At 40.1% G+C, this 72089-nt stretch overlaps 4 protein-coding genes across 6 annotated transcripts; 1 reads left to right on the forward strand and 3 right to left on the reverse strand.

Moving 5' to 3' along the window:
- Positions 1-448: 448 nt before the first annotated feature.
- On the reverse strand, positions 449-12236 carry LOC129763024 (sterol regulatory element-binding protein 1). Of its 3 annotated transcripts, XM_055761735.1 has the most exons (7): positions 11867-12236; positions 11601-11810; positions 6740-9063; positions 6171-6676; positions 5990-6104; positions 1106-1279; positions 449-1042 (listed from the first exon to the last, which is right to left on the reverse strand). In XM_055761735.1, exons 2-7 carry the CDS (start codon positions 11716-11718, stop codon positions 686-688), a joined length of 3594 nt encoding a protein of 1197 aa, XP_055617710.1. In that variant the 5' UTR covers positions 11719-11810; positions 11867-12236; the 3' UTR covers positions 449-685. The 3 variants fall into 3 exon arrangements, with proteins under 3 accessions (XP_055617710.1, XP_055617711.1, XP_055617708.1); XM_055761736.1 differs by lacking the exon at positions 11601-11810; XM_055761733.1 differs by having other exon boundaries at positions 11601-12236.
- Positions 12237-20086: 7850 nt separating this feature from the next.
- On the forward strand, positions 20087-34691 carry LOC129763026 (vacuolar protein sorting-associated protein 16 homolog). The gene is made up of 7 exons (XM_055761738.1): positions 20087-20276; positions 20349-20544; positions 20611-20888; positions 20951-21760; positions 21814-21962; positions 33330-33874; positions 33930-34691. Exons 1-7 carry the CDS (start codon positions 20218-20220, stop codon positions 34401-34403), a joined length of 2511 nt encoding a protein of 836 aa, XP_055617713.1. The 5' UTR covers positions 20087-20217; the 3' UTR covers positions 34404-34691.
- On the reverse strand, positions 34652-45211 carry LOC129763030 (zinc finger protein ubi-d4 A). Its single transcript, XM_055761744.1, has 2 exons — positions 43425-45211; positions 34652-35656 (listed from the first exon to the last, which is right to left on the reverse strand). Exon 1 carries the CDS (start codon positions 44435-44437, stop codon positions 43445-43447), a length of 993 nt encoding a protein of 330 aa, XP_055617719.1. The 5' UTR covers positions 44438-45211; the 3' UTR covers positions 34652-35656; positions 43425-43444.
- Positions 45212-53427: 8216 nt separating this feature from the next.
- Positions 53428-63975, reverse strand: LOC129779568 (basic helix-loop-helix transcription factor scleraxis-like). Its single transcript, XM_055787128.1, has 3 exons — positions 63695-63975; positions 53953-54083; positions 53428-53884 (listed from the first exon to the last, which is right to left on the reverse strand). The coding sequence occupies exons 1-3, from the start codon at positions 63868-63870 to the stop codon at positions 53637-53639; spliced, it is 555 nt and encodes a 184-aa protein (XP_055643103.1). The 5' UTR covers positions 63871-63975; the 3' UTR covers positions 53428-53636.
- Positions 63976-72089: the final 8114 nt, after the last annotated feature.

Below are 72089 nucleotides of genomic sequence, written 5' to 3' on the forward strand. Positions count from 1 at the left end.
CATGCACTGTCGACACCTCAAGACATGTTGACGATTGTCACCTAGAAATCCCAGTTCATGTGACAATCGTCACGTATATTTGAGAGCGGGAATAAAGTGAGAGTTCATTCAAGTGAGATTTCTCACGGCATACGCCTGGTGGAATCGCGTGACATAAGTGACAATTGTCATCTCACCTCACACGCCACGCAGAATAAGGCCGAGTATGTTGGATTTTTTGTAGTATTAAAAATCACGATTCAATTTCGGATTTCATTTCATCTTTCACTCTTGATGACAAAACTGCTTTGTTTTTATTTTTCGAGAACTCCCAAGGTTTTCCGAAAATTGAAACGAACAACAAATTCTTCCATGGGTTCACGAGCCGTAACTCGGAAGATCTGTTTCATTCAATGATGTTTTTCTTTATTGACTATTTTATCGGATTTCAAGAAAGAGAAACTTAGTATAAGGTGTATTTTTTATTTGTGAATTCAATACACATCAATCGTGTAGTGCTTAAAACTTAAACTATCAAAGCGGTGTTCTACAGGATAGAGTAACCATAACATATATACAAATAATTTCCGTGAGAATGCCTTGCTGTTTCAATATTCATTTGTGAATAATCTTATACAAAAAAATCATAAATTCAACTTTAGAGTGAATCATCAATAAATAGGCTTACAAAGCTAAAAAGCGTGCATCAATTCGTCACAGTTCCGCTGCCCAGCGATCGCATCAGCTGGTAGCACTCCTGGAGCCGTTTCTTGTCCCCAATCTTTTCCAGCGTCTTGGCGGCTTCTTGCAGCATGCTGGCTCGCTCACCCGGTGAGGACAGACACGGTGCCGGAAGGTGCTTACATGCCACGTACAGTGCAGCCGCCCGTTCCCGACCACCAACGAGATGCGCATTCCGATCCTTGCCGCTGCTGCAAATGATGGACGCCCGAGAGTAACGCTGACGCAGACTGTGGCCCAGCAACTGCTGGGTTGGTCCCGGAGCAGCACCGGCCATCAACCGACAGACTGCTTCGTACAAAAATACACGCGACTGAGCATTCTGTGGAGAACAGATGGAATGGGTTATTGCATCCTGTCTTATTCGAACGGAGATCACACTTACCGGAATTTCGTTTGTGACAATGCGTAGCGAGTTGAGATCCTTTTGGAACTTGGATAGCACTATGCCCGACACAGGGACGTACTCACCGCACTTACTCTGGAACTTCTCGTTGTCCGACTCCCAGAGGGCGGTGCGGGCTTCCAGGAGCCAATCGCAGGCGAGCAGTTGTGCGAGCTGAAAAACAAAATGCAGAATTGGTTTCATTATTGTCTGATTCTGATTAATCATAAATTTTGAAATGTTTCACTGCTCTTTTCATAATGTTGAGAGTGCTCGACCACACCTGGTTTGCATTGCAGAAGTACTGCACGGATTGCTTAAAAATAAACGTGCAATGCAACTACAATGCACCCAGGTGGAGAGCTGACTGTTTTTTCAGGTTCTAGAATAGCTAATACATTGCGCAGATGAGGTAAAATAACATAAAATAATATAAAGTAATATAAACACCCCATCCATTTTCGCTATTCACATATATGCTGTTTTATCAAAGCAATCTGGAGGGTTCTGGCTCGTAGTCTTCTAGCGCGGAGGATGCTGAGTGACTCATTCCACCAATAGGCTCGTCCTCACCACCTGTTGTTGTTAGCTTGTCTGCGTTCAGATTAAGAATTCTGCTGTCTATACGTAGTGTTTCGATGAAAAGATCCTGGTCAAAAGCCTGTGTCCCCCACTTCCGCTCACAGGTTCTTGTTCTTCGTACCACCACAGGCTTCCGTTGACCAACACTAAACAGAATTGCTCGATGGTTGCTTTGAGTGTTCCTGTCTGACACCAATATCTGATGGAGGACTGCATAGCAACTGCACATAAAGATTCCGTTGATTTTGGCGATCACGAAACATTCCTTTGAGCTACTTCTTGATTGTGGTATGGGATGGTATAGTATTGCAGCCATCCCTGCTTTATTCGTTACCGTTGCCGCGAGGAACTCGATACGGTTCTGCAATCATTGCAACGTCACTTAGTTTGCGTTGTTGACGTTTGATGCTACCCGTCACGTGGTCGTTTCCGTCCTCCTCATTGCAAAGCATGCATCTCGTTTGCTTTGCAACGTAACTCTCTTCGCTGCACTTCCTGCACAGTTTGAATCTGCCAAGGCCACTACAATTTTTCGCCTGCTGTCCGAAGCCCATGCATCAGCACACCACCAAAGTTACTCTGTCTCTTCTCTCTCTTTATCTCTCTTTATCTTTTCTCTTCTCTTTTCTCTCTGTATCTCTTCTCTTCTCTCTCCCTATTTCTCTTTATCTCTTCTCTCTCTATCTCTCTTTATCTCTTCTCTTCTCTCTCTCTCTATCTCGTTATCTCTTCTCTTCTCTCTCTCCCCTCTCTATTTCTCTTCTCTCTCTCCCCTCTCTCTTTCTCTTCTCTCTCTCCCCTCTCTATTTCTCTCTCTATTATTATCTCTCTTTTTCTATCACTCTACCCCTATTTTTTACGCGTTTTTTATTTAATTACAATGATTCAACATACCATTGAGAGATTAGATCTGATTTACAACTTTTCGCCAATAGACCCGATCCATGCGATCCAACTCCCGGTTGCCCCGATTCTTGCCAAGTCCTGCTTCACCTGGTTCAATCATCTCGCTTGCTGGGCTCCTCTTCTTCTTGTTCCTACCGGATTAGATGCGAACACCATCGCACTCGTCCAGCCTTGGCGACCTTCTGGATGCTGGGTTCGCCGTAGAGTTGCGCTAGTTCGCGGTTTCATTCTCCTTCTCCATACTCCGTACACCTGTACACCACCGTATATTGTTCTGAGCACCCGGCGTTTAAAAAAACACCAAGCGCTTGTGAGTCCTCTTCGTGCATCGTCAATGCTTCGTGCCCATACGGAACAACCGGTTGAATTAGGGATTTGTACATGGTACACTTCGTACGGGGTCGGAGTTTGTTGGACCACAAGGATTTGTGGAGCCCATAGTAGACACGACTTCCATTGACTATGCGTCTTCGAATTTCACGGCTATCGTTGCTGTTAGTTATCAACGAGCCAGGGTAGACAAAATTCTCTACCACCTCGGACTCGTCGCCGTCGATCACAACACTACTACCCAGAAGAACTCTGTTGCGATCAGTCTCTCCTGCTACCATGTATTTAATCTTAAATGCATTGATCCCAAGCCCTGCCCTGCCCTGCCTCGTGTTTCAGTCGGGTATTCAAGTCGGCTACCGTCGCATGTGTTCTTCCTATTTTATCAACGTCGTCGGCGAAGCAGATAAACTGACTAGACTTGTTGAAAATCGTGCCCCGCATGTTGAAGCCCGCTCTCCGCATAACACCATACAGCGCCACGTTGAAGAGCAGACAGGAGATTCCATCGCCCTGTCGAAGTCCCCTGTGAGTCTCAAATGAAATCAGTCTAGTCAGCTTTCGGGGAAAGCCGTGTTCGTCCATGATCCTCCATAGCTGTCTTCGGTCGATTGTATCATATGCGACCTTGAAATCAACGAAGATGTGGTGCGTAGTGACCTGATACTCGCGGCACTTTTGGATGATCTGCCGTAGTGTAAAAATATGGTCCGTCGACGAGCAACCGGGCATGAATCCGGCCTGATAACTTCCCACAAATCTACTTACTATTGACGATAGACGGCGGAAGAGGATCTGAGACAGAATTTTGTAGGCACCATTCAGGATTGTGATGGCACGATAGTTCCCACAATCCAGCTTTTTATAGATAGGGAAATTATACCGTCCTTCCACTCCTCCGGTAACTGTTCTGTGTCTCAGATCCTGACCATCAACCGGCGCATACATTCTACAAGTTTTACCTGACCTCCCTTGAAGACCTCCGCTACGCGGCCATCCCTACCAGCTGCTTTGTGGTTCTTTAGATGATTAATGGCCTTCTTAACTTTACCCATTGTCAGAGGTGGAACGTCATCGTTGTTCACTGCACTGGTGTAGTCCTCTTCAACGTCGTCTTGCTCTCCTGTTTGCGCGTCGTTCAGATGTTCATCGTAGTGCTACCTCCACGTTTCGATCACCTCGCGTTCGATCGTCAAGATGTTCCTGCACATTTCGACCCGCGGTACAAAGCCTTTGTGCGATGCGTTTAGTTCCTTGAAGAACTTCCGCGATTCTCGAGAACGGTAAAGCAGCTCCATCTCCTCATACTCATACTGCCTTCGCTTCAGTCTGTATCGTTCCACGCGCAAAATCGAAGTGGTGACACGAAAAGAACGTTAGCCTCGATTCATTACATGCCAACATAATTTTGAATTGCCATGCCATGATTGAAAAACATGTGCTTTTCTGACAGTAAATTGTATTGAATAATTTCCTGTACAATTTACTGTCAGAAAAGCACATGTTTTTCAATCATGGCAGCTTGAAATCTTCTCGATACAGTTTTATGGGCCTACCACAAGGCTCCTGCCTAAGCCCCCTCTTGTATAGTTTTTACGTCAATGATATAGATGATTGTCTAACTGCACGCTGAGACAACTTGCAGACGATGGAGTTATTTCCATCACCGGTACTAATCCCGCCGTTCTGCAAAAGTCGTTGCAAGATACCCTGAACAATCTGTTCACGTGGGCCCTCAAGCTGGGTATCGAATTCTCTACGGAGAAAACTGAAATGGTCGTTTTTTCTAGGAAGCACGAACCCGCCCAATTCCAGCTTCACCTATCCGGCAAAACGATCAAGCACTCGATGTTTTTCAAATACCTTGGAGTATATTTTGATTCTAAATGTACCTGGGGAAGACACATTGCGTATCTGAAACAGAAATGCCAGCAAAGAATCAATTTTCTCCAAACAATTACCGGAACATGGTGGGGTGCCCATCCAGGAGACCTCATTCAGTTGTACAAAACAACGATATTGTCAGTGTCAGAATATGGCAGTTTTTGCTTCCGATCAGCTGCCAGGATTCATATTCTCAAGCTGGAGAGAATACAATATCGTTGCCTGCGTATAGCCATGGGGTGTTTGCATTCGACACATACGATGAATCTCGAAGTTTTGGTAGGAGTACCCCCGCTTACTCTTCGGTTCACAGAATTATCCAACAGATTTCTCATCCGTTGCAAGATCATGAATCCATTGGTGATTGATAACTTCGAAAATCTACTCCAACTGATTCCTCAGTCAAGTTTTATGTCTTTATACCATGAGTACCTGCACCCTTCACCAGGCATCTCCAACCAAGTTTGCTTCCCATACTTTTGCAATTCCTCTGTCGTTTTTGATCTGTCCATGCGACAAAAAATCCATGGAATACCAGATCATCTGCGCTCCGATTCTATTCCGCCGATGTCAACGTTTAACGATGTTTCCTTCGTTGTGCCCCCGTTTCATATCCCTCCTATCCGATCGATAAACTTTTACTTAGTCGCGGCAATACATACACACACTCTTTACAGATGCACGGGCCGAAGGTTGTGCAGTCCACTGATCATTCAACAAGAGCCAAAGGTTGTACCGCTCATGACAACTCTACACGAGCTGATGATTGCGCCGGCTAGTGACCATTCTATCCTGGATTCCTCGAGTCGAGAAAGACGCACCAGGCTAGATATGGGGTACAGACTAGGGGGCGTTGCTGATTAATGGTCAGCTGCATCCCAATAGGAAGTATCCCGTGTCGGGCACACGTACAGAGCATTGGAGACAGCAACATCCGAATTACGAAAACACTTGTAATACTAACCTCGAGCCAACCGCGAGTAATCGGTTACATATTACTAACATAGATAATAAGAAAAATTGTGAAAGTATTGAACTCCCGGCCCCGTGAGGCTAACGCCATATGAGCCTTGATAAAAATATATATTTTGGAAAAAAATTTTTTTTTTAAAGCTCAGAATGGGTGTGTTAATTTCACTGTCTGCCTCAATTTACTTCGACACGCAACACGGAACTACTTACCGTCTTCAACCGCATCGGCTGCTTACAAATGTTCGTAGTCAAACTGTCCTCTAGAAATTGGCTGCCTGCGTTACAGCTCTGGAAAACCCCAATCGAACTGTAATGTGGTTTGTTTCTATTGCAAGAAATACGCTCATTAATATCAGAAAGCACTTCCACTAAGTAGAAAGATGTCACTCACAATAAAGCCAGCTTCGCCTGGAAGGCAGCAAACAGTGCCTTCGGGAGTGTGTCCTCCCCCTGCGCAAGTTCCGGTGGCAGATTCTCAATATGCGAATACATTCGCTCTGCTTCGGCATCCTCCCCAAGCAACCAATGGGCAGCGATGCTGAGCACGCTTGACCACCAGTGGGCCAGCCGATCCTGGCAGCAGTTACCGCTGAGTACGCACCGATCGAATGTTACCGCCTGGGTTTCCTCCACGCTGAGAATATCCTTCAGCAGTTGGGTGAAATGCAACACGTTGCTTATCTGACATCCCGAGTAGGGATAGTTTGCCGGAGTGGATGCCTTCCCGTTGTCCGATTGGTCGTCCTTGGTTGTGTCTTTAGCGTTGGAATTCGTCTCCGCTGTGGCCGCCGCCTGGGAGGACTGCTGGGCAAATGCGGCGTTTGCATGCTTGCGACTAATTTGGCCGGAACCCACCAGACACTGGATCGATTTTTGAAGCAGATTCTCGCGGTAATCCTGGAAAAAAATAGATTCAAATGTGAATAAACTATTCCAGATGCGATTCTGCACCCTACTCACCCTCATCATATAGTTCAACGGGTCCGCCTTATTCCCCAGCATGCTAAACATCGAATCGGGTTTATCCTCGAACTGCACCGCGTGAGTTGTCAAAAACCGAAACCCGTACGAGGTGAACGCCCAGCCAAATTTGGCCGGTGCCTGATCACACTCGCTGAAAACCTGCTTAGCCTTGGCCAAATAGTACCGACAGAAGTACTGCATGAATTTCGGATAGCTCTTCTTAACGCGCAGCGCCGCAGTTATGTAGATCTCGATCGTATCCTCCGGAGAGATCACAGCTGAGGCAGCTTCCGCCATGTTGACCGCGTAAAGTGACATCATTAGTCCATTGGCTTCGGGTTGGTTCGATACCAGATAGAGTTGATTCAGTCGGTGGAAGAGCTGGGCTAGCTCCTTGGCTGATTGCAATGCATCCGTCCGCTGGGATTCGGATTTGAAGAGGCCACCCGCTCGACGAGATAACCAACGACCCACGAATATACGGTGCAGAAACATTCGAACAAACTGCCAGCAGGTGGTCGTTACGGTTTCGAAGCGATTCTTCGGAATGGTTACGCCGAAAGCGGCGAGACAACGTTTCGAGTTCAGTAGCGATGCGGCGATGTTTCCACGCTGGAAGTCCAAGTCGGATTGCTTCTTGCGCTTCCAGTACTCATTGGAAGCCTTCGAGCGCAACGGAAGGATCGGATCACCGTAGACGAGCATTTTCACGAGACAGAGAACGAGCAGCGCAAGGTTGGTGCAAAAGATGAGAATCGAAGACGAGAAACTGCTCCACGAAAAGAATGGTTCACTGACGGCGAGGATTCGCCGACTGGTTCCTGGCTCAAGTTCCTCGTCGAAGCTCTTCGCCGAGAGGAAACTCCCGAACGGATTGATAACCAGAACGGCAAGCGCAAACATACACAGGGTTAGCCGTGAGTGAGCGGACATTCCTCGTACGCCGGACATAAGATCATCCTCGTTCAGGCATTCTTCCATACCACCACCGGAGGAAGTCGTTCCGAATGGTGACGGGGGCATCGAATTCTCCGAATTGTGTGACGGCGAAGAGGACGGATTGGACTCGTCGCTGCGCGGAGGTGTGATTGGTCCCGTAACGGATACCATCTCATCCGGCATGCTCGATGACACCAGCAGATCCTTGAGTGAATCGTTCCGGTTGGTCATCTTCATCTTAAGGTACATGTTCTCCTGCTTGAGATTATTATTTTGCTTCTGCAGATGACGGATGTGATCGATGGCTTTACGCAGAATCGCGGACTTGTTCAGCTTGGCATCGACCCCGACCACGATGTTCTTCAACTCAACGATGCAACTGTTGATAGAGGTACGATAGCGGCGCTCGATGGCATTGTGGGCAGAGCGTTTGACCTCCTTCACCTTCGGTTGGGGCGAGTGCTGGGAGATCTGATGCTGGGGTTGCTGGAGTCGACTGATCTGAAGTTTGCCTGCGTTTTCGGACGAATCAAGCACCAAAGGGATTCCGGTGGTCAATATGGGACCGTTAGGGGTACTCAACAGGGTGTGAATGTTTTGGGTGTTGGTAGTGGTCATCACTGTCGTGGGATTGGTCTGCAGCAGAACCTGCTTGTCTCCGCTCTGGAAGGTAAAAACCTGTTGCACCACCGGGACGGCGGTGGCCGTTGTTGTCGCTACCGGAGTTACGGTGGCTGCCTTCGTGGTCAAAATATTCTGCACACGGAGGTTGGCCGGCAGAATAGTCTGGGGGATGCTGGCGGTTGATGTCGAAGGGGCACTAACGGCCGGAGCAATAGCCTTGATATATGAGTATCCCGTGGCAGCGCGTGGATTCTGCAACACAATTGTGGAACCGTTGGCCGCAATGTTCGTACGGTTCTGCGTTAATATGATAGGTGCTGTCGGTGCACTAGGCGCGCTGCTGATCGACGGCTGGTGAACCATTATCGGCTCCTGCTTGATAGTAGCAGCAGCACCACTAATCGGTTGCTGCGGTGGTTGTGGTGGCGTCGGTTGTAGTTTCTGCAACGTTTGGGACTTTTGGGTGGGAATGGTATTGCTCACCGAGATCATTGGATCACTTGATACTAAATTGCAGTAGAACTGTTGTTGATGTTGTTGCTGCTGCTGCTGTGTTTGTTTCGAGGGTACAGAACTGCCATGGATGGGTTTGGATTCTTCTTGTTTGATGTCCAGGGAAGATGGTCCTGAGTTCAGCAATTGTGATGCAGCTGAATTGGCAGCAGCCATTTGTTCCATCATCACATTATCTTCCCAGCTGAACTGGCTGAGAAAATCTTCACCCATCAAGTTCATCAACTTCTCTTCGTTCAGTTGGTCTGGAATCAACGAAGAAAATGACGAAAGTTTATTGTAGATTTAGAGAAACGGGGTAAAATGTTGAGGTATTTTAATTAATTTAACATTTGATCAAATGACATTTTTATATAAAACTAGCTGACCCCACAAACTTCGTCCCGCTCAAATTCTTGATTCACTTGCAAATAACATGTTTCTCCGTTACATGGAATACATGTCTGATACAGAAAAATAAATTTTCATTCATAGTTTTAATTTTCCACCTGAGAATAATTTTCGCTTTAGACTAACGGAATTTTTCTCATCATAACATCGATCTACGATCAGCTCTCCGGTAGGAATAGTCGGGGGCCCGTAAATGCGGACGCTACTGCCCCACCGGAATCGACGGACAGCCTCAGGCATCCCTCGCCGCGAATTGTCGCTGACCGAAGCAGTAGGGTCCTAGGTATGCAGGATCCCGCTTATGTCAGTCGAAGCGAGGTCCAATGCCGATATCTATGATGCATGGAGACGCAGCCAAGCCATGGCCGGGAGTTCCAGCTCCCCAACGAATCTCACCATGTTTCCTCGGCTGCTTCTGAGTGGCAAGGCAGCCCAACCTGTTATTGTCGGTGAAGTTCCACCAGGAATCGCCGCACCCAGTACCACTACACTTCTGATTCCCCACACACCACCCATCGGCTGCAAAGTATGCCCACCAACGCTTTCACCAACCACGCTCTGCAATGGAACATCAATGAGCTGTACAACAACTTGGGAGAACTGGAGATCCTTGACCGAGAGCTATGTTGAATTTAAATAGACTTTTCAAATGGAATTTGAAAGAATAGGCACTTAAATGTAAATATGGGATATGTAAAATAATAAAAAAATCAAAAAACATAAAAATATAGTTTTTACACTGTAGGGGAACCCGGGGCAAGAGTGCCACCTTAAGCTAATACGCGTTTTAAAATGCTCTTTTGTTATATATTTTTCCATTTTTTGTGCTGGTTTGTTCATTCATACTCCTATTTAGGTGTAGCTATGCATCAAATTGTTCAAAAGTTATGTTTACTATGAAAATGTTTCATTTACAAAAATGATGTTTTTGGCTTGTATTTTTCCAGTACGGGGCAACAGTGCCAATCTTATAAAAATATAATTTTTGATGAAAAAAGCACTGTGAAATTCACTGTGGTTCCAAACAACGCAAACTCAAGTTCTGGTGGCGTTCACGAAAACTGGTAAGCCAATCTTCTCTGGCCAATTTGGATGTTTTGTCGAAAGAGTGATCTAAATTATTTCACTCTGCGATTTTATACCCTTGGATCCGGATGTCGTGTGTTGTCAGTCCATAAAATAACTTCTGCATATTAAGGATGTGTCTCACGAGTCGCTCCTCCTGTTGTTTAGAAAACACAGTTTTAAAACGACCTAACTTCTGCACATATTTGGCCAATGTTCTTCTGGGCAAACTATATTCCTCCGCAGCTCGTCTTCATGATTTACAGAATGTACGGCAACAACCATAGTTTCCATCTGCCACTGGTTTTGAAACGAAATCCGTTCATATTTACAAACCATGACCACAACAAACACAACCACGATTACACTATTTGCGTTTGACAGATCGAATTCGAGGTTACGACTATGGCATTTTTACCCCGGTAATAATGACTTCTTTTGCCCCGTAAGTTGAGAGATAACAAACTTATTTTTTATTGAAATAAATGTGTACGATTTTAATTAGTTCAAACAGTAAGTTGAAGCAAAATGATTATTCTATTTGTATTTATGGGTGGAGTCATGCAAACGTATAGAAACTGAGGGTATTTCGTTAATTTGCGCCTGTGCGTTCTTATATAGATTAAAGTTGTAAGAAGCTCAGTTAGTATTTATCTGTTTTCCAATAAAAAATATTCATGGTTCTGGCTGATAATATGTGAGATATATGCAGTATCTGTATAAAACAAAGTTCTGTAGTTAAATAATTGTGAAAGATGGAAATAGGCAAAATAATCAGATGGACACTCTTGCCCCGGGTTCCCCTACTTTTAAACGGTTTTATTTAGCATGACCTATTGTAAGTATGTTCGTATGTTTATCTGTAGGTTTGTCCCACATCAATAGAAATTTAACCCCTTTCCTGTTAACCGATTGATCTGAAATTTGGAACACGCTTTTATCTCTGCTGTCGTTATAGAATTGAGCTTACAATTTGAATTCATTAGTTTTATACAGAACCTCATATGAAGATTCAAACAAATATTGAAAAATCTTTGAACCGTAGAGTTGACAAGTTTGGAGAAGGTTAATTCCATGCTAGCATTTATGTTCAGATGCACAATGTCTTCACTTAATCTTGAGCATTTATGGTTGAAATTTCTTCATCACATACCAAGGCCTTGAAACAGTAGCAATTTTCCTGAATAGCTGGAACTGAAATAAAGCTATTTGACTAAAATGGATTCTCTAGTCGTTTCTAACTATCTTATAAATGTGGATCATTCCAACGAATTACTTCGCCTCCTATAAACATTAGTGAAGAACAAGATTTCACTCTGGAACTTACACATGTCGGCGATGTCATTAATGTCCAAGTCTTCTCCCTTGAGGACACTGTCAGAGATGTCCATTCCCATCGAGTCACCGGGCTGGAAACTATCCCAGCCTCCACCACCTCTGTCCATCGTTGCCGCCGAGGATTAACACTCTTATCAATAACAATGTTCTTCGGTCACAACGCCTCACAAACGTTTCACAAAACCTTCAAAATGTTTCTCTTTCGCAAGTAAAAATAAGAATTTCAATATTTTAACAACTATCAATAGAGCTTACGAAAGCGCCGAGAGCTGCGGTGGGCGCGGAGCACAGAAAAACACCATCAGATCACCACAGCCGCTTTCTCCACCAATCAGCGCACAGAACCGAGTATCGTATGATTCTTCTCAACAGTGACGTCACTCGCAACAACATAACCTCAAACGAAGGGGCCGTGAATCGTATATTCCAATACGAATTGCATCATGCGACATTTTGTTCCTTTCACTGATGGTAGCTTCGAAAGTTGTCAATCATGATTCACGTTATTTTCCCATCGAATCAATTTAATAACCGTGTCCTTCGGGGATATCATCATTGCAATAAAATATCAACACAAACGATTAACTCTCTCAACCGACTCGCGCGACGTCAAAATATTAACTGATTCCGATAGTCAACGATTCGCGGTGAACAACATCTTCGTATCGTGCTCGAAGAGGGAACGATACAAACAACCGAAGTTTGACAGTGAAAATGTAAACAAACACAAGCGATTCTACCACCACATGCCTGAAGAACGGTGTAAGCGTGTTGCAACTTGCAAAATTTTGTATCCGAGCGGTGTAATTGTGGCGATGGATGGAGAAGAAAAAGGGTCGTACGAATACCGTTCGTATAAGGAAAAGGAGTGTTTTCGGGAGAATCAATATCCGAAATTGAGAACCAGATTGTAATTATATCGATCAGTTTGCCTTGGTTTGTAACTATTTGATGGTGTAATATTTAAAGTTATACTGACTCCTTCACAAAACAATAACACAGCATCTCGGTTGCAAGGATCGCGGTCGATTGCAATTTGATTTTATGAGCGTGATGACGAATAATCTCATATAATTTGGCCATTATCACGAGCGCTGATGACCAAACAAATTCTTCACGAACCCGCAAGTCAATTGGCTCTCGAAATTTTCTCTTTCCTGAACACTTTTCGAACTCGTTGCATCGTCGGATAGATGCAGGGTGCCACTACCCGCACTCGTTCCACTTCCTTTATCTCTGTGTTATTCGGTTCCGTGACGTGACATAACAAGTGAGATAAGGGGCTGTCCACATACCACGTGGACAGAAAAAGCATGATTCTAGACTCCCCCCTCCCCCAACGTGGACAAGTGTGGACATTTTCATACCCCTACCCCTTTTTGTCCACGTGGACATTTTTCCTTTTTCCTAATTAAAACAATTAAGAAAATAACTGAATTGCGCCTAAATTCCATTTTAACTCCATTTAACTTCAATTTATGTCAAATTTTTATAGCTGTACTCTGCTGTACCTACTTTGCTGCGGCCCATTGTTTTTTGTATGGTAGAGAAATGACTAGCAAGTACAAAGTACAGAGCACATGTTTCATATGAGTTATATTTTTTGTCATCATCAGCGAAGATATAAAGGTTATCTGGTTTGCCAACACAGAAACACGCAATGTACAGTTGAGCAGGTGAGGAACAAACCGCGTCTGAATATAAACTACACAACTTCAAAGATTGATCTTGAGTACTAATTATGATTGCAAACGCCAATCGAATAAAAATAAACTAATTTATTAAAATCATCTAGTACCCGTTAGTACCCGTTTTTTTAAACACTTGCAAAAAAGTTGTAGGAGGTTGTGTCCAAGATACGACCGCATTGTTGACGTAGAACTACGCTTTAATTTTTTTTTTATCCAGTTCATTTATTTGTAAGGCTCAATCGCATAAGCTTTGCGGAGCCACTAATTCAAGGCTTGTTTAAACAAAGTTTCAACTAATTTCTATGTTTAGTAGGATTCGACCGAATACTCGCGGTTTACTCGAGGTTAAAAGGGCAACATTTTTGTGGGACACTGTTATTTTATATAAGTCGCTTGTTTATACCTTCGGATATTATTCTATAGTGCTGTGAAATTTTCGAAACAACTGCTTAGTAGAATAATCTCTGAAATGTTTTTTTCATTGAAGAATCAGTTGACGATAATTCATTGATGATTCATTCTTGCCCTCGCAAAACAATACACTAGCTGATCATATGTCGCAATTAATGTCATGTCAATGCATTGAAAATTTACGTCGAACTCTATTCCGGTGGCCTTTTTAGCAATTGACATAGACTCGGCTACAGTCGATTATATACATGTTGCACCAGCACCATTATTCCACATCTCATAACTACATCAATATATCTTTTTCACCGTGAGGAACAACAACAATGACAACACATGCAAGTATCCAATATCATGCTACATGTTATTTAGTATTGCCTCAGTGGAATTACACCTCTAGGCATCGTTCGTACAACGTAAATCAAGCGTCAAACAAGCGTTCGCCATAGCACGCATACAGAGCCATATATTGGTGGCTTGAAACTACTGAGAATATTAACACTTCTCATCATTTTGCGTTATTCTCAAAAGAAACGATTCTGTTTATATTACTGGTCTCGAAAAAAGTTACATTACTTTCTCATGCTCGAGATAAGCGCAGCTGCCACCCTTAGTGGAGAAAGTTTTGCTACTGGCAAGCGAAACCTAATCACATACAACATTCCAGAACGACAATTACTTTCTTGGTGTCTAAACATGATAAATAAACTCTTTTTTGGTAATATCAACAACTTCGAAAACAGTAGCATTGTTTTATTATGATCAAAATTGGCGCAATCCTAGTTGAAGGCAGTTTTGCGACTGGCACACGAACCCAAACAATTTATAACATTCCAGTACGACATTCAAAATGCTTGGTATTCCCCAAATGATTTTTAGGCGCACAACCTTGATGCCTGCTTCGCCATAAAGTCAGTTTAATCCATTCATGCAATGTCAAAGGTACCAACGAAGCCCTTATGATGACGAAAAACAAACAATGTTAACTGCTTGGAAAAATACTGAATTATGCCATACAGCTTGTACTCTGATGTAACACCCATCGATGCGAATTCGCTGATAAGTTTGTCAAGAGCGACCGCCTTCACCACCAGCGGGGAGGTGCTTGATTTTGGTTGCTGCCTGGGTAAAGGCGTTTACATTTTCGACCGACGCACCGAAGTCGCCTACTTCGCTGTTGTTCGATGCGGTGTCACGCTCGCGAAGGCACGGTTCAGTGCGAGCGCTTTTCACTACACCAACATCGCGTGCATCATTAGATGACGCTTGTCTCGAAATTTTATTGCCCCTGGCAATGCGTTCGCTTTTTGCAGTGCTCGAGCCAGCCTTCCTCTTCTTCTTGCTCATCGCACACTACGCGAAGCGTCCAATTTATGACGCGGAAAGAAGAACACACGATACGAATAACGCGAAAAACGAACAGAAAAATCAAACGACGATTTCCAAGTTGGATTACCACTGGGTCCAATCTCAGATCGAAGCGCAGCGAAAGCAAAGTGAACTGGATTACTCAACAGTCCGATGCCGAATGAAAGTTTGCCTCAGCGAGATCCACTGTTTATACTCTAGGCAAGTATTCCCCTTCATTGTTCTTCTTTTCCTTTATTCACGGAGACTTTGAATCCTACGATTTTCCCTCCGTTGGTCGTCGATAAGTTGCTCGTTATTGACAGCTCTGTTCGGGAAAGCACACAAATGGACAGAACAAATGTATGGGAAAATAGAAACGCTTAAAGTTTTCATGAATTTTAACCATTTGAAAACCAGGGGATTCTAATGTATAGCATATTAAACAAATTTTACGGAATTTCCGATTCGTTTAGTATGTAAATCGCCAAAATCCGTTTGCGGCAAAAATAGTTATTAACGTTAACTTTATTTCATAAAAACGTGACCTGTTTTCTGATTTGGCACCCTTAATGAAAGACGTAGTTCTACGTCAAAAAATTGTTGATGTCACATAATATACGGGCCTTATCACGAACGTCACTTCATGGTGAAAACGTTATGAAGTGCGTACAATTCATTTCGTTTTCACCGTGAAGCGACTTTCGTTCGTATTGTACATATTTGATACAAAAAATCAATTTACGTTCACATATTTGATTCATGTGAAATTTCAGTAGAGCTTTTCACTACAGAGATATTCTTGATCGAATAAAAAATTATCCTTTCACTTTGGATTATGAATATTTCATAACATAACGATAGCGTAAAAGATGAAAATGGGCAGTTGTGAAAGCTTGAAAATGTTTATACAATTTACAGTCATTGCTTTGACAAATGCATTGTTTCATGGCAGAGTTACAGCGTTCCAAAAATCACCCAAAATCTACCATGTCGCATTCTGTTCCTTTATTTATTTTTGTTGAGAGCAGTTCTTTGCCCACTCCGGAATATGATCGATCACTGCAAATGTCGATTAATCTTCACTTTGTATTTCCGGTTCACCTTTAGTCGGTAGCGCAATACGAAACCTTATCCACTATATTCGCATACTTTTCTAAGGGTATTCAAATATTTTGTTATTTTTCAAATCCTTATCGAACATTCTGCATTGAGTGTGTGGGGAAAAATGACATCAGACAACTCACGATTCATGCATTCCCAATTATGAAATCGAGCTCAAATCTCAACTATGAAAGAATTATTGCATATTTTTTGAGACCTATTTTTTGCCTTAAATTGACCCAAATTATAAAGTACGCTATTGAGAACGGTTTAGTTGCATTCATTTGATAGATGAAAAAAAATTGTAAGCGGTTGTATCTAGGACACGACCGCATATTTTCGACGTAGAACTACGCAATTATATTATGCAATCCACTTGTTTACCACTTCCGATATTATTTAAGAATTCATCGGAATTTTTTGTAATTGCTTATGTTCTGCGTTACAAATAAATTTGATGAACGTCCTTTTACGTTTGATATGATACCTAGGACCACCAAAATATGTGAACGGAAGAATTGTCAAACGATCATTGTATTTTACATTTCCCTCTGAAATTACTGCACATCTCATGTTTACATAGTTCTCGAACCGCGAAAGTTCATTCACCTAGAGTATCTGAAATGACGATTTTCCCAGCCTTCTCAGTTTAAAAGTACGTTTTAGGGAAACATATTCCGGTCTGCACAACGTCAAGCGAGTACAAAAGTACTCAACACCAAAAAATACCCCCGACTTACATGTATTTGCAAAGCGGATTCCCTCAGGCACATTGATTTTGAAGTCCGTGTTAGGGAAACACAGCTCGTGGGAAAAAAATACCCCCGACTTGCATGTTTTGACAAAGCGGACTCCCCCAGGCACATCAATTTTGAAGCTTTTTTTTTATCTGTATTATAGTGACTTTCAACTCATTTGGCTGGTTCGTCACTTTTACTTCCATTTTTGGAAGAATGTCGGGAGTGAGAATTGAACTCGTGAGCTTCATGCCTCTCACCATGAATGTTACCACTACGCCAGATCGCCTCCGACGAGATTTTGAAGTCTGTGTTGGGGAAACCGTATATCGGGCCAATCAAAACTTGGCAGTTAGGGCGTTTAGACAATGCTTGACATTTTACAGTTATTCAATTGTTCATCTCATGAAAAATAGTATTTTATTAATTGTGATAGACGTGTAGAAATATTTTCTATCAATTGATGCAAATATCTTTCCAATCTGTTAGGAAATGTTCGAGTTATAAGCATTCGAAATACGGGTAGGGTTAGCAGACAAATAGGCAGATCAAATGTATGGGCAAAAAGGAAGTTGTTCCAGTTTTCATGAATTTTAACCGTTTAGAGATTAGCGAATTATAATGTATAGCATATCAAACAAATCTTAGAGAGTTTACGATTCCATTGGTATGCAAATGATGATAATAAGCTCACAGTTATTAACGTTAATTTTATGTCATAAAAATGTGACCTGTTTTCTGATTTGGCACCCTTCCTGAAAGACGTAGTTCTACGTCTAAAAAAGGTGAATTGATTAAAGTTTGACGACTAGTGGTGCATGGATCATTTTACGCAAATGTAAATATTAATTCCTAGAAATCGACAAAATTCCAATACTTTGAAAAATTGCAAATTTTCGAAAAAAAAAGTCACAGGAGGGTTGTATCCAAGACACGACCGCATAGTTGACGTAGGCTTCCGTTAGGTTATCTGCTGCATGCTGATTTTGGATATGTTTGAAGAATTACTTTGTTAAACTCTTCAATAATGATTTGGGTCCGTTTTGTCTAGTTGTTAGGTATTGTTTGTTCACTTCACCAGTGTCCATAACCGAGTGATAATGATAGAAGGATGGTGATTATGCTGAAGAAGATGGTGCGTATCACGTACCAAAGCCGCCCTCTTTGGTCCTGGACTAGATGGCTCCTGTGTTATGTATGAATGAAATAAAGAAAAAAAACTCATCAAAGCAATATAAGATAATTATCATTATCGAACACAATTTTTCTCACCCGAAAAAAAGTGTTACTATAGTATAGAGAAAATATATTTGAAATGGAAAATTAATTTCATTCATTATTTTTTTTATTTTCTGAGTGTTTATTCAATCCATTTCTTTTTCGTTTTGAACCCAACGGAACACGATGCTGCATGCTTAAATGCGAATTTCAATTATGCTAAGAGCACCCAATATGATATGTAGAGCATATGTGAAATCACTTTCTCGAATATTCCTTCATTTTTCCAATTTTGCTCGTCGCATGAACTTTCCTTGGGAGAAAGAAAATCGTTTCATATTTCAAGTCATTTTAACACAATAGCTACCATACACAATTTTACACTTACAGTTGTGCTAAAAGTTTTACGAAGCAACCAACATAAAAGGTCCAAATTTAAATTTTATTTATATTTTATCAAGCATAAGTTCTATTCAGTTCATTGAAACATCATTCTTCAATCAACCCATCGAAAGATTCTTATTGGAACGGAAAAACACTCGTTCATCGCTCCCAACTTATTCGCACGTATGCAATCAGCAATGCCCACGCTAGTTACAATGAACACTATCCATTTGTGCGCGTCGTTAGTTAAACTATCGAGGGTATTTACATGCTGATTTCCCCCAAACACCTAGGATTTGAAGGAAGGAAGGTATTATATTATAGAGACTTTAGACTTTTGCAGTTCATTCGTCTCTAGCCTTGAGAAAGGCCCTTTGAAAACTCTACTCTACTCTACTCCAGCGCTACCACCTCCGCCCTCTTGCCTTGAGAAAGGCACTCGATCCCTCGCCGTCCAGCTCGTCCAGCAACGATGTTGTCCAGTCGGTGTCCACACAAAGAATGAAGGATTTGAAATCTCTGTTAGCGAATACATGTCGGTGGGGAAAAAGCACCCCCTACTTTCATGTATCTGCAATGCCGATTTCCGCCAGGCAGCTTGGTTTTGATGTCTCTGTTAGGGACCCGCCGCATGTGTCGTCAATTTCGACCAATCAGAAGTAGGTTTTTCCGTTGGGATATGGGTTGAGATTTTTCAATTATTCGATAGTTAGTTTCATGACATATATTATTTTATTCAATGTAAAAAATTGTTATGGAGTGCCGAAATTGATTGACGTAAAAATCTCATCAATCCATCGTGAAATGACTGAGCAGTAAGCATTTGAAATTGGACAATTTTCACGATGCGCTCGATTTTCGATTTTCAATTTGTACCCCAATATGTTCCCGAAAGACGTAATCCTACGTCAAAAGAAATTTATTTACACGTAATTCGGCATGAAAAACTATACAGGCATTATTAACCTAAGACCAACTGTTCTCGAGATAAAAAAAATTATAGAAAATTATATTTGATGAAAAAAACCATATGCATAATATCATGAAAACTCAACTATAATGGAATCGTTTAGTTTTAATAGTTTTGGACTATGAACGTTCATGCATAACCCGTATGTATAAAATCATAGGAATTGTACGAATTGTACAGTCTACCAAAGCTCAAGCTCAAGCTATGATTTTTCAAATTTCACAGATGGTTCGAAAAATCATTTTTTTTGTTTTTTGGTGCAACCAAGTTGAAAAATGAACTCTGCGTATCCGAAAATATACATTTTGATACCAAACACGATAAAAACTGAAAATTTTCAATTTTCAATTTTTCCCCTTTCAACTTCGCCCCGCCCTTTTAATTTTTTGGTGAAAAAGAGTTAAAAAATGAACTCAGCGTATCCGAAAACCCCAGTCTACCAAAAATTGGGTTTTTAACTAAAAAATCTGAGTTTTGGCCGGCTAAATTTTCTCAGGGCTCTACTGTGGGGCGTGAGGATGTCAGCCGATGTTTGACGGTGTAAATATAAATAAACAACACTTCTTTTGTTTGGAAGAACCCAAACAACCGAATTTGATCCGAACTTTGACAGCTGAACATTGTTTAGGTTTCGCTTATCAATTGGGGAGCAAAGGATTTTGTGCTGCTTAATCACGATTTGTGACTAGATTGGGCCGCGCGGAAAATTTCGTTTTTGGGCCACAGATAGCTGTGTCCGCCACCACAATGTCCTTACTTTGCAACACAGGTGATTGGTTTACGTTGGGCCATGGAAATTCTTATAGGTAAACTGCGTAGTGAAAGTATTCTTCATTTGTGAGAAAATGAGTACGATTCTGTTCTCTATCGAAACACAGAAAAATTGATCTGTACACCATGGAATGGCCGACCAGCATTAATTTGGAGCAAATGACGGTGCATGCTGCCTCCTACGGGGGCCCAATAGCACTGGTGAAGGATTTCAAACAGTTTCTAAAACTGTCCGGCAGCGGATCCACCAAGCCGGTGATTCGCATTTTTAATTGCTCCGGCAAGCACATCTCTTCCATAAGTGTGGGTATCTTTTTTTGCGATCATTGCTAAAAGATAAAAATTCTGAGATAATTGTTGAATTCCCAGTGGGACAACGGACATCTGGTGTGTATGGGTTGGTCGGACGCCGAGGAATTCGTGTGCGTACAGGATGACGGTTTCGTCTGGATCTACGATATGTTCGGCAATTTCCAGCACAAATTCAGCATGAGCAAGGACGTGACCGAAGTTATCGACGCGAAAATTTTCGCATCGAACTCGGGAACGGGGGTCGCGGTGATAACGGCCAACTACAAAATATACATTGTGAACAGCATCAAAGATCCGAAATCACGTCCACTGTCGGAGTTGTTGAATTTGGGCAGGTAATTGTGCACATATTCAAGCGAAGTTTGAGAAATTAATTCTGTAATTCTTGGATGAAAAGTGATCTTACCTGTTGGGAGCTGGTCTCGAAGGAACGCACCACATGCTGCCTGCTGGCACGCGACACGGAAATTATCCTCGCGCGGCATGGCGAAAGCGCCCCGGTAACGCTCGTGCTGAGCATGAAGAACGAATTCAGTAGCATTTGGGCGATGTCCGTTTCCTTCAATCATCGCCATTTGGCAATCTACACCAATACAGGTGTGCTGTGGATGGGATCGGCCGATCTGAAAACTAAGTACTGTGAGTTCGCAACCGGTCGCAGTGAGCGACCGCAGCAAATCGTTTGGTGCTGTGATGAGGATCCTCATCCGGAGCGCCAAGCGGTCCTCGTCAGCTACCAGTCGATGGTGCTGGTCGTCGGAATGACTGGTGATTCCAACATTTACACGTACGATTCCCCGATGGTGCTGATACAGGAGATGGATGCCGTTAGAGTGCTGACCAACGGGTATCACGAGCTGATCCAACGGGTACCGAAAAGCACGAGTAACATTTTCGGTATTAACATTTCGGAGCCGGCGAGTTTCCTGTTCGAAGCGCATCGGAAGTTTCAAGAGCGTAGCCACCAGTCGGACGAGTATCTTTGTCTGATCCAGGATCGTCTCGCATCGGCGGTGGCTGAATGCATCGAGGCTGCCGGCCAGGAATTCGATACGCACACGCAGAAGAGTCTAATTCGTGCGGCCTATTTCGGTAAGGGTTTCCTACCGGGGCACAATCCGGAGGTGTATATCGAGACGTGTAGAGTGCTGCGGGTGCTGAACGCTTTGCGCGATCGAAATGTGGGAATGCCGCTCACGTTGAGACAGTGAGTATTGCAGCTTTGGTGAATGCGGATTACAAAAATGTGTTTTCTTGAAGGTTTAACCATCTTCAGCCGCTGGTAATTTTGGATCGGTTGATATTCCGTAAGCATTACGCATTGGCTATCCAGATTGCGAAGCATTTGAAGCTTCCCGAGTCACGCATCCTGGAGCATTGGGCGTTCCACAAAATAGTGAACGATAAAAGTAAGTGAGGTCTTCATAATTAACTGATTACCCTTTTCGATTTTATTGCGCTGTGCGAAATACCTATATTATAGTTTTCAATCTATAATTTCTATGTTTGTAAATCTAGGCGAACTGTTTCAGGGACCGGGATATCATTTTTGCAAGTTACAGATTTGAAAAAAATGAGCCACCGTGATTTTTTTCGAATTTTCCCATTTCATCAAAAAATAATGTTTATTACGCGGTCGAAAACCGTTGACAAAACGCGAATTTAACTATCCAGAATATATGATAGAGCGCTCATTTTCATGTTGTCAGTAATTTGTTGACCGAAATTTTCGATGAAATAAAAATATTTTTTTTTATCTTCATAGATGGAAGTAAACATAGTTCGACAATATTGCTGTCTCAGTTATTTAAGGCAACAAAGTTGTTTTTCTATCTCTTGAAATAACCGACATATCGCTTTTTATCAATTATGTTATGTTCATAATGAATTCTGACAATGTAATAGATGTAAGTGAATTGGAATTCTATCAAAGAGTTGGATTTTAGTAATACTTTTTGTAAATGGCTTTGACAAAACAATTAAATAAACTAAATATGAAACCAAAAAAAAAATCCGAAAGATATGGCAAAACAAATGGACTTAGGGTTATTATAAAAAAAAGTTATTTTTGCTTTAACTTTCATATTTAAAATTCTACATGCAAACTGTCTTCATAAGACTAAAAGAAGCTCTAAAACTAAGACGAACATTTTGCGGTGCAGAACTTGTCAATATCTCAACTTTACTCAAAGTTATTGATATTTTTCGTCCCCAAAAATACGCCCTCTTCATTTGTTCGTCGTTCTCCCTGGGGCAAACATATGAAATGTTTATTGATGGCATTTGAAAGAACATATTTGCCTTTACATAATGTGAGGTTTTCAAAACTATGTTATAAAATTGAAATCATTAGTTTTTAGGTGGACAATCATCAATAATTATTGACAAGTTCTGCATCACAAAATGTTTGTCTTAGTAAGTTTCAAAGGTCGTTCGTATACAATTTTGATGTAAGATTTGAAATATAAAAGTTAGAGCAAAAAAAAAAAACAGGAAGTGGGTTATATCTATGGTATAACCGCAAGGGTGACGTAGGACTATCGTTGATTTTGTTTGAAGTTGAATCTAAATCCATCCTGAATGAATGAATAAATAAATATTTGGGTGACTTCAAAAACGAGAGTGTTACTTTGAAGACTCAAGGTTTTATGCATTCAATATTGGATACAAAAAACCTTGTTCTGAAGAATAATCTTCAGAAGCTTTCCTGTTAACTGCACTTGATTGACAAATCACAAAACCAAATGTATGTGGTCGCAGTATTATATGGATAGAAAACATTAAAATAAACTCGCTTGAATGTAATTTTCAATTCCAAGGGGAACTGGCAGATTATTTTTCAGCAACGATCATTTCTTTCCAGGTTTCCTCTCGATAACCAGCAAACGAAAAGAGTTGCGCGCGTGTATGAGTGTGTGTGGGGCGGCTGCTTCTATGTCTTTCCGAGGAACCGTATTTCGATGCTGATACTCTCTTGGTCACCTTCTCTTCTCCTTCTGATCGATCAGCTTTTCTGCGCTCCCTCACAGTTAAAACAAACTGATTGCATTTCAGGTCAGGTCAAGCCAGGTAATGAATACCTCGATCCCTCGCCGTTCAGCTCGTTCAGTAACGATGTTGTCTTGTCGATGTCCTCAGGCGTCGTGCACTAATTACGTAACGCAAAAATCCGGATTTTGAACCTCCCCCCCCTTTCGTAACGCAATTTCCTATCTCTAATAAACAGAAAGTAACGCAACATCTAACCCCTCCCCCCTTATCGCGTAACGTAATTTGTGCACGACGCATCACGAAAAATGAATGGGTTTCACCACCAGAATATCATTTCAGTATGCTTTTCGTGCGTGATTGAATCGAGAGAAGGTGTGGTTTACGATGGCAATTTGGAAGGCAAACTAGAGGAGAATGAACTCTCTGAGTATGAAAATTTCGGCGACTGAGCAATAATCGATTGAAAATTATATAATTTTGGCGATACGAAACATTTTCCGTTTTTCATGTTATGCATCCATTATTGGATACGAAAATATCCTACTGATGGGAAAGAATAATCTTCAGAAGCTTTCCAGCTAATTACACTTGATTGAAAAATTACGAAATCAAATGTATTTGGTCGCTGTGTTCGCCATATAATTAGAAAACATTAAAATAAACTCTTTCGCATGGATGTATTCTTCAATTCCCAGGGAACTGGCAGATTATTTTTCAGCAACGATTAGATCTTTCCGGAATTTTCTCGATGCTGTATGGCATCCAAACGAAAATTCTCGTTTTAGTTTGGCCTGCAAAACACTTTTCTGAACTCTAATCCATCAAATTTAGAGCCCTGAAAAGGGCCGTTGATTATATGCTAAGCTAATATAGCACCCTCTCCTTGGATTCGACGGGCCAGCTGAATGTCCTTGGGCATGATGTGACGCGTTTTACGTGGATAGCACACAAATTTGTATCTTCGAATAAGCCTCCTGCAGCGTCATAACCGCGGAACTTTGGAAGCGCAAGTCGGTTTTGAAGTCCTGAGCACGATCCAAAAGCTGCAAAGGTAGCTTGCGGATCAGCAATTCGGTCGACTTCCGATAGCGACGAATTTCACGCAAAGTTCCCGGTCGATAGCGATGTGGCTTCTTCACCTATCCTGCGGCTGGTGCGCTTATCCGAGCTGCTTTCGTGTGCCTTACCACTGAAAGACTAACCTGCTATCTGCTTGGTCCCAAACAAACGAGTCGTCACGGTGCGAGAGTAGAGTAAGAAATGAACGAAAGCAAAGGAAGCGTCATTTTAAAACCTGTTTTCGAAGCTATTGAAACAATTTTCCGACTCAATAAATAGCAATCATATAACTCTTGGACATTTTATCTTTTGTATGAAATGATTATCACTGTTCCGTTGATCCGAAGCAGAATGAATCACGCTTAAAGAAGGAATGGATTTTTTCTTGGAATTTACTCAGCAAAAATAATGCCCTTTCCCAACACTTAAAAACGACAAACGGTAAACAGTTTCATCAAAGTGATTTCTTCGATATGGGGATATATTCACTACATCATGTCATGTATTTCATATTCTTCATTATGAAATCCATATCCATGGCACCTATCGGTATCGAATTATCATCGACACCACGATTTTCGCTAAATGCTCCTTTCAGTTCGGCCTGTAAAAAACTTTTCTGAACTCTAATCCATCAAATTTGGAGCCCTGAAAAGGGCTGTTGATTATATGCTAAGCTAATATAGCACGCTCTCCTCGGATACGATGGGCCAGCTGGATGTCCTTGGGCATGATGTGACGCGTTTTGCATGGATAGCACACAAATTGGTATCTTCGAATAAGCCTCCTGCAGCGTCATAACCGCGGAACTTTGGAAGCGCAAGTCGGTTTTGAAGTCCTGAGCAATTCCACGAACCAAATGCTGCAAAGGTAGCTTGCGGATCAGCAATTCGGTCGACTTCTGATAGCGACGAATTTCATGCGAAGTTCCCGGTCGATAGCGATGTGGCTTCTTCACGCTTCCTGCGGCTGGTGCGCTTATCCGAGCTGCTTTCGTGGTGCCTTACCACCGAAGGACTAACGAGCTGTCTGCTTAGTCCCGATGAAACGAGTCCTCACGGTGCGAGAGTAGAGTAAGAAATGAACGAAAGCAAGGGAAGTGTCATTTTATAAAACATAAAAGAATCGAATGTAAACCCCACCCTCTTTATTATATAAGCTTACTGTATACTCACGAATATAATAAGGGTGGGATTTAGATTCTATACTTTTATGGTTTATAAAATGACGCTTCCTTTGCTTTCGTTCATTTCTTACTCTACTCTCGCACCGTGAGAACTCGAGCTCGTTAGTCTTTCGCAGACAGCTCGTTAGTCATTCGGTGCTAAGGCACACGAAGTCAGCTCGGATAAGCGCACCAGTAGCAGGATAGGTGGAGAAGCCACATCGCTATCGACCGGGAACTTTGCGTGAAATTCATCGCTATCAGACGTCGACCGAATTGCTGATCCGCAGCTACCTTTGCAGCATTTGGATCGTGGAATTGCTCAGGACTTCAAAACCGACTTGCGCTTCCAAAGTTCCGCGGTTATGACGCTGCAGGAGGCTTATTCGAAGATACCAATTTGTGTGCTATCCGTGCAAAACGCGTCACATCATGCCCAAGGACATCCAGCTGGCCCATCGTATCCGAGGAGAGCGTGCTATATTAGCTTAGCATATAATCAACAGCCCTTTTCAGGGCTCCAAATTTGATGGATTAGAGTTCAGAAAAGTTTTTTACAGGCCGAACTGAAAGGAGCATTTAGCGAAAATCGTGGTTTCGATAATAATTCGTTACCGATAGGTGCCATGGATATGGATTTCATAATGAAGAATATGAAATATATGACATGATGTAGTGAATATATCCGAAGAAATCACTTTGGTGAAACTGCATTATAAAATTATTTGTGTACGAATGCCGCAATCGATAGTCGACTCTAATTTGCGCTGGGTAATTTCCTCGGAGGACTCGATTCCTCCTTTGAGCATTAATAATCTCTTTCTGGCAAAAAGATGTGGTATGAATCACATTATTTGAATGATAGAATGAAGAAGTTTTCTGCCAATTTCCTTCAACCTCCAAACGTATCTTTCTCCCGTTTGTCGTTTTCGCGTTCGCTAATCCTCTCTCACAACACCCATTTCTAGTTTGAGAAATTGTTGAGTAAACATTGTTTGCCAGTGCGCGTAGAGCGGGAATTCCTAAATATTCATTGCACCTCTAATAAATTGCCGAAAGACGTGGTCTTACGTTGATCGCACTTGATTGAAAAAATCCAAAACGAAATGTATTTGGTCGCAGATTTATATGAGTAGAAAGTAAATAATCGCTCGAAAATGACTTGATTTTCGCGATGTGAAACATTTTCCGTTTTTCATGTTATGCATCAAATATTGGATACGAAAATTTCCACTGATGGGGAAAAAAATATTCAGAAGCTTTCCTGTTAATTGCGATTGATTGAAAAATAACAAAACCAAATGTATTTGGTTGTAGTGTTATATGGATAGAAAACATTAAAATAAACTCTTTCGCATGAATGTATTTTTCAATTCCCAGGGGAACTGGCAGATTATTTTTCAGCAACGAGAATTCCGCGCGTGTATGTGTGTGTGTGTGTGGCGGCTGCTCCGATGTTTCAAGCGGAACCGTGGCATCACTCTCCTCCTGATGGATTCCCTTTTGGCCTTAGGTGCACAAACAGGCTCTTGGTGACACCGTTCATCAGCGTTTTCATGATAAACGAAATTAGCTTCACAACAACAGCGACGACATGCTCCAATCGCTGTTCAATCATAACTGAGTGGGTTTACGAGCGGCGCTCGCTTATATACCGATTGGTGATTTCAATAGCCTGTTTTGAAAGCTATTTTAAGACTATTGAAACAAGTTTTTGGATGAAAAAGTAACAAGTATATGACGCGTAGACATTTTATCTTTCAAATGAAGTGTTTATCATACCATTTCGTTCAGTTGTTTAAGAGCTTCTTCTTCTTCTTATATGGCACTAACGTTCCTAGAGGAACTCCGCCGTCTCAACGTAGTATTACTTGCGTCATTTTCATTAGTACTTAGTTGAGATTTCTATGCCAAATAACACGCCTTGAATGCATTCTGAGTGGCAAGCTCTAGAAAACGCGTGACCACAGTGCAAGTCAGTGGAAATTTCTTTGAAGAAAAATTTCCCCGACCAGAACGGGAATCGAACCCGAACCCCCGGCATGTTAGGTTTGACGCTAACCACTCGGCCACGGGAGCACTTGTTTAAGAGCTATAAACGCTCAAAATCTCGGTCTCCAGCGTAACGCTTTCGTTCTCGAAACTTTGGTTTTACACCCCGGTATAGAAATGAAAGACGAAGTCCTACGTCAAAACGTTTTTTTTATGGTCACCCTAATGCAACTCGAGCTAAATCGATTATGTCAAAAGATGGAAAAAAAACTTTGTTCTACGAAGTTGATTAAAATAACTTGAAATGATAACTTTGTCGAAGACAGTTTTTTGTCTAGAGGATAGAAATCTTCCATGAAGTGTTTCTAGCTCTTTCTGTCTAGGGTCACCATGTAAAAAACGAGATTTTTGCTCTAACGTTTTAAATTTCAGCCTCTACATCTTAGGATGACTTTTAGAGCTTATCAATACAAACATTTTTCGATCAAGAACTTGTCAATATTTTAATCCTACTCAAAGTTATTGATGTTTGTTTACCTAAAAAAACATTTGAAATCAAATTTAATTTACTCAAATACAAAGAAAATAACATAGTTTTGATTATGCCACATTATATAGAGTCGAATATTTCTTTTCAAATACTGCCAATAAATATATTTTTATGTTTGTTCCAGAAAGAACGACAAACAAATGGAGAGAGTGTATTTCTGGGAACGCAAAATATCAATAACTTTGAATAGAGTTGAGATATTGACAAGTTCTGCATCGCAAAATGTTCTCCTTAGTAAGCTCTGAAAGTCTTCTGAAGACAGTTTGCGTGTAGAATTTAAAATATAAAAGTTAGAGCAAAAAAAAAACTTTTTCTCGTGGTGACCCTAACGCAACTTAGAAAACAGCGCCATATCGGTTATTTTAAGAAATAGAAAATCACTATGTTGCTTAAAATAATTGAGGCTATAACATTGTCGAACTATGTTCACCTCTATCTATAAAGATAAGAAAGTTATATTTTTTATTTCATCGAAAATTTTGGTCACTCTTTGACAACATGAAAATGAGCGCACTGTCATATGTAACAACTTTATCCAAGACAGTTTTTGTTTAGAGAATAACCGTCAAACATTTGAAGTTTCTTTTCGTTAATGGATCTCAACCAATGGCTTATTACATTGCATGAATATGATATTTTTCGGAATAGCAATTTCGTTTCCATTTTTAGCTATGGTAAAGAAACATGTTTTCAACATATCAAAACAATATTTATAGATTCTAAACATATTAATTCACGTCCTGTCAATACTTTATGAGTTGTAATAGTAATCAAATGATTGTACATAATTGCCATTGGAACAAGCGAGAAAAATATATTTTACAAAAAGCGGGACCCTGATTTCCGGAGATTTTTCGGATTTCAAAAAAAACTCAATTTTTAACGTCTGCGACACTAGTAAATGAAGTCCGATTGAACTAATACTTTGCATTGGGTATATTACCGTGCAAATCAACACTACGCAGCAATTTCCGAATGAAAAATCGAGATTGACTATTTTTATTGGCACCATACGTTTTGCCTCGCATTCCGAAGTCCCAGCAGCGTTGCCAATGTTCCAGTTTAAACTGGAATCTTCCAGTTTTTTCAAATATTATCTAGTTTTTTATATGTGTGCTTCAGTTTTATCCATTTTATGTAAAATAAATACTATCCCAATATAATCAGATCAATATAATCCATCCCTCATCCTTCCTATCCCTTCGACAATTTTGTTTTTTGACATTTATCGTTCGATCAATTCTACATCTTGATAGATCTTGGATAGATCTTCCTTTTCTTACAGTGTTAGTTTGCTTTTGCTTACACTTCAGAATTCAATTCGGTTAGCGCGCAGTGCGTGTAGTGTCTACCCAAGCACTAATGTGCTACACTGTCTTTGAATTTATATAAATATTAGATGTTCTAGTTCTTCCAAATCATTCTAAAGTTTAGAAAATCATAGAGTCAATGTGCTACATTGACTTTAATTGATATGAACCGTGAACCAAGCAACCTTGCTTCCGTTCATATCAATGGGATATTAGGTTCTAATGGTCACTCAAAGATTCAAAAGCATTAATAGTACGCATGATCTTTCTTATTTGACGCATAGTTCGTAATGAAATGAGAAATGCATACTTTGCATAAAATGCATATGCACTATATTGTTTATTTTGCAAGTTTGTATACTATGTATATTTTTTTCCAAAAATACTTTTTTGAGCAGGAAGAAATTCTTAAAGATACCTCAATTTGACCTTGATACCAAAATTTGGTTTGGACGAGCCTGATATAAGAGTAAAATACCAAAGAATATGACCAAGTATTTAGAGAAAGAAATCCCTTTTCCATACCCAAATTTGATAACTTCAATACCAAAGTAATAATCGAGTAATGTTGTTTTGGTAATGAATGTGAATGTGGAATAATTTTGTGAAACTTAATCAAAATATATTCCAGAATTCTTATATATAGATTGCAGCAGAAATCAGTGCACGGTAATGGCAGTTTTGCTGTTTCATTTGAGCTCTCATTTGTTGCAAATTACAGGTCTCTCTAAAATGTTTACGAATGAGAGCTGAAATAAACTACGCAAAAACGCCAAATAGAAGGTAAGGTTAGGTACCGTGCATTGATTAATTTCTTTTATTCTACATTCTCCGTGAATTTGAAAAAGATAGCAACGAAGATGGTAAAAAGAAACACTACAGAAATGTAAAAAATTAGCATTAGATGAAAAAGAAGAGATAATTCAGGTGCATACTTGGCAACCTGAAATGCATACTTTGCATAAAATGCATATGCACTATATTGTTTATTTTGCAAGTTTGTATACTATGTATATTTTTTTCCAAAAATACTTTTTTGAGCAGGAAGAAATTCTTAAAGATACCTCAATTTGACCTTGATACCAAAATTTGGTTTGGACGAGCCTGATATAAGAGTAAAATACCAAAGAATATGACCAAGTATTTAGAGAAAGAAATCCCTTTTCCATACCCAAATTTGATAACTTCAATACCAAAGTAATAATCGAGTAATGTTGTTTTGGTAATGAATGTGAATGTGGAATAATTTTGTGAAACTTAATCAAAATATATTCCAGAATTCTTATATATAGATTGCAGCAGAAATCAGTGCACGGTAATGGCAGTTTTGCTGTTTCATTTGAGCTCTCATTTGTTGCAAATTACAGGTCTCTCTAAAATGTTTACGAATGAGAGCTGAAATAAACTACGCAAAAACGCCAAATAGAAGGTAAGGTTAGGTACCGTGCATTGATTAATTTCTTTTATTCTACATTCTCCGTGAATTTGAAAAAGATAGCAACGAAGATGGTAAAAAGAAACACTACAGAAATGTAAAAAATTAGCATTAGATGAAAAAGAAGAGATAATTCAGGTTTGGTTCGATGCAGTGATCTATAACCAGAAACTATGTACCCATGGTTTCTGGTTATAGATCACTGCTGAAGGTCTGATGTACGAGGGCGGTCCGATAAGTACTTAGCCTCATCGCCCGATGGTGTCAGTGTCGCATGAGTAGTACATTCTCGTAAACGGCTACTGTCAAAATTTCAGCCGAATCGGACTCGTAGTTTTATTTTGACCGTGTGTGGAAGCGGGCGTGTCCGCGGAATTTAAAAAAAGGAAGAAGAGCAATATCGGTCGATGATTCGATTCTTGTTTTTGGAAGGGAAGTCGCGCAGCGAAATCAAAGAGCGCTTGGATGCTGTATACGGTGACTCTTCTCCTTCGATGGCGACCGTCAAAAATTGGTTTAACGAATTTCAACGTGGTCAAACGTCGGTTTGGATGAGCCACGCCCCGAACACGGCTTCCATGGAGGATAACCTGATAAAAATCCACGATTTCGTATTGGCAGACCGCCGATTGAAGGTGCACGAGATAGCTGAAACGGTAGGCATCTCAATAGACCCCGTAGGTCATACCCTGCATAAGATTTTGGGCATGAGAAAGCTGTCGGCGTGATGGGTGCCGCCTTCCGGACAACAAACGCAACCGTGAGACCACTTCAGAGCAGTGTTTGACGCTGTTTAAAGGCAATCCGAAGGAGTTTCTGCGTCGTTTCGTGACCGTCGATGAAACATGGATCTACTAGTACACACCAGAGACTAAGGAACAGTCGAAACAGTGGTCTTAACCCGGCGAACGGGCTCCGAAGAGAGCGAAGACTGTTCTATCGACCGGGAAGGTGATGGCCTCCGTTTTCTGTGATTCATAAGGTGTGATCTACATCGACTACCTGGAGAAGGACAAAACGGGGCTCTACTATGCCGAATTATTGGGCCGATTCGACACCGAATTGCAGAAAAACAGCCCCATTTGACGAAGAAAAAAGTGCTCTTCCACCATGACAACGCACCGGCTCACACCTCCGCCGTCGCCACGGCCAAATTGGTCGATCCACCGTATGCTCCAGATTTGACTAAACCATCTACGGTTGTAGCATAAAAATGATTCCCTGGTGGGGGAGTATACTAGGAAGAAGAATTCAGGATCTGCAGGAGTAAAATGCGGACTCGAAGAAGGTGGTCTCAGCTCCCGTTCTAAAATAGTAGTATTCAAATTCAGAGTGCCAAGGAAAATATACCATACTAGTGTTCAATGATTCTATAAATGTACTTCTTTTGAACTAATAGCAATAAGGACCAAGCAGAAATATTTAAAAAAAAATCAGCTATTTCAACAACATTGAATTTTTGAACAGAAATTTTTTTATGTTGGCACAATAAAAATATTGTGCATCATTTTCATGACGTGCTCTTTTTTCAATCGTCCTCAAAAAATCATGAAATGGAAAATTTATCAATATGATGAAATATCATTTCATTGAAAAACCATTATTCTGTACCATTTTATTTCAAAATCACATTTAATGTACTTTTAAAAATATGACATCATATTTTTTTTGTTATAAATGTCTGTTCTGTTTGATTACAAGGAATAAATATTCGCTCGATTAATCGAATACTGAAAGACAATTATCCGAATGAATCGAATATTCAAAAATGACCCCACGATTAATCGACAATCGAATAAACGAGAAATTTAGACATCTATATTTGCAGTCAAATCCCTTTCCACCGTCCTCTGTATATTTATACCGTTTCCCCTCGCGCACTTATTGACGACACGGTTACACCTTTAGTCCACACATCTTGGTACGCAACTAAAAGATTTATGTTGTATAGAACAAAAACTTTGAATTTATTGTTCAAATTGATTTAAAGTCGCTCTTTACACTAAGAATAAATATTCCAAATATTCAAAGTGTGAATAATAGGAACACTAAACGTAGGAAAATTAAATTTTATATTGTATTCCATTTAATTGAATTATATCAAACATTTAGAGATTTTTTAACCTACCAACAAATGAAGAATAAAGGTTCAAAAAATTGGACAAGTTCCGTTGCTCACGCAACATACACGTTTTGATGTCTTCTCTTTTGTAGCTGGTTGTTGCCTGATTATGCGCAATAAACTTAGAAGTCGGCTTTTGTCTTTCATTCCAGACGAGGAGGAAGTGGCTCGCAAGATATCGGAGAAGTTTCTGTCCCACCAGACCCGGGAGCGACTGTCGTTTGCGAACGTGGCTAAGAAGGCCCAACAGGTCGGCAAAACCAAGCTCGCCATCACCCTGCTCGAGCTGGAGCCACGCAAGAGCCTCCAGGTTCCCCTGCTGCTGAAGCTGGGTGCCAACGAGAAGGCCCTGATGGCGGCCACCCAATCGGGTGACACCGACTTGATCTACATGGTGATACTGGAGATGAAGAGCACCACGGCGCTGGCCAAGTTCCAGATGATTATCCGGCGGTTCCCGCTGGCACAGAATCTGTACAAGAAGTACTGCCAGCTGAACAGTTTGTCCACGCTGAAGGACATTTACTCGCAAGAAGATGACTTCCAATCGCAGGCCGAGCTGGGACTGCGAGAGGCGTTGGAGATTAATAATGTTGAGGTTTCCATTCCCGATATCAGCGGAAACTACAAGAAAGCGAACAAGTCACTGGAGGCGGACGCTTGCGACGAGACGAAGAAGCTGATGAAGCATCAGAAGGTACGGTACGGTATTATCCTGTGTCATTTTCAAACCATCATGTTTCTTTCCATAGGATCTTGACGAGAAGCACCAAAAGCGCCTGTATGGACTGCCACTGCATTCAACGATCAAACAGCTGCTGCTACTGGGTGATCTGAAATACGCCGAGAAACTGAAGAGCGAGTTTCGCATGCCCGAGCGGCGCTTCTGGTGGCTGCGAATTCAGGTGCTATCCCAACAGTACCAGTGGGAGGAACTGGAAAAATTTTCCAAATCGAAAAAGAGTCCCATTGGGTACGAGCCATTCGTCGAGGCGTGTCTCGCCCAGAAAAAAGTTGACGAAGCGAAAAAATATCTGCCGAGGTGTGGTGAGGAGAACAAATTCAAATGGTACTTGAGGGCGGGATGCCACGTGGAGGCGGCAACGATTGCGTACGAGCAGAGAGACATCGATAGCCTGCTGAAGATTTACGACTGCTGTTCCACCGATCCGGCGCTGTCGGCCAAGGTGGAGAATCTCATCGGGCAGTTGTCAACGAAGAAGTGAAGCCAAATGGAAACAAATCGATGGAAAATATTTCCTCCTTTTTATTGTTCATACGTTTAAATATCTATTCATATACACATTTTTTGCTTTAGATTTTACATTTACATTGTGATAAGAATTTTTCCTTTCCTTCAAAATCATATATTATTCGTCTCGAGCGACGTCGATTTCCGCGCTTGTTTTTTGTTTTTTTTTGGATCGCGCCAATTTGTTTTTTCGTTTGTGATTATAATAGAACTTCAATAGAGTAATGGAATAAGTAAATATATTATCCGACATCATGTGTTGTCTCATTGCTTTTACCGAAAAGAAAGACAATTCGTTTTCGTGCCCTTTCCCCGCCGCGGGATTTATGGTGTATACGATTCCAATTCCGATGACTCATCAAACCGATCCTATTCGACTACTCTTCGTACAAACAAGAGAAAAGACTTCACGGGCTATTGGGTTAGTCAACTTCTCCTCTAACGCCTACAATATAATTAGTTAAACAAACTTAGGGAACATTATTGACTTGTTCGGTTTTTATTTTCAAATTCTTCTAACACTGTGAATTAAATAACAGTAATATAATTGTTACGGGCTGCGTGTGTTTTTCATCAATGAAAAATAGAACATTGCTGTGCATTATGTATTGGTGAAATCTGAGTTTGAACAGAAAACCATTGTCTGGGAGATGGTTTGGCGCTAAAATCGGGAAAGGTGTTCAAATGCAGTTAAACAAGACTGCTGCTGCTAATATCGGAGACAAGTGTGTTATTTCCTATTATGTTAAATTTTTGTTATGCATTTATTTACAATAAATAATAGATTTCATCGTTTTCGCACACACGTGTGCGCTCGCTTTTCGATGTTTGCCACAGATTTCTCAATTACTCGCGGTAAACCTTACAAAATAATAGATGTTCTTAGTGTTATTCGTTTCTACTCCACGCTGTCGTTCTTTTCGAAACGCATTAACACGGTTTTGTGATGACCAGAGAATGACTACATCTAAACATTAGTTTTTGTGAACGGAGCGAAATTCCTTCTCATTTCTTCTTTTGCTTTAGAACATATATTTGCAATTTCGGATTGTGCTATCTCACGTTCCAAAGTGAGGAATAAACACATTAGCAAACGCGGCTTGTTGTTATCTCGTATGGTTTCTCTTTCTCGGGATGTAGTTGCTTCTGATGATGAATTTTCATGTCTAATCGACTGGTATCTGGTTGTGTGTGGTAGGTTTAGAACCGTGGTCAAGGTACCTTGAACTAGAGAGACGAAAGCGTTAAAAATATTGAACCATCATTATTTCCCTATGAAATCAAAATTTTGTAGTGTGAAACAGAGCAATGTTACGTTCGACAAAATCGAGAATTGATGTTAATTGAGTACCAAATTATGCAGAGTAGCTCAGTGACACAGCAAACGTTTTGCCTAATGTTAAATTAACTTGAATCTTTTACAATTAATGACAATTAATGACTCTTTTGTTGATTATATCAGCTGTATAGAGAAACTCCTCTGCATCCCTTAATCCCTTAATAAAGGTTTGAACGCTTGGAGCATCCAATCTATTCGCAAGATTCCGTTTCTTCCGTTTTTTGTCTGTTCCCAGTTTCTAAGTTTCTACGTGAAAGGCGCTCAATCAAAGAAGTTATTGCATCAGAAGAAAGGTATTCCGAAGACCTTCTGAAGAATCACTTTAACGCTCATGAGCAGCGGCGTAGTGAGGATAGACAGCGCCCCCGGCAAACTATGAAAATGGCGCCCCAAAAGTACCACATTTGTCGATTTCTTCACTAGCTTTGAGATTGTGATATTTTTTTAAAACTACTCACTTATACCAATGTTCACTTTGAGTTCACTTTTCGTATTAAGAAGGCTAGAGACCAGCTTCACTTATTCTCTGGCCAAATATTTGCCTTGCGTGTTTTAGCTGAAGCAAAATGATCCACAATTGCATCTAAATCAAAGTCTTAGCGATTCTTTCTCGATCGAATGAATTGTCAAGCCATTGGGTCGACTTTGGCTTCTATTAGAACGCAGATAATTTTTAATCAATTTGAGCTTGTTGAAGCTGCGTTCGCACAATGCCACTGTAACTGGAAGCGTCAGTAAAATTCGTAGCGTCGCCTCGATGTTAGGATCAAATGCTTCGAGAGAAGATCTGAGAATAATGTTCAAAATGCCTAGAGTCGTTGAAGAGTTAAGGTTAGGAAACAGATCCTTCATCTGCATCTTGTACACTTCTACCTCTGATACAAGTTTCTCTGTTTCAACATCTGGAGAATACTGTTCGCGACCCACAGCGCGAAAGGGGAGCAAGTATCCATCAAAGTTGTTTTCATTTTCTATTCCCATCCTTTTTACTATCCATGCCTTTCCCTCCCTTTCGAAATGCAGTGTGTGGTGCACAACACAAATACAAACAGCAGCAAAACACGAAACGCATACAGAAGGTAACTACGAATATTATTGCCATTCCAAATCCAACCTCTGAAAGTTAAGCATCGCCAATAAATCCACAAGTGTTTAGAAGTACTCCTGTGTTTAATTTCCAAGTGTAAGAAGCTTCCGAAATCCTGATCTATCAACATCCAGGCCTTCTTCATTCGAAGGATCTGCCTTTTCCTCAATGGTCTGATCCACCATGAATAATTCCCATTAGGCTCCTTAAATTTCACATGAATTATTCATGTGAAATTGACGTTAATATTGTAAAGGAGTGAGAGTTTTTCCATCTGGTTCTATAGTTATGAAACACTGACATTTTTGTTTTTATAAGTTTCTAATTCGTAGGTCATCTTTAGTTCTCAATCAGTTTAAATAACCCATTCGGGGTGGTTTTGGCCAAGCTGCGCCATGTTGTAGTGTGTATTGTGTTCTACGCAGAGAATACTGCTCTTAAGCTCCTTAAATCACACATACTGCTTGTAAGCTACATCTACTATTCGTACGATCACTCCTCATAAGTTCTCGATAGGGTTTTGATCTGATAAACTAGCTGACCAGACCAGAATCTGAAGCCCCTATTCAATAAACCATGCCTTGACTTTCCGGATGTTATGAATTGATGCCAAGTTACCCAATTATCACGGTGTTTTTGATGCAAAAACAGAAGTGAATGATTCTGAAGTACTTCATTACACTTCTGACTGTGCATTGGTGTTGATGAAAAGCTATCTGAACCAGGCCGTTTTGAAAATATGTTCCTCAAACCATCAAACTGCCGCTTGCAAAGTTACGAGTTGAAAAATTACATGACACGTTCCATAAGTCCTTCCAGTATGAAGATATTCTATTCAAGTTGTATTTCTTGTTATCAGAGAAGTTCTCCTGACATAGTGAAACTCATCGGATTAGCTACCATATAAGATTTTTGAGCCGCAGCTTTGGAGATGGATTTTTTATGGTTTGGGGAGAATTTTCGCACAAAAGCCTGGTTACCAGCTTACCATCAACACAAACGAAAAGTCAGAAGTGCAAAAAAAGTACTTCAGAATCATTTACTGCTGTTTTTACATCAAAAACATTGTGATAATTAGGTAATTTGGCATTAAATTCATAAAATCCGGAAAGTCATGGCATGGTTTAATGAATAGGGGCTTCAGATTTTGGACTGGTCAGTTTATTTACCAGATCAAAACTCAATCAAGAACTTATGAGGAGTGATCGTACGAATAGTACATGCAGATTAAAGGGTGTGTCACATCAAATTGCATCACGGGAAAAACGCTGTAGAAATTCGCCCAGTAGACCGATCCTTTTGAAAATTTTAGACAGTAAAATAAAAACTATTAAACAACTTTTGGCATTTTCTTTTTATTCATACTACGAGCCCAAACCCGTATGATCGCACCTTCCTCTTTACCCCGTCCATAAGGTTCTGTACAACGTCAGGTTGTAGTTTTTTTTTAACAGAAATCCATTTATTCTTGAAGTCCGCCTCCGATTTGACAACTTTTGGGTTCTTCCGGAGGGCCTGCTTCATAATCGCCCAATATTTCTCTTTTGGGCGAAGCTCCGGCGCGTTGGGCGGGTTCATTTCCTTTGGCACGAAGGTGACCCCGTTGGCTTCGTACCACTCCAACACGTCCTTTGAATAGTGGCACGAAGCGAGATCCGACCTGAAGATGGTCGGGCCCTCGTGCTGCTTCAATAGTGGTAGTAAGCGCTTCTGTAGGCACTCCTTAAGGTAAACCTGCCCGTTTACCGTGCCGGTCATCACGAAGGGGGCGCTCCGCTTTCCGCAAGAGCAGATCGCTTGCCACACCATGTAATTTTTGGCAAACTTGGATAGTTTCTGCTTACGAATCTCCTCCGGAACGCTGAATTTGCCCTCTGCGGAGAAGAACAACAGGCCCGGCAGCTGACGAAAGTCCGCTTTGACGTAGGTTTCGTCGTCCATTACCAGGCAATGCGGCTTCGTCAGCATTTCGGTGTACAGCTTCCGGGCTCGCGTCTTCCTCACCATGTTTTGCCTTTCGTCACGGTTAGGAGCTTTCTGAACCTTGTATGTACGCAGGCCCTCCCGCTGCTTGTTCCGCTGGACGAATGAACTTGACAAATTCAGCTTATTGGCGACATCCCGGACCGAACTTCTCGGATCACGTCTAAACTGCTTAACTACGCGCCTGTTATCTTTTTCACTGACGGAGCATCCATTTTTGCCGTTCTTCACCTTCCGGTCGATGGTTAGGTACTCGAAGTATCGTTTTAGTACTCTGCTGACCGTGGATTGGACGATTCCCAGCATCTTACCGATGTCCCGATGTGACAACTCCGGATTCTCGAAATGAGTGCACAGGATTAATTCACGACGCTCTTTTTCGTTCGACGACATTTTTCCAAATTTACGAAAAATTGACAGTGAAGCATGGCCAACGTGATCTATACACTCTTATCTGATTATAAGCGAAAGCTGAGGATATAAATCCTAAAAATTAAATTTATACAGCGTTTTTCCCGTGATGCAATTTGATGTGACACACCCTTTACGAGCAGTATGAGTGATTTAAGGAGCTTAAGAGCAGTATTCTCTGCGTAGAACACAATACACACTACAACATGGCGCAGCTTGGTCAAAAACCACCCCGAATGGGTTGTTTGAACTGATTGAGAACTAAAGATGACCTATGAATTAGAAACTTATTGTAATTCATGCGAAATTGACGTTAATTTTGTAAAGGAGTGAGAATTTTTCCATCTGGTTCTATAGTTATGAAACACTATAATTTTAGTTTTTTTTTAATGTTTCGCGCCTGAACACAACAATAAAGTTTAAATGGCCAGTCTTTCAAATGAGGATAGTTGTTATATCCTACACTTTATACTTCAATTCAACTGACTTCTTACCCTCATTTTTCTGAGTTTCAAGAGATATACTCAAAAAAAAATGAGTGGTTATATAGTTGTTTTTAATATTTTTGTTCAAATGTACTCAAATGATTTTCCAAACTGGCTGCCTAATAGTAATTTGTCAAAGGAGACCGATTTTTTGTTTTTTTTGTTCATAGTAGAAAATATTGTTTTCGGGTATAAGTACAGGGTTTTCCATTTCGGGCAGTTCGAAAGTATACAGCCCTGCGCTGACAAGCGTTAGACATAGCTGTCAACCAAAGCGTCATATCGTTCGTTGAATGTCTGCCATTTTAACATATGGATCGTTTTAGCATCGCACAACGTGTTAATTTTGTTAAATTATACTATAAAAATGATGAAAAACCGGCAAATGTTTTTCGAGCATTACGGACGGATTTTGGTCGTCATGGAAGGCCTACAGAGCACACAATCGCTAATGTAGTGCGTAAATTCGAACAAACTGGATCCGTAGCGGATATTGTGAGACCTGTGCATCATCGTGATCCCAAAATTTCCGTATATGGGGCTCAGAAAATCCACACGTGATTGTTGAGAGGCCATTGCATCCGCCGAAAGTCACTGTTTGGTGCGCATTATGGTCTGGTGGAGTCATCGGGCCGTATTTCTTTGAAAATGAGGACGGCGAGACGGTAACTGTGAATGGTGAGCGCTATGGCCGCATGTTAACCGATTTTTTTTGCCACAAATTGAAGATATGGATACGGATGACATGTGGTTTCAGCAGGACGGCGCTACGTGCCACACAACACGACCGAACATGGCCATATTGCGAACGAAATTTGAGAGACGCATAATTTCGCGTTTTGGTGATGCCAATTGGCCGTCCAGATCATGCGATTTGAACCCGCTAGACTTTTTTTGTGGGGTTATGCGAAAGACCGTGTCTATGCCAACTTACCGCAAACTCTTGAACATTTGAAAGACAACATTCGTGAAGTTATGACCGAGATACCGCCCCATATGTGCCGAAATGTCATCGAAAATTACCTGTTCCGGATCAAGGTGTGCGAGGAAGCCCTAGGTGGACATTTGAATGATGTTGTATTTCACACATAATGGCATAAACCAAACTTTAATTTGAAATAAAAGTTTCACCGAAATTCGAATTCTAAGTGTTTTATTTCAATTTACTTTCGGAATTTAAAGTTGGAAAACCCTGTATATTCATAAAAAATTATCAACAACATATTTCATCGCAAAGTAAATTACAATAAGTATAGTGAATATTGAAATTGGAATACTTATGAAATCATTATGCAGTATATTATTTTTTAGATATTTTTAAATCTTCTGTCCAACTCATTTCGTAACAAAGCCATTGATTCTGCATAGCGATCGTATTCATGTGTTTTAATCTGCTGATTTAGTCACAATATTTGCGCGAACGGCAGCAAAATCCAACACTGTCGGTACGCGATCTCGCCAAAAAGCTAAAACTGCTGAAGAGTACCGCGTTCAGTGTGTGCAAATCGTTTGACCAGCGCTTAACTGTGGATCGGAAGGTTGGAAGCGGAACAAATAGAAAAGTATGCTCTCGACAGATGGACCGAAAGGTGCTTGCCATTATTGAGAAACATCCCAACCTCTCAAACATCGACTGTTCTACTCTTCTCCAATTAATTAATTTTAATAAAAGGACACGAACTTTGCGCTCTCATACATTCATTTGTGTCCCCTCTTCACGCACTAATTACGGGTATAATGAACCCATTTCAAGTATGTGCCGAGTTTTCAACCGCTCGTACACTTCGTACGATTTTAACTTTAATTTTAATTGAAAAGGATTTTTTCTAATGCCCTTAGATATTAAGTAGAATTTAAGTTAGATTTAAGTATATCATTAGGGCACTCTTGTTCAGGCCTGTTGATAACAAATAAATAAACAATTAAACCTCTCAGTTAGAAATATGGCTCGAAAGGTTGGAAAATCAAAATCATATGTACAAAAAGTGAAGCGGAGGCATGGACTGAAGGCGTACAAAGTGAAAAAGGTGCCCAATCGTGATGATAAGCAAAACTTCACTGCAAAAAGCCGTGCTAAGGTGCCCTACACCCAGTTTTTGCAAAAATGTTCATGCACCATAATGGACGATGAAATTTATGTTCTCGAAGACTTCAAACAGCTTCCGGGTCTCGCTTTTTATACTGCAATGCGAAGGAATACCGTGGCCGAATGTTTCCGGACCAAGAAGCAGTCTAAATTCCCCAAAAAGTACTTGGTTTGGCAGGTCATATGCAGTTGTGGCCAAAAATCCAAATCTTTCGTCTCTACCGGCACTATCGACAAAGATGTCTACGAGAAGGAATGTCTCCAGAAGCGGTTGCTACCATTCATAAGTGGCCAAGACTCTACAGCGTTTTCTTTGGCGGGACAAGGAGTGTTCAAAGGTCTACCTTGAAAAATCATCCACTTTCAAAAAAATTCAGAAAAACTGGATTAATGGAATGGTTTCGAAAGTATCAAGCTCTAGAAGCCAAACTAAAAGGTTTGATTAAAGCAAAAAAGCGTGGATATTGGCGGAAGTTCGTCAATGGTTTGTCAAGGAAGACCGCTATGAGCACTCTTTGGAATACGGCTAGGAAAATGCGTGACTGGAACCATAAAAACAAAAGTGAGCCGATTCCGTTCCTGCACAATGCGACTATGAGAATTTTTCGATGGTAGAATTCTCAATTGCCCTCCTCTTATGTAACAATTCAGCTCCGAGGTCGGACAAGATTAAATTCAACTTGTTGAAGAATCTTCTCGACTCGGCAAAACATTGTTGCCCGAACTTGTTCAACAAGTTTCTGGAGCTGAATATTATCCCGCATGACTGGAGACAAGTGAGAGTGATAGCCATACGAAAACCCAACAAGCCGGCTAGCGATCATAATTCGTATAGGCCGATTGCGATGTTATCCTGTATCCGTAAATTGTTAGAGGAAATGATTCCACTACGTTTGGACAAGTGGGTCGAAACGAACAATTTGCTGTCAGATACGCAGTTTGGCTTCCGCCGGGGTAAAGGGACGAATGATTGTCTCGCGCTGCTATCTTCTGAAATTCAAATTACACTTGCTCGTAAAGAACAAATGGCTTCTATTTTTCTTGATATCAAAGGGGCATTTCAGTTTCCATGGAAATTCTCTCAGAGAAGTATCATAATCGTGGACTTTCTCCAATTCTGAATAATTTCCTGTGTAATTTACTGTCAGAAAAGCACATGATTTTCTCTCATGGCAGCTCGAAATCTTCTCGTTACGGTTTTATGAGCCTATCGCAAGGCTCTTGCCTAAGCCCCCTCTTGTATAGTTTAACGTTAATGATATGGATGATTGTCTAACTAGAAACTGCACGCTGAGACAACTTGCAGTCGATGGAGTTATTTCCATCACGGGTACTAATCTCGTCGATCTGCATGATGAAACAAAACAGATAAGAAACTTCATTGAGGAATAACAACGACAATCACTAATACTCATAGTGACGGAAAGAACTCTGATTAATGCATAAATAACAAACTGGAGTATATCGCAACAGATCAAACTAATGGTCACGATGGTACCAGGCTTCTACAGTAGAAGTACTGTGCAAATTTCAGTTAAACGAAAAAAGTCGAACTTTTTAGTCAATCTCACACTACATCGAATCCTATCCGGTTCAATACTCACCATTCAAGTGACACCTCGTCTTACAGATATTTCCGGTAGTTCCTCAAATCAGCGCTTGCCCCGTAGCCGGCACCATTCTCTCCATTCTCGCTCATATCCACTGCGGCGGCTGCCGACTCGAACGAAGGTGGCTCAATCAAGCTGGTGCTCAGGCCCTCCTCCAGCACCTTATCGGCCGCTGAAGTCGTTTCCTTCGGATTCTTTTTCCTGCCCCGCTTGGATCCGCTTCCACCGGGGGGTCGTCCCTTGCGTGATGATCCTCCACCACCGGGTGAGCCCACCGCTTCGAAATCTCCACCAGCGGAACCGGCGGCCGCCGCAGACTGATTTCCCTTCGATCTCTTACCGCCAGCGGAAGATCTTTTGCTTCTCTTTCCCTTTCGTTTGTAACCGTTCACGTTGTAGTCGTAGTCCGAGTCGCCACCCTCCGGATCGTCCAGGTCATCATCGTTCAACGCTATCTCGTCGTAGTACCAGTCCTTGGGCAGGGGTTCCTCCTTCAAGATGGGCTGATTTTGGTGGCTGTCTTTACTGTCCGTGTCCACGGTGGCCCCGAGGGAGGATTCTTCAAGCAGGGATGGGTTGAAATCTGACTCGGGACCTGGTATTATCTCCCCCGGTTCCCGTGCGGCCACCGGAAGTGGAAATCCAGTCGGTACGCTTGGAATCCCGCTGGCTCTCAGATTACCGAACGGTCGCAGGTTCTGGTATTTGTTCAGATATTGCCGCTTGGCTTTTCGCCACCGCGAGGAGGGGTATGTGTAGAGCTGACCTTCCCGATGGCCGGGCATTCGCTTGCAGTGGGGCATATACAGGGCGCCATGGTTCTGCGCTACGCCAGTCTGCGAATCGAAGAACGGTAACCGCATTCGCCGCTCGAGACAGAGCCGGGTGTTGAACGAGGCACTGATTTCTAACGTTTCCTTGTACGTAGAATCCCGCATGAAGTTTTCGATTTTCTGCAGATTTGGCAACGAGACAACCTGGATGTCCAAACCACCCGCCGAGGCCATTATTAGTTCGAGCGCTTACTCGCGCAACTACACACTGCAATCCACTATCAAATGTTCTGTCCAACTCCAATCAGAAGCGTTTGTTTATATCAGAGTGTTCTTTTTTTCACCTCATCTAAACTGTTCCACTTTCACCCACTTAATCGCCGTCAATGCTGGATTTATTTTAAACTTATTTTAGTGTGCTTACGTTTTCGGAGTAATTGCCGCAATGGCCACAGCGATAGATTTCTATTTTTCCACTTTTCACTTCTTCTCTTGCTCTCGCGCTGATTGATACATCCGCGGGTCCAGCAGTCACACGTAATCGCAACAGCAGCAGCAGCAGTGTTGCATCCGCGATAAGTGCCGACCGACCGATCCCAGGGCGAGGTGGGGGAGTTACCGCGGCGAGTCAGCAACAGCGGCGGGTACCGTTCAAAACATAGGGGTACTTTTTTTTCCTTCTTTCCACTCTCGTCGGATTGCGGTGGTGTGTATGTGTGTGCGATCAGGGAGCACAAAAATCGTCCGAATCGTCGCCACCTTGGAATGATACTCTTCTCTTTCGAAGCCCCAACCAAGAAAAAAAAGAATTATCGCCACCAATCACTTCAGCTCCGGCACCGGCGCATCATTTCCGGCAAACTCGCAGAGTGTTGCTTCTACGCAGCGAGGCTTATCATCGAACGAGGTTTAATTGCTTTTCTTACTGCGATTCACTCAGTTAATTCCACTGTATCAGCAAATGACGGCTCTTCTAATATTGTGCTTTTTTGCACTTTGGAATATTTTGACAGCTTTGTTGATAGCGCATCGCGCATCGTTGTGTGTGGGTGCGAGCGAGATGCACGGTGGGTAGGAAAAACAAACGAGAGAAAGCATCGGAGAAATGAAGAATGTGTGGAGTAAAATGGAAAACAAATCGGTTATGGGTAGTGACATCTATGCGACTGAAGAGAAAACTTCGCACCGCTTGTGAGGGAGTGAAGTATCGCATAGGGCAATGGGTTTAAAATGGCAGTTTGCACGTCGGTTCATTCTTGGAAAAATATATCTATGCCTGAAATAATCCCTATCGATTTCGATAGAAATAAAATTATGAATTATCACAAATTGTCTTCATCTTTCAAAGCTAATGTTTACGTCAATAAACGCACATTCGGGCTTTCACATTGAGAAGAAGTAAAACCTCTATGGTTCATCAGCGAAAAACTTATTCTACTGATTTTTAACCAGATGTTGAAATGACTAACGATGGATACTTTAACACTTCCCAACCAAGCTCCCTCAAAGCATCAAAGATGAGTGGTCACGCGTTGTCATAATGAAGAACAAGACCTTTTCTGTCTATCAATTCTGGTTTTTTACCATTCGCTTCGTTTTATTTTGTTCAGTTGAAAAGTTGTAGAGCTCTGGATTAATCGCTAGGCTATGTGCCTTACAAACAACCATTAGCTGTTATTAAACTAGTTGAATAACCCAAGTAACCATAAGCATTTACGTTTAGCTCGATTGTAGCACGAATTCAGCATCTCTAATGTCAAATGGCAGTATATCTGATTTTTTATGCTTATGAGCCTTATATCAACATTATTAATGCATATTAACATAAGGAAAAATAAGCATTAATGAAAGCCCTATATGCGCATTTAGTGCTACCATATAATGCTTACAAGCATTAGGATAAAACAAAACACACATTAAGCATAGGGTATCTGGCTGCAAGTGTTTGTCTCGAAATAAACATAACATGGATGATCAACAGTGTGGGAGAAAAACTTTAAAAAGTCGAAGGGTCTGAGCTTAGGGGCACGGACGGAAGTTTGACGTAGGACTGTGATTGTTCAGAACACTTGGTTATTTTAAATGTAATTCTTTTCATTGTTCAGAAATCTGTTAGTTTAACTCTTTTGAACTCTAAATAATAGCCCCGAAAAGGACCGTTTGTTGTATGTACACATAACCTTGAAACGGTTTGTAACGAACAAAGAAAGACAATAAGCTTCCGGCAGGAAGTTCAACTGTCTAACTGAAAATGATTAATGAATATCAATGGGACACATAACAGGATGGAATGGTAGATGAAGTATATGTAAACAAAAAAAAAATATAACGTCATTGATTACATTGAATATTAAATTCATGGGGAGGAAACGAAAAAACAAGTTTAAAAAACTGACGATTTTGTGATTCTTTGAGGTAAAATACACATGAAATCATGAAGTTGCTTTATTTTTAATGGATAGCTATGGTGTTGTAATTTATTTCCATTGTCTTATTCTTATTATTAAGCATCGGGAGCTGTAGCATTTTCGGTGAAATAATGTTCGTTTGTAGACTATCACAATCAAGTCGTATTGGTTCTACTGCTCAATCTATCATACAAGGAATTGAGTCATTGAGGATATTGAATATGAGTCATGAAGAATATTAATATTTCATTTCGTTTCATTTTTGTGATGCGATGTAATGCCGATCTCAATAAGTCTTTGCATGATAATCGCTGCATCCTCCTAACCAGGGATGGTAAAAAATCACATTCAACGATCAATGAATAAGTATATCCCTCTAGTCGGATGTTTTTAAATCACCCCCAGCAGGCGAGGCTCTTTTATTCTTCATATGTACACAGAGAGAATACTTGGAACGGTGAGCTACCAAGATCTCAAAAAAGCAATATGAGAGCGGAATCCCAACTGCTTGCACTCTCGAAGCATTACTTCTACTACTCAGGTTTTATCGTGAGTGCAAGCCACAAACGATTAATCCCATTCCATAGAGCGGATGATGAGTTCTTGATCGGAAAGTGTAACAAGAGACGATCAACTGAAATCTTACGACACTCATCGAGGGATTTTTAATTCTCTATTGCACTGTCCGCAGTGAGTGGCTGACTCAGTCTCGTGTCGATTTTATTTTGCTGTCGTCTCCCGCCCGATAAACAGCAGATGGGTAATGGATGCAATTGATTAATTTTATTACCAGCAGATTTGGGCGAATCTCATCCCGCCCAAAATCGTTTTTAGATTCCAATAATTCTGAACATTCACATTTCTCTCCAAATAATTTTTCCAACAGTAATTCAATTAGTGACTTCACGAAACACCTTTCGAATTCGATTGAATTTCAGACCCTTTTTTATTTTGTAGATAAAACGGATCACATATTTGATTAATTCAATTCTGTGTGGTTACGTTCTTCGTTGCGAATAAATGTAATGAAATAGTATGGACGTATGATATTCATGTATCGTGGACTTCCGACATATGTGGCAGTAGATTTGTCGAACGACTAATGTTTTTTATATCCCTTCAAACTTGTTGTATCTCTCAAGTGTACATACTGCTTTGACCGCAGATTTGCATGGTAGAATCTGGTTAATTTCAGGTATTCAGTCTTCATATTGTCGAATGAATACTGTTGGAACAATAGGTATCGCAGCAAATGATTATCAACATCCTACCTTATCATCAAACGGTATGCGAATAATTTCAGTGAACTGACGGCATTGGAATATATGCTTTGTGAGGACCACACAATTATTATCAGAGCGAATAAACGTCCGACTGGAAGTCATGAACATCAATTCAATGTGCCCAAGATAAATTTATCCTTTGAAGGTCATTAACCTTTCTAAAGATGATCAGATGGAATATATTCCAATATCGTCTGGAATAACCTGTCCAACACCTTATGATCGTTATATTGTTTTTGCTATTATTCTGATGTTTCATAACACGGCACTCTATTGATTATTCGCCGAAAATGGATAAAAAATATCCTTGAAGTTAGCCTACGGTTTTAGTAGCAGTGCAATATGGTGAGCCAGTCTCAGGGATAAGAAAACATTTAAAAAAAAGCTTTTTTTTTTGAATGAATCAATAGTAAAACAAAACGTCAAAAAATTTCTCGGCTTTGTGATAGCAGATAATCATTATCCATTTGAGTTGTATGAGTATTCCATTCCCCCACAAACTGTGGATAGTCTATCTGCATACAAATTATGTAGAGTGGCACAATCCAAAAAAATTATGAGCAAATATTTACGTGCTTAAACAAAAAAACACATGTTGACATATTTGCGCTGTTTTATGTTTTTTTATTAATTCAAGGTAATCAAGGTCTTTTCTAGACACCAGTTTACTCGGCCCCGAAAAAAGTGGTCTGTATTTGGGCAAGCGGAAAAATATATCTCGCAAGACCACGTGTTCGATGTCGTAAAAGCCTTGGCCAATAACGCATTTACATTAACTCATAAAATTAGTGATTTGAGAGGGATTATTGTTTGTAGTCTCTTGATTAATTTAAACACCATCTGAGAAATCCTCCGTGAAACATGAATATCGTCCTATCTGCTGAGGATGAGAGAGCGAGAATCGTAAAGTGTACGTCATAGAGACAATCATTCCCATGGAGCAAATTCTTGTTAGGAGTTGAAAACAAAACGAGGAAGGAGAGTAACTCAATTATTCAGACTAGTTTCAGTCTAGTAATGCTTTGGTCAACTCAGAGTTACCAAGAGAAAATCATTTGGTTATGATGGGTGAGGATTAATAGTTAGTCGCAGTTTGCACAGATTACGATCTGTGCAGTTCGGATTAATCGTAAATCACATCATGCTCCCTTGTTTTCCATCCTTGCTCCTAACTAATGAACGATCACTGTATGGATGACACTTTCCTCGTTGCTTTGAGTCTTGCTTGAATCTTGCATGAAGTTTAATTGATGCATGAAATCTTGCATTTGATTACTTTAACATCTTGTCAGTGTTTGGATTTCGATCAAAATCGAATGATACACAATGTGTCATGCAAGTAAACTCTCACGAACATATAACCAAATATGAGAGGATCATTCAGATACTTGTATGAATGTCAGTAATCACTTGTGTAATATTTAGTGATTAAACTAAGAGAGGAACGAAGACTCCGATCTGTATCAAACATCGCATACCATTTTCGAAGCCTGCATACAAGTTTGAACCACATATATCGTCCCATTTTACTATAGCGAAACCCACTGCACAGAAAAGTGCAAAGCAATAAATGATACAAGAAAAATTACGTCATCATTTAGTCACCATTTGCGGAGAGCAGCGAATGGGAAAAGAGATAACACGCGAGAGTTTTTGCTTCTCACTGGAGCGGTGTTGCTAGTAAAACTATGCGGTCTATATGAATATACATATTTCAAGGGATAGCGGCGTTAAAAATGGAAAATATAATCTGACTACCCTCCCTTAGCCTCTATCGAGCTAAATAATCATATAGTTTGCACTCTCTGAGACTTAAAAATCAGGATCTGCTACATTAGCTGAATTTGAATCTTTCGCTTTGCGTTGTCCGTACGATCCTGCTGTTTCATGATGCATGGAGAGGTCGATATGCATATGTTAGAGGCAAAGAAGAAAAAAAGCTTTCTGACCAAAAGCGTATATGATAGCTTTGCTTGCATGCTGGTGTGCAATAAAGTGCGAGCCGATGCAGAGTTGTCACGTTCTCTTTTGTGTCGTGATTTGCAACACATAACAACAAAAGAATACCGCTGGGGGAAATGTTTACTGAAAGATCATATTTGAACGAACGAAAGCGATTTTTTCAATGAGTGGATCATTTGGCAAACACTGCATCTTGTTAATTTGTTAGCTAGAACGAATTACTGCACGCAATTTTGTGTTACATACAAAATTCATGCGAACGAAGTTGGAAGAAAGAATGCATAATATATTATTTACCTTCGCATCCGCTCGCAAAACATACCTCTTTTATTTGTTAAATTGCTCACTTGTTTTATTATTTCCACTGTTGATGTCTCAGGTGAAAACAATGCTGGATAAACTTTCCGTCTAATGGTATATATTATAACATATAGCGTAAGAACGATTCGGCGTGGTATGCATTTGAAAACTCTTAATAAACGTTACATTTTCCGTAGAGTGACCCCCCTATATAGAAATCAAAGACGTAGTCCGTATCCCGTCAATCCCATGAATTTGAATATGATTTTATTTATTTTTGTTTTTTATCGAGTTCCGATTGATTCGATGGTTTTTTCCTCGAAAAAAACGGAAGAAAAACATTTTGACATCTCTATGGAACGTTATAGAAGCATTAATGATGCTTATTAAAGGCTGCCGTCACAAGTGACGTTTACAGTTAGTCCTAAGTAAGCTTTAGTAATGCTTATTTAAAGCTGTAAATGGAGCATTGAAAGAGCCCTATATTCTTCCTTTATAGCATTATATCCACCGTATATTGGTTTATAGAGCGTAAAAATCAATTATTCAGTATTCTATATTATTCTACTCATGAAAAAGTTGAACAGACACAAGTTAGGCTCAAAAATACAATGTCAATAATACAATATGCTCAATTCTACGTTGTAAAAAAGCTTATTTAGACCTAATAGATGCTTTTGTTCGACCATTGCTCGATTATCTATCGATTATCGATTATCGGACTATCAAAATGAGCATTTGCTGCCAGTTTTGTTTTTAGGCTCATGTTCGACTGCTGGCAATAAAGGGTGTGTCACATCAAATTGCATCACGGAAAAAACGCTGTAGAAATTTATTTTTTAGGAATTATATCTTCAGCTTTCGCTTATAATCAGATAAGAGTGTATAGATCACGTTGGCTATGCTTCACTGTCAATTTTTCGTAAATTTGGAAAAATGTCGTCGAACGAAAAAGAGCGTCGTGGATTAATCCTGCGCACTCATTTCGAGAATCCGGGGTTGTCACATCGGGACATCGGTAAGATGCTGGGAATCGTCCAATTCACGGTCAGCAGAGTACTAAAACGATACTTCGAGAACCTAACCATCGACCGGAAGGTGAAGAACGGCAAAAATGGATGCTCCGTCAGTGAAAAAGATCACAAGCGCATAGTTAAGCAGTTTAGACGTGATCCGAGAAGTTCGGTCCGGGATGTCGCCAATAAGCTGAATTTGTCAAGTTCATTCGTCCAGCGGACCAAGCAGCGGGAGGGCCTGCGTACATACAAGGTTCAGAAGGCTCCTAACCGCGACGAAAGGCAAAACATGGTGGGGAAGACGCGATCCCGGAAGCTGTACACCGAAATGCTGACAAAGCCGCATTGCCTGGTAATGGACGACGAAACCTACGTCAAAGCGGACTTTCGTCAACCGCCGGGCCTGTTGTTCTTCTCCGCAGAGGACAAATTCAGCGTTCCGGAGGAGATTCGCAAGCAGAAACTATCCAAGCTTGCCAAAAAGTACATGGTGTGGCAAGCGATCTGCTCTTGCGGAAAGCGGAGCGCCCCCTTCGTGATGACCGGCACGGTAAACGGGCAGGTTTACCTTAAGGAGTGCCTACAGAAGCGCTTACTACCACTATTGAAGCAGCACGAGGGTCCGACCATCTTCTGGCCGGATCTCGCTTCGTGCCACTATTCAAAGGACGTGTTGGAGTGGTACGAAGCCAACGGGGTCACCTTCGTGCCAAAGGAAATGAACCCGCCCAACGCGCCGGAGCTTCACCCAAAAGAGAAATATTGGGCGATTATGAAGCAGGCCCTCCGGAAGAACCCAAAAGTTGTCAAATCGGAGGCGGACTTCAAGAGAAAATGGATTTCTGGTAAAAATAAACTACAACCTGACGTTGTACAGAACCTTATGGACGGGGTAAAGAGGAATTAATAGTTTTTATTTTACTGTCTAAAACTTTCAAAAGGATCGGTCTACTGGGCGAATTTCTACAGCGTTTTTTCCGTGATGCAATTTGATGTGACACACCCTTTACATTTTAAGGTGTTTTAACGGAGCAAACGGTTTGATGGTGGATCATCGATGCAAAGGTCGTTAGTTTGAATCTTGGCAATTTTTCAAAAGTTCATCGGAAGCTTAACAAGCTTTATCTAAAAGCTGTACGAGCGTCTGTCAAGGTGCTAAAGACTCATTTTATTTATAGAAAATTGGTAGGAGAAAATAGTGCAGTCAGACGAAGTTCTTCTTCTTCGATATCACAGTCTAAGTAGAGCTAATAAAATCATAATATGGTCGAATAGACGTTTCCACCACATCTTGGATTTGGATAAACATTTTCTAATTGACTTTAAACTACATTTAACGAACAATATTGGCTGTTAGCGGTTTTGATGACAATTAGTTCGGGCTTTATTGAGCATCATCATAAAAACGTCACACTGATGGAGAATTGTTATTTGGGTGGTAATATGTACCTTATAATGGACGACGGCATTTCAATCCCACCATAGATACTGCATAACATTATTTGGTGTCATTCCAGGCTTTGAAGTAGTTGGTGGAGGTACACCGCACTTAACCCATAATATTCTGTAAACGATATACCTGCAGTTGACTCTTTTTTCGCCGCCCGTGATGATTTACCTCAGGCGTGGTGCTCAAATTACGTAACGCCAAAAATGCAGATTTTGGACCCTCTCCCCCCTATGTAACAATAAGTAACGCGAGACAAACCCCCCTCCCCCTTGAGGTAAGTAATGCCAACATAATCTGTGCACGAAGTCAACGTAGTTTGGGGAATTTTCATAATATTTTAGCTTCTATTAAGTATTGATATATCGTGGTTGTCTTACCACAAAATCCCTGTTTTGGAACTTTTTTAAAATCGTCGACAAAAATTGAAATGTATTTTTATTCGTCAAAGCAAAATAAATTAAACTTGTACGGAACCTATTGAAGTTTTTAAAAATCTCTTTTCGTTTTGCGGTGCAAACATTGTTTTTTGAATACAGTGGAACCTCGATTATCCGCGAGCGGATGATCCGCGGTGCGGTTTATCCGCGAAAGCGAGTTCCATAGTAATGCTTAGGACTTTCTCGGAATTTATCAGTGAGTGGTAGGATGTTGTTTTTTTGTTTTGTTTTGGTCATGGCTTTCAAATTATTTGACTTCTGGTGTACACGAGCTTATAGATGGATAGTTTAATGATTCCTGTATTGATAAAACATAATTATCACAATGAAACATCTTTTCGTTTTGTGTTTGCATCTCTTTTTCAGTCGTTTATTGCGTTATCCGCGATTTTCGTGATCCGCGGTGACCTAACCAGACTATTCCGCGGATAATCGGGGTTCTACTGTAACTCATAATCATCATTAAGGGGTGATTTTTCATTCAAATCAATCGTAGTGACTTTTTCTGAATTCTAATTAAAATAAGTATATTTTTGTTCGGCTATTTTTTTTTATTTGAATAACCTAATTTACATAACTATCTTTGGTCTACCTTTTTGGGTGTAATACAAAATGTACAAATATTCGCCCTCATCCCTTCGCCACAGCTCATCGTCGATATAAAGTTTTCCACGGTCATCTCCGAGTTTGTCGTTGGGCTCCCTCGAGATCCCCCACAATGGCTGCCTTCACTAGCACTGCCACTCTCGTTGAGGTCCTCTCCGTAGGACTGCCATGAAATGTGCGGAGTTGTTTGCGCCAATAGACAGGGTTGTTTGAGGTTACCTGGATGAACACGATAATGGCTAGTTAATTCAGTTATGATGGTGGATGCTTTATAGGCAGTACCCTACCCGTGAGCAGTACTGCTATCAAATGCGATATGTAGCTTTTGGCTAGTCGAAGGGTCTCAATTTTAGACAGCTTGCGGTTCTTGGGCTCCGTTGGTATCAGCATCCGGAGGTTACTGAAGGCAGAATTGACGCTGCAAAAAAAAAAAGTAAATGAGAGCCATAAAAATATATAACCTTGATTATACTGTTTCATAAAAGCATTCCTGTTGAAAAGGAGGTCAATAAAATACATAACTGGATAATTCAATCTTGAAGATGAATTGTGCTTCGAAAAAATAAAAGAACCGTTAATTGGTGAGAGACTTGTTTTCAAGCAAACGATAAGATAATTTAGCAATCCGCTGTTATGTGTCCACATGTGTAAACATCATGTTTGTACACCGTTTGTATCAGATTTACATAGCTAAACCATTAAATTGACCCATTTCGATGACCTCAATTCTGATCATGAGTTGTCCAATTCACTAATGTTGTTTTGTCCACATGATTTTTATGGCAACCGCTTGGCGCGCTGCAGTTTGTTTATTGTGTCCTTTGGATACATAAAGACAAAAAGTTTCTCCTTGTTGAGTGTGTTGAGGGTAACACTTTTAAAATGCCCAAGAAAAGGCAATATTCTGAAGAAAGCCTAAATTATGAATGGATCAATATGATGACAGTAAACAATGATAAATGCAACATCTATTTGAAAATTCGAATTTTTTCATTCAAAAATTGTGATTTTTAAAACCGGACAAACAATGATCATTTTTTGGACAAAATATGATCAGAGGTGGTTAGATCATTATTTTTCTTTGAGGAAGATCGTTAAAAAACATAAAAACTTGAATAATTTCAACGCCTTATGGTAGTATTAGCAACTAGAGACTTGGGGCTTTCCAACAAACTCAAACTCGTGTCGATTATATGTGATTTTCATGAAGAAAAATTGCATTTTTGCGTAAAAACACCCTAAATCGGACAAACCAAGATCATTTGCCCTAATTGGTTACACTCTAGAATTTGTTTAAATAACTGGTCAAAATCTGCCTTGAATAAAATTGAATTAAGGTCGTATACTCCGTTATCGTGTCTTCGTTATCAGTTGGAGAGCTTCATAAACATGATCCAGTTTCATCGTTTGGGTTTTGAAGGACTTCTAATTCATTGGCAGAAAAAAAACAATGGAATATAGATCCCCCAACTTTGTATGGATGTGAGAAAAATAGAAAACGAAGAAAAAACACTTAACTCTTTTTCTTCCAAAATTACGAGGGCTATTGGTAAAAAGTTTGAACTAGAAAAAAATCGGACCGAATTACTTAGGAGAGTGTAGAATCACAGTAGGCTTTTGTTACCAGGATAAGTGCACTTACATTACCGTTTTGTCTCAAATTCCGAACACTTAATCTTTGATGGTCATTAAACAGTGTCTCAATACTCAAAATGGTACTTTTTCACGAAATTCATAAAATGAAATGGCCGCCATTTTGGCTATTCTTAGGCTGAGGACATAGTAAACGCGGTGCGGTGCGATGCGATACGATGCGGAGCGATGGATCGGAGCTCATCGCGTGTTATGACATAACGGATCGCTTCAGATCGCGCGTTTTTTGATGTTTAAATCCACTCCTTTCCACATGTAAACAACCCAGCACAAGGATGCCAGATATGATAACAAGTCTTCATTTTGTAAACAGTTGAATTGTGAGATCGTTTTTATCTGTGAACATAGTAAATGGAAAGCCCTTAACGTAACGTTTTCATTATATGCATTATGTAAATAAGAATAAAGTTATATAATTCATCGAACAAAACGAAAATAGTAATTTAACAACTCAATTTTTATTTCCATTCGATGAGTTCGATTGTGAAGATATTTATGAATATCGTTTGGCAACCACCACTTGCGTTCACTCGCGGTAAAACTCTCCACCCACATTTCCACAGTCGTAAACAAAAGAGCTTTCCCGCAATCGATGCCGCGCCCGCGTCCGCACCGCACCGCGTTTACTATGTCCTCAGCATTGTAATTAAAAAAAAAAAACGCTACGTTACGCGTTAGAGAACAAAATTTGACGTATTCTAATCAAATTTTAGCCAAATCGGCCGTTTAGTTCCCGAAATGAATGTATTGCCGGCTTTAAGTGAAGGTGGAAGGAAGCCATTGTAGTAGTATAAGTAAAACCACGTGTAAAAATGGGGTAATGGTGTTTGTGAGACAAGAGCGAAGCACACCTAAATAGATCAATTTACTCATCAGACTGTGTGGCGTTTCACTGACACGAGTCTTAGAATACATTTGAAAAACAAAAAAAATAGCAACTCAATTCTAAAGTAAAATGTATGAACGATGTGTTCCGATGAACAATTGCAAATATAAATGTATATACAAGGTGTATTTGCATATGAAGTAAAATTCTGATTACAGGGAAACTTCGATATAACGTACACATTTCCAAAGTGTAAAGGACATTTTTCTTCAATTTTTTGTTTCTGATAAAACAATGAATTATCTGTATTGTAATGCTAAAACAAGTTTTGTACCTTCAATCAATTCCGAAATACAGCTGGTTTTGTGATTCCAGATTCTAAATTTAATCAACAGTACGAAGGGAAACACCATGCGACAGGCTCGTCTTCTGATTGAAGTTATACATTAAATTTACTAAAACAGCAACACAATCATGTATTATAGACTACGTTTGTGAGTACTTTATTATGCTTCGATATAACGTAGAATTTTGAAAGTGAAATGTACGTTATATCGAAGTTTACCTGTATACGCGAGCGTAACATGAGCAAATTTATAGCACATGCGAATTGGGGCTGTTTTGGTATTAACAAGTTCTTTCGCACAGTAACTCGATGTGGATAATTCCTTAATATTTTCCTTCGTTGATCGTATTGTTTTCACATATTCACGTTGGAGAGCCTTAACCTTTCTCTTCGTTGGTCGAGGCATTTTGATTGAATGTAATGCTTTTCCGTTTACCATTTTTGGAAAGCATAGTGTTCCGTGCTGTGCAATACAATTTTCTTAACCAATGTTAAAGTTGCTAAAACTTACATTATAGACCCATTAAACGTAAAAATAATAACTGTATTGATATCAACACAATTTCGAGTCTTCTGCAGCGGTCCATGCTGATGATTGTTAACTCGTTTGCATGTCATACTCGTACACCCATGTCTCGTCGTCAGCCATAATGCGGTGGATAAACGTGGGATCAAAATTTGATCGTTCAAGCATGTCTTACCTCACTTGATTGAGATGAAATTATTGAAGAAAGTTTAGCTCTTTCGGCACTAGCCGTGCTGCGACATTTCTCATGCCCAAAATTTCAACCAAAACATGACGAACGATCTCGTGAGTGATATTTAATTCACGGGCTAGTTCTCTCAAAATTAAATTACGAATTCGGAGTACCATTCTTTTCATTTTGTCGATGTTTTCATCAGTTGAAGAGGTGGATGGTCGTTCTTGACGTGTCAAATCGTTCATCTTTTCTCGGCCGTCTTTGAGTGTCTTATACCATTCATACATCCGTGTTTTTAAATAATTGAGTCACCAAATGTATTCCGTAACTTTTTTCAACGTTTTGGCACAAGAAATTTTGTTTGCAACAAAATTACAAAATTGTTTGCAATTGAATTATCCATATAAAAATCTCTTAATGACTTTTTAAATAAACTAAATGACAGACAGCGCTCAAAATATACATCAAGACCACTGACAGTAGTACCAACTAAAAAAAAAGAAAAATGTTCAGCGTAACGATTTAAAATTACGAATTTATGGTATATATTTATACAGAATATATCCACCAACATTGACATTCGCGTACATATATTTTGATGGGTGACCGGAATAAATCGCCACAGTAAACAACTGCAACAGAAACAACCGCTTAGAAAAAGTGTAGTAGGCTAGAAATATTTGGCGCGGGAAAAACATCATGTGCCTCACATTTCTATTATAAATTTATTCTCTTGTTCTCGTTTTTCGAAATTTATTCTGAGGACAATGTAATGGGGACGAAGTCCCCATTTGGCGAGGATAAGGAATCGAGGCGGCCCATGCCGCCAAGATGACGCAATCCGAGTCCACCGCCGACCCGCCGTCGGAAGCGGCGGTGTCTCGCACGCAAACCTGGGATCCACTGATTGCCCGGTTAGTTTGAAACATAGGATACGATCCTTTAGCAATGTCCGACCGAGCTCTAGCGAGCGTCGGACGGTATACGTCTGCCCGGGGCGTTACGTTTGCCTGGGGCGATACGTTTGCCCGGTTAATTCTTGTTTTGAAATACAATACCGCGCCACAATATTTATAGCCTACTACACATTTTATAAGCGGTGGTTTCTGTTGCAGTCGTTTTCTGTGGCGATTTATTCCGGGAACCATTTTGATGTTATAGTATATTGGAGGGAAGATCGAAAATGCACTCAGTATGATCATAACGTTTCACTAACGGATTCCGAAAATCAATTAAATACATAAAATAATGACTAGACAACAATTATTAAAGCTGAATTCAGGATTACACCGCCCGGAATTGTCACACCAGATTAGCCTTCACAGTCCTTCTGTGATAGCCAACTAAAAACGTCTGAAACGTTTGATGCAAACCATGCCTTTGGGCAGGGATTATAGACGACAGTAGTGATTGGATTCACGATAGCAACAAAGACTTATTTCCCCGAACTCTGCTCTCAGAATATCTCAAGGGATATTCTAATATTTTAATTTATGCAACAATGTATCAATATCATGTGAACTTATTCACGAACCAGAACAATGCTACTATAAATAATAGATATCGGTGTTCAGTATAAACAAAAGTTGTCATCCATGCTTGAGAAAAGGATTAATGGAAAACTCCATGTATTGTGTCCCTGTGTAGATTCTGTGTGCATTGTTCTGTATGTTCAAACAGAAAGATAAACGGCGAAAAACGCAAAACTAATTGCTTTTGTGATACATGCGAAAGATATAACACGAAGAAGAATTTCAGCAAATATGTTTTAAACATAAACATAAACAATATGTTTAGTAAATACTCATCAAAAGTTTACAAAAAATAAAGGAATCTTGTTCATCTCTCATAATCTCATAAAGCCATATATCTCATTTAGACTGATTCGAATGCTATATGAAAAAATTGGCGAGTTGGGAAAAATATTATTGAGATCAAGCCATAACTAATATTGGATCGGTATTTTGAAAAATCTGAAAATAAAAAAAATCTGTAATCTGTATCTACAGATTCTTGGTTTCATATAGTCTGAAAAATCTATATAAATACAGATTATCCTGCCGAAACATGCGGATTTTGACGTAGAACTACGTCTTTCATTAAGGGTGCCAAATCAGAAAACAGGTCACGTTTTTATGAAATAAAGTTAACGTTAATAATTATTTTTGCCGCGAACGGATTTTGGCGATTTACATAGTAAACGAATCGGAAATTCCCTAAGATTTGTTTAATATGCTATACATTAGAATCTCCTGGTTTGTAAATGGCTAAAATGCATGAAAACTTTAAGCGTTTCCATTTTCCCATACATTTGTTCTGTCCATTTGTGTACTTTCCCGAACAGAGCTGTCAATAACGAGCAACTTATCGACGAGCAGCGAAGGGGAAATCGTAGGATTCAAAATCTCCGTGAACAAAGGGAAAAAAGAACAATAAAGAGGAACACTTGCCTAGAGTATAAACAGTGGATCTCGCTGATGCAAACTTTCATTCGGCATCGGACTGTTGAGTAATCCAGTTCATGAAAAAGCGAAAGCACGCTTCGATCTAAGATTGGACCCCACCAGTGGTAATCCAACTTGGATATCGTCGTGTGGTTTTTTCAGTTCGTATTTGGCGTTATTCGTATCGTGTGTTTTTCTTTTCACGTCATAAATTGGAAGCTTCGCGTTGATGAGCAAAAAGAAGAGGAAGGCTGGCTCCAGCACTGCAAAAAGCGAACGCATTGCCAGGGGCAATCAAATTTCGAGGCAAGCGTCATCTAGTGAAGCACGCGATGTTGGTGCAGTGACAAGCGCTCGCACTGAACCTAGCCTTCGCGAGTGTCGAACCGCATCGAACAACATCGAAGTAGGCGACTTCGGCTCGTTGGTTGGAAATGTAAACGGCTCCACCCAAGCAGCAACCAAAATCAAGCTCCCCCCGCTGGTGGCTCTGTATGCGTACTATGGATGGCGAACGCTTGTTTGGCGCTTGGTTTACGTTGTACGAACGATTCCTAGAGGTGCAATTTCTCTGAGGCAATACTAAATAACATGTAGCACGATATTTGATACTTGCATGTGTTGTCATTGTTGTTGTTTCCTCGCAGTGCCAAAGATATATTGATGTAGTTATGAGATGTGGAATAATGGTGCTGGTGCAACATGTATATAATCTACCGGAATAAGCGTTCGAGGTAAATTTTCAATGCATTGACATGAAATTAATTGCGATACATGATCAGCTAGTGTATTGTTCTGCGAGGGCAAGAATGAATCATCAATCAATTATCGTCAACTGATTCTACAATGAAAAAACATTTCAGAGATTATTCTACTAGGCAGTTGTTTCTAAAATTTCACAGCACTATAGAATAATATCCGAAGGTATAAACAAGCGACTTATATAAAATAACAGCGTAGTTCTACGTCAACAATGCGGTCGTATCTTGGACACAACCTCCTATAATTTTTTTTTACCAAGAAAGTACACGATACTAGCTCGGGATATTTCCTTATAGTTAACAATATCAGACCCAGTGAAAAAGTGGACTGTGTTTTCGAAACATTCGTCACCCTGCAACTGAAACTTGTGTTTCAGTTGCAGTGTGACGATTTCAACTCGATTGAAACAATATCGATAATATCGGCCTTTCAGACAAAACTTTAAAAACAAAATTCAAGCAGAAAATAATATTCACAGTTTCCGCATTTGACAAAATTATCACAAAAACTTTAAGACCATGTTGTATTATCATATGCCCCTCACTGTTTTGGGATTTTCAGAATTTTCAAATTCAAATGCCATGGAATGAGCTGTAGTGATAATCTGAGAGGGAGGAGCCAGTTGAATGACAGATAGTTTGTTTTCTTCTTATTCTTTTTACGCATTTGTGCGTTTTATCCCTGATTTGATTTTTGACGTAGGACCGCGTCTAACAGGAATATATAGGGGGTAAAAAATTTGAACACATCATGGCTTCCAGCAGCATCGGCATATTCAAACATTTTATTTTATTTTTGATAATTTCGATATAGTTGTCCTAAAGAATTATTTCGATGATTTCTAAAACAATATCCGAAATATGAAGCAAACTGACTTTTATGATTTGTTTGTTGGTGGAGATCTTGTGTGAATTTATGGTTTTGGGCTCACTTGTGACTTTTTTCGATCGTTCATTCAGTTTTCGCGAATTCTTTCATTCTTTCACTGGTTCCAGGTTGATCTATTGCTGCAAGCTCAGTGAATCGATGGAAATAATAATAGGTTGACTAAAAAGGATGCTGTGTCTGTATTTTCAACAGGCAGTGATCACGATTCGGATGAAGATGGGAATAATTCTACCAGTCTCTCGTCATCTTTGCCATGATATTCCTGCCCATCACTAATGGACCATTCATATGCAAATTTTAAATTTGACATGCAGGTCGCTAATCAAGGCAATGGTATCACTGAAGATCTAATAGAATTGACCGATAGTGAAGGTGAACCAATTAGTCTTGTCCACAAAACTAAAAGGGTCAAGATTCTTTCTCCCCTTTATGTGTGATATAATTTGTATACCATTTCCCATAGATAACATACCTGTCGCTTCCAATTATTCTACATAAATGTTACGCTCACTCTGCCCTCCCTCACAACACCCACTTCCCGTTCGTGACATTGATGAGTGAACATTTTTTGTGCGATTATCGAGCAGGAATGAATTGCCTTTCTCAAGATTCATTGTACCCCTAATAAGTGTTCGAAAGATGTAATCTTACGTTGATCGCACTTGATCGAATAAATTACAAAAAGAATGAATTTGATAAATTCTTTCTGAAAAGAACTGGATTTGATTTGCTGAAAACACTATCTTGTTTTTTTTGACGGAGGCGATCTGGCGTAGTGGTGACATCCATACCTCTCACGCAGAGATCACGAGTTTAATTCTCACTCCCGACATTCTTCCTACAATGGAAGTAAAAGTGACGAACCAACCGATATGTGTTGAAAGTCACTATAATAGAGAAAAAAAAAAAAAAAAAACTATCTTGTTTTCTCTCGTGTGGTGCGTTATGTGTGGTGATAGTAGTTTTTTTTTCGAAGCTGCTGCTGATTTCTTCGGCGTTTTCGGCTTGCATGTAGCGATTTTTGAGGATTTGTTTGACTTTTCCTTTCGAGCAGCCACACCAGCAGTAGCAGCAGCTTTCTTCTTGCTGGTCGCCTTCTTCACAGCAGCAAGTTTGTTTTTTTTGCAGCAGTAACTGTTCCAAAATGATCTAACCGCTGTACAATTATAATTGAGTGGATTTCCGAGCTAGTACCTGCTTATTTACATATTTTTGTTATTTCAATAGCTTGCTTCCAAAGCAATTTTTGAGCTATTGAAACAAGTTTTTGGATCAATAAGTAACACACATATAACGCGTAAACATTTTATCTTTCGAATGAAGCGGTTGTCATACCATTTCTTTCAACCGGCGAAGAGGTTTTATTGCTCAAAATCCTGTTTCTCCAATGTAATACTCTCGTTCTAGAAGTTTTGAACTTACACCCCAGTATAGAAATTAAAGATGTAGTCCGACGTCAACATTATTTTCACATAGAATGTCTTGCAAAAAATGTCATGTTGAAATTTTCTACATATTTCAATACTTCCTCTTGGTTCACCGTGACTGGCTCGCGCTGACATAAGGGTGATCACAATAAACGCGAGCTGGCTCCTCTCTCTCAGGTGATAATGCAAGAAAAGTTGATTATCATCAGCACAGATGAGGAGCTCAAGCAGGAGCACAACCAAGGTTGTCATAAGTTCCGGTTACGACGCAACATTGAAACACAGTATCCTGCGATGTGGGACATTGCTGAAAAATATTTTCTCGTTTTTCCATCATCATACTTTGTCGATAAAGGCTTCAGTGTCGTTACAAATAACCCGAAACCGGGGGAACTATTTGAAAATCAACGAACGCGGAGATTGAAGGCTTTAACTAACTAATATTGAACCGTATTTTGATATTTTGTTAGTTGCGGATAGATTGGTCTGCGATTTGAATGTTATTATATTTTGTGAGTAATTTGTATTCATAATTGCCAAGTTGACGTAATTTCCTATGGCCGGTTTGTATTGAACGAACGTTTTATTTTTAAAACAAATTAATGCTGAGTCACCAGCATAGAATAAACGGATTGAAATTACCTTAGAAGTCTTTACATTTGTGGATTGTTTATTAAGAAACTATTTTATGTTCCTCTTTGGATATTTTCGTCTTTGCGCCAACTGGAAACGGATCGTTGTTACACTTTGAATGTTTATCTTGACAAATCAATCATAAATAAATCATAGAATTCAAAAATTTGAAGATTGATACATTTAGAGTAAAATTCACTCGCGTCATTTATTGTCAACAATTCATAAACTCCATCAAAACTTACTGTTAATATTTTTCTTCTTTCACTTTTTGTATTCATTCAGCTACCGCTTCACTGAAAACTGCAATGATTTAGTTTGCGCTTTCCACACCCAAACCCCGACTCACCTGTGCGTCCTGTAGCGTTCCCTCGCGTTCGCCTGAGACCGCTGGCACTGTCCACCGGCTCGCGAAAGTTCCCCTTCACTAGATTCCAACCGGAAAAAACACTCCTCGTAGGCACTTTCCATCGCTTGCGATGCGCTACTTGATCTGCTGCTGGTCTTCCGATTACGACCACTCATTTCCACGCGATCTGCCCGGCAAAATGCATCCTCTCGGCGGCTAAACACGATCCTAACTGATCAGCAAGCAGGCGGCAAGAACCACAGCAAGTGCGGCCTGCCGCCGCAGCAGCAAGTGGGCATAATTAAGAAACACTTGTTAAATGAATTAAGTCGTTAATAGGCGCGCGAGGGAGATGCGATGCTCGCATTCGATCTCTGATTTGCGGAGGAGTGCGAGAAGAAGTGAAGGCAGGAAGCTGCCGGGCTGTAAGAAGATCCACAGCTGATGACTGACGACTGGAAATGTGATTCTTCTCGGTTGCGTCCGCTTCGATGCGGAGGCGTTTGTTTGTTTGCTTTGGTTTGTTGTCGTGTTTTGCGTAACTAACTGTTGAGAATGGGAATACGGGAGAAGAGAGATACGGAGGGATGAATGGTCTGTCCAATGCCTAATGGGGTGTGCGAAGGATCGAGATTTCTTGCAAGTGATTCTCGTTTGTGCATTTCTATGAAAATTTATGACCTCTTTTTTGGAGTTGAAGCTAAATCGGGAATGTTTTCGATTTTGTTGTGACACCTATTTGTTGTGTGAATTATGGGGTTCATAAGGACGGCTGCTTCCGGTCGCCTAGCACTTGAAGTGATTTACTGCGGTTTTATTGCGGCAACGCAATATGGTATTCGACACGAGCTAATTTTTCATCCACTGGATTCTCTAATCGAAATCATGAAAAAAAAACAAACATATCCCATACTCCCATCGGTTTCGGAATAGTCACGTAGACACGTGTTTGTCCAGTACATGAGTAAACAGGTTGTGTCTGCATCCCGTTTAATTTTTCCGGCACACATTCTGATAGATTCCAATGGCCCCATCTCCTAGACCGTAACTTCAATTGACGCAAACGCCAATAAACAACACGTAATCAGTTTATCGCTTCAATCGTTTTTTTCTGCGTGTTCTCTCTCTGTCCTGATCTCGTTATCAGCAAAGTGGTTTCTCACTCCAATGGAACCCTTACATCCAAACGCAAACAATATCATGCAACGATAAGCTGGATAATCCTTTCTAAGTGATTGTTTTGCTCCTTATCACGGCTTTCATCGTTTTCGTATCGGATGGGAGCGTTTTTTCGTCTCCGGGCTCTCCGGTGGTTTTTCGCCTTTCTAGCTCGTGATCGATCAAAAGCTTTTTTTTCCGAGCAATTGAGAACTGTTTTTCCCCGCATTTTTTACCCACAAATAATTGAATAATGCTGGAATAATGGCCGGATTGTGGGATTGACAAATAGTTGCAATTAGTATCGGCGATCGGCACCGACGAAAGAATGCGACATTTATGGATTGTTTATATTATCTTCTCCTACAATGAGGTTATCTCTGGATTTCCGGAAATATCGTATCATCCTCTTAAGTGGCTTTACTTTTTACAAATAAACTGCGATGATCTGATCTACAGGGTTCTCTCGAATTACCGAATAGCATAGCATTTGCATTGGGTGCGCAACTAAATTCGTTTCGTTTTTTCGTATGAAAAACACATTTGTTTGAATAATAAAAATTTATTAATACCTCATTTATAGTAATGGTCATCACTAACCACATTTTTCCCACATTCCTGGAAATTCACGGATTCCATTGCGAAAGATGCGTTCATCTTTTGAAGCAAAGAATGAATCCAGCCAATTTTTGATATCCTGCTCTGAAGTCATATTTCGTCTCTGGCAACGATTTGATTCAAAAGTTTTCTTTTTTGTGCCGTTCAAGTAATATTCCGGACATGTAAAATCGCCGTTCGAAATCTTTCGCTTTCAATTCGTATGGAAAAAAATTTCCTTGTCTATCCTGCGGCTTTGAATCGTTTAGAAATAGCTTGTCGAGTTAATCCGCTAGATTCTACATGCTTTGTTTGTGTCTCGACCGAGTAAAGTCTCTAATTCTTCGTCTCCGAATTTTGCCTCGGACGCTTTTTGACTTTAATACTAAAATCACCACTTTTGAATCGTCAAAACCATTCCTTACAAAATCTATCCAAAAGTGCAGAGACACAAAATCAAAACTTCCCGCAAATGGTGCTCATTTGCGACAATATTCGACATTTTCAGTAAAATTGAACTTGTTGTGCAAAACTCAAAGACTTGTAAACAATATTTGAGTGACAGATGTCGACACTTCACGATTTACCAAAAATCTCCGTCAACTATTCATACCCTTAGAAAAATCCTCGGTCGAAAACTACTAAATACATTTGGTAATGCAAAATTAGTAGAATTTACAAATTTTTTGTACATATTGTCAACAAACCCGCATCCCTACCAGAGATTAGTATATTTTACTCGATAACATTAGTAAGCTTGGATATTGTCATATCTGAAAATTGGTGAGAAAAGCGCGTATTAACCATTTTCATTGTTCCCATAAGGCAATACGGAGGTATAATAAGGATACAATTCTGATACGTGCATTTTCGGCGAGAAAATGTAGCCGATATTGGGCTTCCGAATCATGGTTCTGCTTGACATATGTGTTTATTAGTACGGTCGAAAATGATTATAGATTGGTAGTATTTACCAAAAAATTCGTTATATTTACTAATTATTTCTCTCAGTGTAGCACCTTGGGTCATCTTGTGGAAAAGGAACGAATTAAGTCGCACACTCAATAGTTTTAGTGGTGAGTTAAAAAATATGTATAGTACGGATGAACACACTTTGGCGAACAGAAATTGCATGAAGCTCCTAACCACGCGACCACTAGAGCCTCGCTTCATATCAAAGGTGTGGGCATAGAATTCCGCAACCGTTTCGCTACCAGTGCTTGCCTGAACGGAAACAAATCAAAACATTTCAACTCGTCCTCGGATGTTGTGCGTTGTGGGCGCCGTCATTTTGTAATTAAAACAAACCGATTCCATCCTTTGGTTTTGAGGTTACTGTGGAGGTCCGTGAACAACTGTGTTGCGGTTTGCCAGCAACGATTTTCAATTTCAAGTTTTGGTAGCGATTTGGGTTTGCCACCATTTGGTTGTGAAGCTTATGATTAGCAATCAGTTCGGGCAGAGGGTGGAATCGTTATCGTTCATTCGGGCAGTGTTTGTGGTTACTTGACTGTCCTAATGTAGATGATAATAAGTGATGGCAGATTTCTTGGGCTCTGATTGCCAGGCGGAAATTTTCACTCGATATCTCATCAATATTAATTGAGGGGCTTAGAATGCAAGGGGTGTAAGTAACTTGATCGATTTCTCTTCATCAACTTTTTCTTTAGTTAATAACTCAACTGCAAAAACGTTCCAATTTGAGTTTGCTATAGAATCCGATAGATGAGGTTCTGACCTATATTTCACTTTGTCAAATACAGCTGCGAAAGAGTTTGCAGCTTAGTTATGACCAAAAGAGAGAGTCGATGTAGAGAAATCGATCAAATCACTTACACCCCTTTCATTCTAAGCCCTTCAATTTCTATCGGTGCAAAGAAAAAAGTCTGGGGACATTCAGAAAGAGCGAAAAATATCGCTCGGTGTTGAAATGAGGAATTTTGACGTGGGACTACGTCTAACCGGAGTATATGGGGGTAAAATGAAAACCTAAACACAGAACATGCAGGAACAAATGAAAGATTCCGAATGCTTATAACTCGTACATTTCTTACTGGATCGGAAAGATGTTTGCATCAACTGATAGGGAATATTTCTACGCTTCTATCGCAATTAATAAAATGTTATTTTTCATTAGATAAACAATTGAATAACTGTTAAATGTTAAGCGTTATCTAAACACCCTAACTGTCTCGTTTTGATTGGCCCGATTTACGGTTTCCCCAACACAGTCATCATAACAAAGCAGCCTTGGGGGAATCGGCATCGCAAATACATGAAAGTATGGGGATTTTTGTTCTCACCGTCAGCCATTCTTTGTGTGGACACCGACTGGACAACATCGTTGCTGGACGAGCTGGACGGCGAGTGATCGAGTGCTTTTCTCAAGGCGAGAGACGAATGAACTGCAAAAGTTTAAAGTCTCTATAATACAATACCTTCCTTCCTTCTCACCGAAATGTGTTCCCCAACACAGACTTCAAAACCAAGCAGCGTTGGAGAAATCGGGATTGCAAATACATGATAGTCGGGGGTATTTTCGTTCCGACTGAAATGTATTTCCCTAACACTTCAAATCCATGGAGCGTGGGGAAATTGCAAATTCATGCAAGTCGAGAAGCATTTTTGTTTTGACTGAAATATGTTTCCCTAACACAGACTTCAAACCTATGGAGCGTGGGGAAATTGGCATTGCAAAAACATGCAAGTCGGGGGCATTTTTGTTCCGACTGGAATGTGTTTACCTAATACAGACTTTTAAACCAAGGTGTCATCATATCAAACGTAAAAGGACTGTCATTAAATTTACTTGTAACGAAGAACATAATCATGAAACATGTACCGTAGGAATAATATTTAACTTAAGAAAACATTGTATCATTAATATATAAGTATGTAGCCTACATTTGTTTGACGATGTACAAATAAATCTATCACAATTCATGAATTGACCTTACATGGCATTATACAATCTTTTTACTCACAAAGCAAATATATTGGGTTCAATTGAATCGGAAATTGTTTCATTCAATCAAAAATTTAATCAATACAAACAAATGATTGCTAAGCTAAGGTAGTTCCACGTCAGCCTTGCGGTTATATCATAGATATAACCCACCCATTTTTTGTTTCATTTGAGGGGCTTAGAATGAAAGGGGTGTAAGTGGTTTAATAGATTTCTCTACATCGACTTTCTCTTTTGGTCATAACTTAGCTGCAAATACATTCCCAGCTGTATTCGACAATGCGGAAGATAGGTCAGAACCTCGTCTATCGGATTCTATAGCAAACTCAAATTGGAACGTTTTTGCAGTTGAGTTATTAACTGAAGAAAAAGTTGATGAAGAGAAATCGATCAAGTCTCTTACACCCCTTGCATTCCAAGCCCCTAATTGAAAAATATAGTTTTTTTTTCCATATTTTTTTGTTTATTCATCACTGCGGATAGTAGTTTAAAATGCATCGATGTTTTAGAAACAACTCTTTAGTAGAAAGTCAGGGTCATCAACCTGAAAGGGGACGATGGTTTGTGTAAAATCAGTTGAAGACGTTTGTTTGATGATCCATGCTTACTCTCGCGAGAACAATCAATTGTCGCAATCAGTGCTGCCATATGTACAGATTTAATTGGAAAGGTATAGATTTTTCGTCTTTTGTTTCCGATTCAGTACGATATAGTTACAAATTATTTTTTTACATACTACAGAATTACTGAAGTGCAGAAGCAGTTACATATAGGTACAGTTTTCCCAGCGGAGAATTAATATCCCTGTTTATATTTCTCTGTTTTATTACTCGAAATCATTTAAGAAGCACCTTTAGGCATGCATACATATTTATATAATACATATCAAATCGTATCTTTGAAACTCGATGTTTTCCGCAGATGAAAATGAGGCTCTCGAAACATTTTTTTCCAAGCTGATGTACACGATATCTCAAGTTCTGCTGAATCGATTTATTCCAATTTGTTGTGAATAAATCCTTATACATCTCTCTCTCTATCGCATGAACCAATAAAACATTACAATTTTTCAATTTTACTATTTAAAAAAAATAAATTGTCATGAAAACGTACAAAAAAGCAGTTTATTTTTTCAAAAGGCCGTCATTTTGTTAAAAAAAATGTTTCGGAGTTTCCGAGGTTCATATGATAGTGGCAACTTTAAAGATTCGGAATCTGTTCGATTTTTTTTTGTTACAGAAAACAATTAGGGCTGGAATTGTGTATGCCATGGCACATTTTTTTCAATCCCTCTCACCTCTCCAGCTTTAGAATATTTTTTCCGTTTAACTTTTGGTGTATTGTTAAAAGATAACTAATCAAATAATGAAATAATAGAAAGTGGAATTATCCTTTTTTTGCTCAAAGTTCTAAAACACCCCTGATTTGTGCACTAGAATAGCCTCTCAACTGGAAGTAGTAATAATTCGTGAAATTTGATTAACTTTCCAGTCCAACACCACTGCAAATTAAAGAAAAACTGGACGTCATACTAAAAAATTTAACTTTGTTTAGGATGCTCCGTTGAGGTCTAACAATCAGAATTTTTGAAAAATAAACAATCCCGTTGTTAACATATGACTACGAAATTATTGTCAACGAGAGCAAACATTATAAAATTAAAAAAAAAAATAAAAATTATAGGAGGTTGTGTCGAAGACACGACCGCATTGTTGACGTAAAACTACGCTGTAGTTTAATTCAAGTCGCTTGTTTATAACTGCGAATATTATTTTATAATGCTACGAAATTTTAGAAATAACCAATCTACCAGTTTGGTCGCCCTGAAATATTTTTTTCTTGTAGAATCATTTGACGATTATTGTTTGGTGATTCATTCTTGTCCTCGCAGAACAATACATGCTCGAGATAAGCGCAGTTATCATCCTTAGTGGAGAAAGTTTTGCTACTGGTAGGCGAAACCAAATCACATACAAAATTCCAGAACGACATTTACTTTCTTGGTGACTAAATAAACGGAATAAACACTTTCTGTTAATCTCAACAACCTCGAAAAGAGTAACACTGCTTCATTATTATCAAGATTAGCGCAAATGCAATCCTAGTTGAAGGGAGTTTTGCAACTGGCACGCGAACTCAAATAAATTGATAACTTATTATAACTTATTGAATAATTTGGTATTCCCAAATAATTTTTTGGTGCACAACCTTAACACCTGCTTCACCATAGCGTCAGTTCAATGCATTGATGCAATGTCAAAGTCACCAACGAAGCCTTCATGATGACGGAAAACAAACAATGTCAACTGCTTGGAAAAAGGCTGAATATTTGCCTCAGCAGAGATTCATTACTAATACCCTAGCGCCAATATTTCCCTCCCGCTATCTCCACTCCTTGTCGCCACGTTCGGATCGACTTGTTCACCCGCAACAGCGCAATACGTTAAAACGCACGCACGTACACACACAAATATCCATACATCGATGGCAGTCACGGGTGACTGACAGTATAACATATGATAATAAAGGTAGCTTATATTAGGCATATATGCTTATAAGCATTCTCATTCGAATAAAAATACCTTCCACTTCGATAAGAAATGATGGCCCTGATACGTTTGAAAATTTCCATGGAATTGCTAGAAAACCGTGGCGAAAACGTGTTAAGATCGCGACTACTCAAGCTATCATATTCCGATATGCGTGAGTATACCCTTTCGAACATCTAAATCAGCAGCCAGATAAATTCAAACAACATGCTCGATATTATGACATCCTGGACCACAATTACATAAATTGTTAGTAGCAAAACCTACACGATAAATACGTGAATTGAGCCCGGATTGATTGAACTTCGGGGATAATAGAGTAAAACCATCTTCCAAGTTCATCCTTCCATTGATTCTGCCAACTTATAAATGCCTGTTTGTCCGAAAAATGGAGAATAACTGAACGTGATACGCATTGACTCACATTTTGAACTAACGCCGAATTGTAGGTTTTTTGACGTAGGACTACGTCTTTCATTTCTATACCGGGGTGTAAAATCAAAGTTTCGAAAACGAAAGCGTTACGCCGGAGACCGAGATTTTGAACGTTAATAGCTCCTAAACAGCTGAACGAAATTGTATGATAAACACTTCATTCGAAAGATAAAATGTCTACGCGTTATATACTTGTTACTTTTTGGTTCAAAAACTTGTTTCTTCTTCTTCTTGAATGGCGTTAACGTTCCCTGTGGAACTTTTGCCGTCTCAACGTATTCATTAACTAGCGTCGTTCATTAATACTTGGTTGAGATTTCTATGCCGAATAACACGCCTTGAATGTACTCTAAAGTGGCAAGCTCTAGAATACGCGTGACCACAATGCAAGCCGGAAGAATTTTCTTTTGACGAAAAATCCCCCAACCAGAACGGGAATCGAACCCGAACACCCGGCATGATAGTGTGGGACGCTAACCACTCGGCCACGGGTGCACTTGGGCAAACTTGTTTCAATAACCTTGAAATTGCTTTCAAAGCAGTTTATTGAAATCAGCAATCGGTATATAAGCGAGCGCCGCTCGGAAATCCACTCAGTTATAATTGAACAGCGTTTGGGGTACCATCGCAGGAATGAATGGATGTTTCCCTAACACAGACTTCTAAACCATGGAGCCTGGGGAATGTTTCC

Source organism: Toxorhynchites rutilus, chromosome 1, assembly GCF_029784135.1.
Source record: "Toxorhynchites rutilus septentrionalis strain SRP chromosome 1, ASM2978413v1, whole genome shotgun sequence".
NCBI classification, from domain to species: domain Eukaryota; kingdom Metazoa; phylum Arthropoda; class Insecta; order Diptera; family Culicidae; genus Toxorhynchites; species Toxorhynchites rutilus.

What these genes read in the sequence shown, in the direction of transcription:
- LOC129763026 (XM_055761738.1), top strand. Translation starts at nt 20,218, where the DNA reads ATGTCCTTACTTTGCAACACAGGTGATTGGTTTACGTTGGGCCATGGA. An exon ending in AGCACATCTCTTCCATAAGT is followed by an intron (nt 20,545 to 20,610) that starts GTGGGTATCTTT and finishes TTGAATTCCCAG; the next exon opens with TGGGACAACGGACATCTGGT. An exon ending in AGCTGATGAAGCATCAGAAG is followed by an intron (nt 33,875 to 33,929) that starts GTACGGTACGGT and finishes TTCTTTCCATAG; the next exon opens with GATCTTGACGAGAAGCACCA.
- LOC129763024 (XM_055761735.1), bottom strand. Translation starts at nt 11,718, where the DNA reads ATGGACAGAGGTGGTGGAGGCTGGGATAGTTTCCAGCCCGGTGACTCG. An exon ending in CAGGCGAAGCTGGCTTTATT is followed by an intron (nt 6,105 to 6,170) that starts GTGAGTGACATC and finishes TTCTTGCAATAG; the next exon opens with AAACAAACCACATTACAGTT. An exon ending in TTGTCACAAACGAAATTCCG is followed by an intron (nt 1,043 to 1,105) that starts GTAAGTGTGATC and finishes TGTTCTCCACAG; the next exon opens with AATGCTCAGTCGCGTGTATT.
- LOC129779568 (XM_055787128.1), bottom strand. Translation starts at nt 63,870, where the DNA reads ATGAGTGGTCGTAATCGGAAGACCAGCAGCAGATCAAGTAGCGCATCG. An exon ending in GAACGCTACAGGACGCACAG is followed by an intron (nt 54,084 to 63,694) that starts GTGAGTCGGGGT and finishes TTTTTTTTGCAG; the next exon opens with CGTCAATTCTGCCTTCAGTA. An exon ending in GATAGCAGTACTGCTCACGG is followed by an intron (nt 53,885 to 53,952) that starts GTAGGGTACTGC and finishes GTGTTCATCCAG; the next exon opens with GTAACCTCAAACAACCCTGT.
- LOC129763030 (XM_055761744.1), bottom strand. Translation starts at nt 44,437, where the DNA reads ATGGCCTCGGCGGGTGGTTTGGACATCCAGGTTGTCTCGTTGCCAAAT.